Here is a 70,143-nt window from a genome sequence, read left to right on the forward strand (position 1 = left end):
ATCCCCGATTGGCTATGTATTAAATTATATGGCAAAGGCTTAAGTTAATTCCCACCAATCTAATTTTGGACTTGCATTTTGCATTTTTAGCAAACTTCCAGCAGCCCTTTTTCCCCACTGTTCCAGCCCATTTTTCCCACTGTTCCAGCCCAACTCCACCTATCTTCCAGCCCTTTCCAATCTTCCCAACAACAAATTAATTTCCAGCCCATTCCCAGATTTCCCTGACCCGGCCCACTCCCCTCTTCCTTCACAAAATAGAACCCAGTAGGCAATTCCAGCTCCAGATGTTCTTAGACAGAACAGTGAGCAAACGGAAAGCAACACAATACATCGTCAAATTCCAACAGCAATCTCACGGCATCCAACTCCAATTCTCTCCAACGTTCACAAGCCATCAGCAGCGACGTTAATTTATACGGAGACAGACGGAAAGTAACGAGGAACAGAGAGGGTACGCTGTGATTTTGTCTCCTTCCTCACGTCCCTCTCGATCCGTACGTTAGCAGTAGCATACGTTTTCTCCCCTTTCCTCTTTCGGAATGGGTGAAAAAATTGGAGAAAAATATGTCTTCCTTTAATGGTGAAATAATTTTCAAGTTTGAAATTTTGGAATTGGGCCCTTGAGTCCGTTTTTCATCGATTTCCCTCCCAAATCCGAACCCTAGCGTCCCTCTATATAAACTCTCTTCTTTCTCAAAAAAAAGGGAGGATTTTTTGGCTTTTGTTTTGGGAGTGAACAAAATTCTGCTTAAGAAAATTTAGGCATCTCTCTAGTTGAGAAAGTTTGGTGATTGTTCATTAAAAGAGAGATAGAAATAAACAGTATAGCAAGGGATAAGAGAATACAAGTATATAAAAGGTTTTAAGTTGCTGTTGGTGGAGGAATCTCACTGCTCTGCTCGTTGCTTGTCCAGTCGCTGCCCATAGAAAAGTAATACTTCTTCCCTGCACAATACTCTCTTCGTCTTTGCTATTTCGATACCATGTTGTTAGCTTTAATTATGCTCTTTTGTTGTTTGAGTTTTGGCGTCTTAACAAGTTTTGTTTGTCTCGAATGAGCTCTGTTTTTTATGCTTAATGCTGATGCTAAAGTCATATTGTGTCGTAGTCAATGCTGTCATTCCTCTGTTCTTTGTTTGGGGTTCATCTTGCCTTTCTAAATCTGTTATTCAGACATCGTCAACTCTATATTTTTGTCTTTCGTTTTAGCATCCTGAATATTAAAGTTCCATTCATTTTACTACTGTTGATGTTCTCTGTTCTTCCTTCGAGATGAGGGAAAATCTTGGAATCTTTAGTATGAAGTTATATGTTGTCATAGCTGTTGATCCGAGAGCATAAGTGGTCATTTTCTTCTTGATTAAATTCCATGGCCGTCTTGTTTTGTATTGCGAATGTGTAACCACCTATTTGGTTTTTATTCCTCTTCGTCTTTAGCATGTTTCCATAGTTCTGTTGAGTGTATTTGCCATCTGCTTATTCTAGTTTGAAGCTAAATGATTATAATGATTTCGTTGGGTTGTTTTGAAAGGGGTTCATGTTTCTTATATATATATATATATATATATATATATATATATATATATATATATATAAATGCGGACTGAGCATCAATACTACTCTTTTCAAATGTTAAGTCATACTCGTTTTTTTTTTTTCCGAGGATTTGCTTTCGACTATAGTTTTTTTTTTTTTTTTTGTGCGTGTGTTTGGAGGTCGGCATTTGGTTTTATACCAGCCTAGTTTTACATATCTCTTTCACTTTCATAGAAACCTTCGATGTTATAGCTCTACTTATCGGATTAAGTTTTAAAAAAAAAAAAAAAAATGAAATGCATCTTTGGTCTTCTCAAATTTGTTCCATGTTTTCTTGGTTTCTTTTTAAATGGTATAGTTGATTAAAATAGCATTAGTTTAGTTCGAAATTTCCTTAATACCGTGTTGCTATTTATTCCATCTCACATCTTATAACTCGATATTATTTGTCTTGGATTCTTTATGGCTTTTATTTCGAAAGTTTTGCCTTGCTATCGTGCCAATTTCGTGCTTGTTGTTTGTAGCTGCTTGAGAAAACACAAACGACCACTTTATATATAAAAAAAAAAAAGAGTTAAAGTCAACAATGGGTTGTTGTTTGAATAATTGACCTTTAGCTTATTTTGCTCAAATTTTAAGTCACGTATGTTCCCTTCTTTTGTCATATTTGTGGGGACCTCTTATTCCTATACATTGTTATTTATTTATCATTTATTTTGGGCTAAATTCTACCTGCTATATTTTGTTTTAAGAGTTCAAAAGGTATTAGGAGTGTTTTCTTTCCGAGCTACTGACTATAGGATAGTTAGCAAGTCTCATTAAAGTCATCTAGATTCTTGCTTAGCGTAGCTTATTTTGAGTGTATGTCGATTACATGAGAATTTTAAATTATTTACTTAGTTATAGCTTTGAGACATTATTTTCGAATACTAATCCTTACCATCATTTTGTTGCATGTGATACCATCCGAGTCCTCTTGGACTCCGATCTTCTTTCCCTCATATTTCGAGAGAGCCATAAAGGCTCAAATTCCTTTGTCGAGTCAACCGGCCATTTAAAGTCGATGAACAGGTCCCGGAGTTGAAAGGACACGCAATAATTTGGAGAATTGAAAATTGGGCCAATCTTAATTTCAGAAGATTGTATTTTGTTATTTTTTGGGCTTAAGCCTTTGTTATTTTAATTTCATCTTATTAGTATTTAGGACAGGTGGAAGACGGGCCTGAGGCCCAAAGAAATAACTTTTATGTTAGTTTAGGACAGGTGCAGATAACACAAATGGGCCGGAGGCCCAAAACAAAAATGGACCCAAATACTGGTCCAGGCGGACAGAAACCAGATTTGGGTCCAACTCCCTTTCCCTCTTTATTTTATTATATTTGTATACTTGTTAATATTTGCCGTTGACCTTAAGGTCGAAAAATTCAAATCCCCGAGAGACGTTCATTTTGATTTAACAATTTAACTAAACCGATCATCTCTTACAAAACTTAAGTATAAGTTTACAAAATATTTCGCTTAGATGAATATTTCTGCATTTTATTTAAAATGGTCCTAACTAACAAATAGTTCAAATTTTGCAAGTTAAAATTATTTTAGCCAAATAAATTAATTGTCGGATAACCGCATTAGCGGATATTCTAGGTGCTTTAAAAAACCTTCCTAGAATATTAATAAGAACCTCGAACCCCTTTTTTAAGTTTTCATTAGATTCCTGTTTTAGTCTTTTGAAAACAATAGTTTTCTTGATTTTTCTTAAAAATTAAGTGGCGACTCTTAAACCAGTCCAAATATATTATTTCTAAATAAAACAATATTTAAACATGTAATTAGCTAAATATTTATAATAATTTAGGCAAAATGATATTTCAACTTTCAACTTTTTTTTGTTCCCACTTTTAGTATATATATATGATATGATGATGATGATTAAATATTAATTTTTTCATAAAAGATTGAAGGTTGAAATTTGAGTTTTTAAAATGTGAAGTTGTGTTTGAACATGCATTAAATTGGATTAAAAGTTTTTTGTTAGTGAAAGTTCAAAATTTTGAAAACAAATTTTCTAAAATTACTCCCAAAATCTTTTATTGAAATATATTGGATGATCAGCATACATAATATGTTGCGGACTAAATTAAACTTGAAATGATCTAAGTAAATTCATAGCACACTAGAATGAACTAAAAAAACAACAATGTATCCTTAACCAAGTGAAGGAAATTTCCACTCGCCATCAGACCATTCCTGATGAAACCTCAACTTATCAGCAGAATACACAATCTCCTGCTTTGTAGTAGGAAAATAGACACGATACTCTTGTTCAACTTTGGCAGTGATAACCCCTATCCACCAGCCCTCATTGTCATACACATCAACGATATCGTAGGTTTCCATTGGCTTTGTTTCACGTGGAATTTCAGGTGGAACAGGACGGAGCTCAGAAGCACGTATAAACCACTCTAGTGGCGTGGTTTGATCATTATCACTCACGAGAGTCTTGTACTTGACTCTGTAATCACTACAAGTGCCAACAGGGTAAAGAATAGTTGCTTTGTAGTAAGAACCTAAATACCCTTTTTCTTCACTTACAACTTCAACCTCATCATTCATTTGAAATATTCTTGTTATTTCTTGTCCCTTGTATACTAGTTTTCTTATGTTCTTTGAGATCAAATTAACTCTTAATTTGTGATTTTTCTCTGCATCATTTCGTTTTGCCATTGAAACTCTACTTCTATCAAATTGATTGGAAAAAAGAAAAAAAAAAGTATGAGATATATTTTTAAGACTAAAGATCCCTAAGTTTTTATAATGAAATTTTACTTCATGGTCAAAAAGACATTTAAGGAAAAACTTTTCTCAAAATCTTTGACTAAAATTAATATTTAAATAAAAATCTTAAATACTACTCCAAAATCTATAATTTTTTTATTGACCAGATTTTACTTGATGGTCAAAATGATAATTTAAGGAAAAACTTTAAAAAGTACTCTCACAATCTATGACTAAAGATCAGTTTTTAATTATCAAATTTGACTTCATGATCAAATATATATTTGAGGTCAATATTTTAATAACTTCTCCCAAAATGTATGACTGGACCAGATTTTTATGATTAAATTTTATTTCATGTCCAAAAATGGATATTTGAAAGGAAAATTTTAAAAAATTACTTCCAAAAAATTTATGAGTGAAGACCAATTTGTTATGATCAAATTTTACTTCATGACCTTTTCGATATTTAAGGGAATTTTTTTTGAAAACTACTCAAAAATCTATGATTGATGATTAGAACTTTAAGATTGAATTTTATTTCATGGACAAATAAATATTTAAGAATTTTTTAAAAAATTTACTCACAAAATTTATGATTGAAGATCAGATTTTTTTATGATCAAACACATATTTAGAGACTTTTTTTTAAAACAACTTTCAAAATCTATGACGGAAGATTAATTTTTTTTATGATACTTTACTTTATGACCAAAGAGATATTCAAGAAAATTGTTTTAAAAATTACTTATTTTTTAAGATTGAATTTCAAAAACTATTATCAAAATCTATAATTGAAGATCATAATTTTTTAATCTGATCAAATTTAATTTTATGGTCAAACAAACATTTTAAAAAAATCTTTAAAACCCCCACTTTCCAAAATTTATGATCAATTTTTAAAAAAATAAATAAATTACTTTTAAAATCTATGGTCAAACAAATATTTACTTACAAAATCTATATGGAGATAAATATTTAAGATTTTTTAAAAATAAATAACTCCCAAAATTTATGAGTGAAGACTAGTTTTTATGATCAAATTTTACTTGAGGAAATTTTCAAAAAACTGCTCCAAATCTATGAATGAAGATCAAAACTTTAAGATTGAAATAGATATTTAAGGAACTTTTTTAAAAAACCACTCTCAAAAGTTTATGATTTTGATCATTTATGATCAAATAGATATTTAGGGGAAAAAATTAAAAATAACTTCCAAAATCTATGAGTGAAGATTAAATTTGAAATATGACCTCGTTTTAGTAAAAAGCTATGATAACATCATATGGTGTAGCAATTATTTTCAAGTGTATTTAATGTGAAAAAGATAATCAAATATTAAAACCAAAACGAGTATACTAATTAGGAAAATTACAATTAAGTTTTGTATCCCACTCAAATCATAACGATTCCCACATTCTTGTGTATTGCATACATAACAACTCACCTACTACTATTGCATAATTGTTCAATCAGTGATTAGCCTTTTTTATCAAACACCAACAAGATAGTAGTTTAGATAGTCATTTAATATCAGCCTTGATCATACTATTTTACTTTCATTAATTGTAGTCTTAGTTGAGACAACAAAAAGATATATGAAAAGAACTTGAAATCCAAAAGTTGTGTAGTATAGAGCAAAAAGAAAATACAAAAGGTAAAATTTTCACTTGAAATAAATCTATACTGTTTAACTTGTTGCACTTTCTAAATTGTGAAATCAAAGTATCATATCCACTACCTATTTCTTGATCAGCATGCAACAACAGACAAGCCCCAAACAAGGGCAAACTGAGAAAACACACATGATAGTTTGACCTAGAACATGCTGCCATGAATCTTGGTAGTTTAAAAAGACAAATGAAAATTCTCTCAAAATTCATCCCTTATGAAAGTACAAGGTAGTGTACAATCATACAACATCAGAGAAACGCAAAGTAACTCGACGAAAGCAAGAAGATCCAAGCTTCAGTTGTTCAGCACCCTGTCAAAGGGAATTTTGCTCATTTGCTGCTGATTTGTGACAATTCCAGCAGCAGCAGTTGTAAAATAACTTATGATCTTATGGGACACATTATCGGCTAATACTTCAACTTATGCCAGATATTACATGGATTGTTGAAGGCAGAAAGGACAACTCAAGAAGCTGGATGGACAGGGACCGGGACCTTATGAGCATATGACAGCACCATCACAAAATCCTTTGCTGATGAACCAGTAATAACTGGCACGCTTTCTGGTGTAGTAGTTTCAAGCCACATATCTACCAAAGTATTCACTTGCAAACTGGGGGCTATCAACTGGCCCATACATCTAATTTCAACCTACAAAACAACATAAACAGTCAGCAGAGTATAAAACTGGAACCATCATGATATGTTTTTTACATTGAAATTACTCAAGGATAACAGTCTCTCTTCTTTCTTTCTTTTCTGGATGTTGTCAGTGTCTGCCTCGACTATTCCACCGAGTACCTGCTACCTCCCACCAGCACAGGTACCAGGTAATTCTGCCCACTAAAGCTTAGGCAGATGGGAAGAAATCACCTAGTATTTTGCATCAGCTGGCATTTGAACCTCATGGTTCTCCTTCCACTTCGTTGACAACTAGGCCACACCCTTGGGTGCAATAATCTCACTTTCCCTCCTTTGAAGGATACAAGGTGAAACAGTTAGTGTACTTCCAAGAAAGACAAATGGTATCAGTCACAGTTGTCACTTACAGATGCTTCCCAGGATAACACCCACATCATAAAAACACAACACCCTGAAACTCACCTGCTTGACTTCATGTTCACTTGTGCTGAAATACAATAAACCTTTAGAAAAACCCAGTCACTGATAGACCCTAGAACCAAAACTAATTAAAGCTGTGCAGATCTTTTCTAGTACAAACTCATTAACGACTTGATATAGTCCAGCTTCCATTTGTATAAATATTTTTGTATAAATCGCTTGAAACCGCTACCTTCTTCCAACATTAAAACTAACACGGATTACTAATTTTGTTATGTATGGTGTAACACAAAATGCTGTTTTTCGCCAACTTCTACACTTCTTTACAGCTTTTTTCGCTTCTGAATTTGAAAGAAAATAAACAGTAAATCTGAAAAATAACTTACTCACAGATGCCACATATTCCCTTTGGACATCACGTAAGACATGTTACCAAACATGATGCAAGGTGATTTAGTTCATCTTGAAATTGGGGTTTCAGCATTAAAGCAATTTGTACACCTTCCATTCCCAAAAATTTCCTCAGTTGGACCAATTTTCTTATTACTAGACCAAAATCACACCCAACAGGACAAAGAATTACAAAAAAATCACCCCTCTCCATGTTAAATTTGAACTTTAACCAGAATAATGTTGGATTGTTTAGTGCATAAATGTTGACAACATTCTCTTAGTGCTAAATGGCAGCCAAAGAGCAACAAAATACCTCATCTTCACTGATAAGATCTAACTTCTTCATCAAATACTTTTGGATGTAAGAAACAGGAACATTGCCATTCCTGCAACAGAATGAAACAGAACATGAATACCATTATCAATACTATCAAGGAAAATGTGCAAACACTCTCAAAACGCTAAACTAGTGTCTGTATCCTTCTATTAGCAGACAAATTAATCTTAATTTTAGTGCTCCGCTTTTTATAGGACCAAAAGTTCTTTTCACAAAATAATCCATTTTTTCCGGTTAATTAGTTTTCTACTTTTCCCTTGATCTTCCTATAGCCCCTCTCAATCTCAACAAAGACCAACCACACAATAGAAAATCAGAATGGATTGATGGTGGTACTTATAATACCAGAAGAAATTGGTAAAAGGTGGATTATTAGTATTACATCCCATTCAATATTTTCAAATTCAAAAACTGAGCCAATAATATGTTGAGAAGATTACCAATACATGGCAACATTGGTGAGATAGTGTAAGTAAGAAATTATATGTGAGATATTTCTAAAGAGGCAATACTTTAGTTGCTATATAACAAGTGAAGGGGAAAAAAGGATCGCCAAAGCCAAAAGCTCAATGGTAAAAAATGTTTGCAAAACAGCATGCAGATTACAGATATAAATCTTCAAGGTCGTCCAAGGAGCCTCAGAGACACAGATATGCCATCTCAGCTTATCCCTAACGGAACAAAGAGGAGAAGCTTATGGTGTTAGATGAGTGGCTCAGTCCCCCTTGATCAATTCTACCAAGAAGCACCATTGTAGTCACATCCATGTATCTTTTACCTTGCACTCAAGCAAATTTTGTAGGTTGAACAACAGGAATTTGACTTAACTAGTTGAATTATTACAGAACACTGTCCTAAACCACTTATGCTGAAAGGATAAACCAGCTTCTTAATGGTTCAAAAAAACCCTTCAAGTAAGGGAAAGATAGTACGAGTTAGCTTCGAATAGACAAACAGGATCAATCAATGGAACAGAAGATGCAGCCTAACTCATTGGAGAGAATCATCCTTGACAGGATGCGAAATTCCCTCATATGATATCATGCCACAAGAAAGAGGTCAACCAACCAATAGTAAATGAAGATGCGTTGGAGAAGACATCAAACAGTAGTGGTAAAAGACCACAATAAGCAGAAATAGACAATAATCAATTATCAGAGACCATGATAAAAGGAAATAGAAAGCTTGGAAGACATGTACAAATATTTACTAGCAACTAAATGTGTACTGGTTTATATGGTAGAAGATTCCAGGACCCTAAGTATGATGCAGGATTTTACTTCTTTAGACAACTTTAATCCCAACTCATCACAAGAGAACATATAAGACTGGATCATGACGCCTCTTAAAATCAGAACTCGTTAGTCCAATATTTAGCAATTAACAACGAGAAGTTAGTAACTTAGTATCAATTTTCAATTCAAAATGCTTGCAACTTTAATCTAGGTCATATCTTTCTTTCCTAGTCTTTGTGGTATACCTGCAATTTGATCCCACCTGATGCATGCCTACCATTCCAAAAAGAAGTGTGTAGATCAGCTTGTTAAATGCTCAAATTTAATAGATTAAATCAAATGCTAACCTAGTCCTCATGGCATATAAATATACTCAGTTTTAAAGCTTTCCCAATATAAATCTAGTCTTCGTACCCTTGGAACAAGACTACGTGCAGTTATTAGTTCTTATTCCTTTCTTGGGACTAGAAGAAATTGCTGATGTCATAGTTACAACCAAAAGATACCAGTAGTGTCTACATCCAAAATTCGAAAGAAGAAATGGTATGTGACCCCCTCTCCACCCTCTAACACATAGTTGGTGCAAAAGATATCAAGGCTTTAAGTATCTACTCCTGCAGCTATAGACATTCTTTGTGCAATTCATTCTGATAATTGGAGCATAACTAAGAATGCTAAGCCTAGACAGAAACAGCAACTCAAGATAACTTGTGTCACAACAAGTCTGGAATGATATCACAAATAAGCTTACTTTATTCTCAAGTAACCTGCAGAAATCTGGGGCAAGGGTGCATCTCCCTCCCTGAAAAAAAAATCGGAGTAGAAACATTTAGAAATACAACTTCTTTCTCAGAAAAGATATTTTTTTATAACAAAATCTACAAGATAAGGCAGATTCTTACTGATCTTCAGAGGCCACTAATGAGAACCAAATTGAATTATTCCTCCTTTCACATTTGGTAGCGATTGCATCCAGCACAGTTTGTGGTGAAATACTAAATCCTCCAGATTCTGATGCCTTCTTTTGGCTATTTCTCCGCATCTTTTTAGGTTTATCTGACCCCAAATGAGCAGGTCCACTGTTATTCTTGTTATCCTGGACTTTGGTTTCCAGTCCATGTTTTTTCACTTTAGTTTTACGGACATGAGCCTCATTGTCAAGGGAATGCAGATATTCAGATTTGGCAGTAGAACCTGGGGAAGTAAACTTCGCAGACTTGCTCCGGTTTGCTGCTTCCACCAAACAGTTCAAAGGTTTCCACAAATCAACTTGACCTTCCCACAGATCCATGCCATTCTCTGTTTCGTTATCAGGTGTGGGTTGGCCAAATAGCTCAGCACTGGAAGAATTCTGCAAAAGAGGCATGATTAAGTGTACTACCTATATACGCTTGACATCAACCACAAAAAAATATTTCAAGGAAGCCTAAGATGAGACGCCACACCACCATCAAAGAATATGACTTTACCTGCCTAATGTTCTGAGTGAACTTGTTCAAAGTCTCAGGTGAACTAGCGCTATCCAGCTGATCTTCTCCAGAACTTCCCTCTTTTCTGACAGGTTTCTCAACAGAAAATGTGGAGCCTCGTAATGCTTTTCTTGCCACTGATTTTGATCTTCTTCCTGTTGTTCCAGTCTGTGTTGATACTCTTGGAGTACTGACCACTAGTGATGATAATGATCTCTCTTTTCTCCTGATTGGAGGGGTAATTGAAGGCACAACTTCAGGTGCCTGCACCTTTTGCCTCTTGTAAGGGAATATCTTTGCTCTTATATCTTGCAGATTATGATCTGGCCTGAAATGAGAAGAAACAAGAAAGATAGATTAACATGTGGGGTATGTCAGATAATAAAATTATCACATATCAACTTTTAAAGTGAATACAAAATTTTGCCTTGTGTTCAGTTATAACCTGCTAGTAAATCTTAGCTACAAAGCACAAACATGGAAGAGTACTGTGATTTCTATTTTCTACTCAGTATTCTTAGTGAAATCCTAACTCAATTGTGACAATCCTGCTTAGCACTGCACTGTGATCTCTGCTCAGCATTCTTCAGATCCTAACTCATATATGTGAAATATCGATGAACGACTTGCAGTCTTGCTTATTTGGAGATGGACTATGTTAAGCAACTGTGGTGGGAAAAAGTGGGAAAATCTCAATACTTCATAGAAATTTCAACCTCCAGTGAGCATAATGTGTTGCTCTCAGATGCATCATTGATTGATGTTAGGTCAATAAAAAGTAAGAACCAGGAAAGTAAGAAGGTATTACATGCATAGCCAGGCATTTGGCCTCTCCAGCTAAATAATCATTAAGAATCTATACAGCTAAAATTTCCACCTGATATCTTTCACACAAGACGCCTCTAACTTCTTGTTGCATATCAAACTTCAGAGGGGCAACAGAACAAGGCAGTCTGGAGCTGAACATGCAGTACACTCCATGTTGTTAAATTTAATAGGCTAACAGAAGGAAGTTAATCAAAAGTGTGATATGTTGCTAGAGATTCCATGTGGTTGAACAAAACGCAAAAGCAAAACTAGAACTATCTACATCAATATGTCAATTGACACTGAAGCACACCTTTGGACATTCGGATTAACAGAAAAAGTGAAACGAGCAATAGTAAAAATATATGACCTCAATTTCTCTAATGGGACACATCCCAAGTCAATATTGCATATTGGACAGCATTCAGTTTCTTCATCAGAGAGTTTCTTATAGATGCATTTCCTGCAAACTGGATGAATTCCAGAAACAATATTAGCACAGAAGGAAAGCTCATCTTTTCTTGAAACAACAGAAGCTAGTGTCAGTATTGCCCAAACCAAAATGCAGAGATTTTCTGCTTAAGAGCAATGAAAAGAATGTAACGAAGTTTAATTCATTTATCAAAACATGTGGTTTCATACGACAATATACACTGTTTAGGGAAATCAAAGCATGCTCCTCGCAATATGATCACAAAAAAAATAATTTTCTAGAAATGATTCCATAAATGACACATACATTTCATTAGAATTTTCCAAATGAACCCTTTCAAGAGATATATATAGCATGAAAATAAGTCATGTGCCACTTGACCACATCTCATTGCAGCTCAATTATCCATGATGAACCAAGCATCTGCCTCTTCTGTGAGAAGAGCATCTAGCAAATATCTTGAACAGGAAATATCCATATAAATCAGAAACTGCTGATTTAACTCATCTACCACTGAGTAAATACGCGAAACTCATTTAAATGAAATCAATCAAACAGAAGACTCGTTCCACTTAGTTGATAAAACCAAGATATTGACCAAATGTGCAAACAACGATATAATCATTCAAATACTCTACAGACAAAGAGGTAATTGTATACACAATTCTCTTAAAACACCCAGATGTTGGAACGCATGAATCCAGCTAAACTGATACCAAATAAAGCAAACCCAGATCGAAAATTCAAAATTCGAATAGCTGACATTGACCAAAAGCCATAGAAACAGATAGAGAGAAAGGGACTTACACGTATGAAGACATTCAGAAATAGTAGTAGCATCTCTGAATAGCTTATGACAAAGAGGGCATGTAATGCATGCCGCAATTTTCTCCCTCTTCACTTTCACCACTTGATTCGGCATTTCCACTTTCCAACAGTCGAGTTCGAATGAAATCCAATTCAGCCCTCTTTATACCTTCAAACCCCACGTAACTCAATCAGTGCATGCTACAAACACCACATGAACACAACGGAATTTACGTCCATTGATTTCCCCCCTTTGTTTATATGCATTAAACCCAAAAACAGAACCAACAATCATCAAACAACACTCCCTCTGCAATTAATACAACACAACAGAAAAGGACAAGTGTGAATCTGGGTCAAAAAGATTGAAATTTGAGCAAATGGGTCGATTTGATTTGGGAAAAGGGAACGTGGGTCGGTGATAGATTGGGGGTAGAACAGGTAGGGTGGGTGGGGTGGCGGATTAAGGTCGTCGATGATCTTCTTCTTCTTCTTGTGGGTTTTTTTGGGAGTTGAAATCGAGAGAAAAGGCTTCGACTTCACAATGGCGTGAACTAAACAGAATACTTTTTCCCTACTTCTTTAATATTACGGACACACTGCTATATACTTATTACTACTACTCTTTTTCTATTTTTACGGTTTTACTTTTATAGTATTCTTTTAGGAAATTATATTATAAAAGTATTTTGTTCTAAAAAGAATAAGGTGCGTCGATTGTGAATAGAGATTAAAATAGGTGACGGCATATTAAATGAAAAATCTAATTATATGTCTGCATGTTAATTAGCTAAGGTTTCGGCAGGTTATAAATTTTTAAAGTTGTATTTTTGGAACTTAAATTTATATATTTCATTTGTGAAAAGAGAAATTGACTAAGACAAATAGATAATTGAAGATAGATTTTTCAAATTTGGTCAAATAGTAGCTAAAAATGTGATCCTTGTTTAAGAACTTTTTTTAAGAAAAAATATTAGATAATTATATTTGATTTGTTATAACTTTTATTTGAAGATACTTGAGTATATATATTTATATACCTTGTCCTTAACTCAGTAGATAAAATTATTTCAATATTTTAAATAAATCAAGGAAGATATATGATCTAATGAGAATTTTTTTGTTGAATACGACTGTGATACGTGTGAAAATATATATAATATATATAGAGGCAACATGATATATTTTTTTTATAAAAAAAAAAAAAAATCCTGAATTTTTTTTTACAAAAAAGAGGCTTAAACAAATACGTTTTCGAAAATCTTTTACAACATTTCAAAAAGATTGAAATGAACAAACGCCAAATATTTACTCATTCAAAAATGTAAAAAGATAAAATAAAATTATAAGACGAGCAGTTGATGATTTCAATAGGTTACCTAAAGTAGATAACTTTTAAGTATTTTTTAATTAGTACTTTATGTGGACATTTAATAATTTTTTTATAAGTATCGAAATATTGTAAATGAATCATACTTAGAATTAGGGTGTTCACAATTGAATAAAAATTGATCCAAATTGAAAAATCAAACCAAATCGATTAAATAAATTCATTTTATTTGGGTTTAGTTTAGTTTTATTTTTACATTTTTTAAAAATGGTAAACTTTGATTTGATTTTGATTTTGTTTCAAAAATCGAACGGAATCAATAAATTATATGCGTATATTTTATAATTCTACATACATAATATATATATTTTTATTTAAAAAAATTAATATCTTATATATATTTCAAAATTTAGTTATAATTTATTTATGAGGCAAAAACCTCAAGACGAAAGTATTTGTTTTATTGATTTTATGTAAATGATTATCTATAACAGCTCTTGGTGGGACAAGAAAAAGACAATAACATTTCTAGTCCCGCCAAAAATTATCATGCACTACATGAAACCAACAATATATTGACATCTTCTTTGGCTTTTTTAATAAATTGTAATTAAATTTTAATGATAATATATAAAAGTTATTAAAAAATTGTCGTAAAAATAATATTATATATATATATATATATATAAATAATTATAAAAAAATATGTATATAATTTGTCGGTTTGATTCTGTTATTTCTTAAAAAAATTAACAAAATCAAACTCAAACAAAACATTATTGATTTTTAAAATGTAAAATCAAATCAAACAAAACCCCAAAAAATTGATTTATTTAATCAATTTGGTTTTATTTTTGAGTTGATTCCTTTTTTACCCAAATTTTGAAGGGAAAATTGTATAAAATAGCAAACTATTAACTCAAATTAAATGTTATAACCACAGTTTCATTTAATTTTAATCTGTAGCAAACACTTGTCATTCGCCTCTCTCACTTTTATACAAACACGAATGTATAAATTGTGTTTGTGTTTGTATAATGCGAGAAAAAACTCTATATACACATACAAATACATATATTTTCGTCATATAGACTTATAATTATATACATACATATCTTTCTCTACCAGTCTTCTTTTGTCTTTCTCTCTTTCTCGCTTTATACAAACACAAATTATACAAATTACAATTTATAGTTTGTGTTGTATAAAGTGAGATATAGAGAGATTTGATATACAAATATTTTATTTCGATTTAATTGTATACAAATTCAACTTTTGTGCAGATATACAAACACAATCATTGATACATATACATAGTAATTACATATATACAATTATCTAACTGATATACAATCGTTGCGCTTTATACAAACGAATGTTTGTCTGCGATTTATACAAATCTGATACTCCATAACAAACATAAAATTTGTTATGGCGCGCAATTATACAAATTATAGCTATATTATACAAATATGATCTTTATGTTTGCTAAACCCAAAATTTACTCAATTTTGAACACCCCCAACTTAAAACATACATAAGAATGATGTATGAGTTTTTGAAATTATGTTAACTTTATATATATATATATATATATATATTATATTTGTGAAAATAAGTTGAAGATTTATGAACTAAAAAACTAATTCGAAATTCATGATTTAAAAAATATTTGAAGATAAATTTAATATATGGTCAAACATTAGCTAAGAATTCCCAGTCATCATTCAAGAAAAAAAAATTATATTTGATTTGTTATAGGTTTTTATTTGAAGATATAAGAGTATATAAACGTATATCTTGACCTTAATTCAATAGAAAAAATTACTCTATATTAAATATAACAAGAAAGATGTATGATTCAATAATGGGAAAAATTTGATTGAATACAATTATAAGGGCTATACATATAATAAAGTTTATGTGGCTTAAACACGTGTGAAAATATCTATAATATATATTAAGGTAACAAAATATATTAATTGAAAAAATATCTGAAATAGTTTCTTGAAAAAAAGATCTAAACATATACGTTTTTAAAGAACTTTTACGACATTTTAAAAATATTGTAATGAACAAACACTAAAATTTTCTCATTCAAAATGTAAAATGAAAATTATTAATGAATTTCAATAAGTTACCTAAAATGGACATTTTAAAGTGTTTTTTAGTTTATACTTAAAAAGAACATTTACTATTTTTCTATAAGTAGCGTGATATTCTAAATGAATCATACTTGAAATTTACATATATAAAAAAGAAGTAACAAGTGATTATAATCATCACAAAAGCATATTTTTTTTTAAAAAAAGGATAGTTAAAAATAAACAGTGAATATTGATTTGAATGGTGTGTTCTGATAAAATAAAGTGACAAAAAGTATATATGCACCAACAACTAATTAACATTGCTCTCTCAAGTGTTTAAAAAGACAAATCAATTACTTAAATTTCATATCAAATGGGTTGAAAAGAAATTAATCTGGTAAAACAAATTATTTTGAAATTAAATAAAGTAAAGTAAAAATAGAAATATTATTTATAAATTTATTTTTAAATAATAACTCGTTAAGTAATAGACTAAGCGAAAAATAAAATAAATGAATTAGATCGTATCTCTCGTTGGATGATAATCTTAATGGCTAGCTATTTTTCTATTTAGCATGATGTGGTAAATATATAGAGGATTACTAGATTGACTGGTGGTGCACCTATCATAAATTTATTAGAATGATTTCTTTGGAGCCTTTGGAGAAGTTTATTTGATTACTTTTTCTCAGTTAATAATTTTGATCTAAGAAAATCTTTCATCTGAATTTTTATTCACAAAGATATCAAAATAAAATAAAATCTCTTTCTTCAGTTAAATCTCATAGTTGAAAAAAAAAACATATACTTCAAACACAAACTTTTAAATTATCACATATATTCAACGTACAAATCAGCATCTCGAACATGATAATTTCATATAGAATTTTTCATAGAAAGCATACCTGGTGATAAGAACTTAGCAAAATCCTTAGTTGAAAATTTGGTCACCACCTTGCCCTGGCCGCCGTTAGTGATGAAAAAATGAAAAGAATATGTTGTAACCCTAATGAAGAAGTAAGGATCAATTTATAGAAGCCTGAGCTTAATCAGGTACATCCATCAAGTAACTGATGATGGACGTACCTGATGTAAGAGATGATATTTATTTTTTATTAAAAAATAATTATGAGCTTTAAATATATTAATTGAGTCACACATAAATTAATAAACAGTCTAACATTCTCTCTTAGGCCCATTGACATCATAACACCAATATTTAATGGTAACTTACAAAACTTTCACTAGTTTAGAAACTAATTACTATATACACGCTAGTTTGCAATTTATGAATCTTCCAGATTTTGGTGTGTCCAAATATATCTATCTCAAAATGCATAGGGTCTTACGTATAATTTGTTTTAGGTATAGTGTATCCAAGTGAAATCACATGTATCGAGACACGTAGACAAATCTCACTCACCTCTCTCTCATCTCGTTCACGTATCTAGTATCCTGGATACATGCGAATCACACCAAATATATCTATCTAGTATACATCTAGTGTGATTCACATGTATATGAGATACAAGACAAATCTCGCTCGTTTGCCTCTTATTTTTGCTCGCCTTTCTCCCTATTTCAGTGTATCTGATAGCAAAAAACATGTATCAAAATTGTATTTGACTTAAAAACGTGGTATGAAATTATTAATCAGTAAAATAAATATCATTATTTCAAATTATTGAAATATTTAATAAGTATGATGTGAATGTTTGTACAATTAGATAGTTTCTATAATAAGACATCACAAACTCTACCATCAAGAAATTCGTGAAATTTCAGTTAATTGTGTCGAGGAAAATCTATCAAATTTAGATATACAGACAGAATTTTTTAAAAAATATATCATATAGCAGATAGGGAAGTTCTTTGTCCTAAGAAGTTTTAGTAACCAGCTAATTAAAATTATGTGTTGCTCACCATTACTCAAAAGTAAAGAATGATGTTGAACTATCTTTAAAATTTTGCAATACAGTATAATTTGTATAATTTACATAAATTTTATAGTGTTAAGAGTTAAATACATTATTTATCTACTATTTTTCAAATTACAAGAATCTTATAAAATTTATTAGATTCCGAATACATCAGCAAACCTCCAAATACATAAGGGAGGGTTGTATCCAAAAAGGGAGTGATGTATCAAAGAGGGAATAGGACATCTGGATATATAAGAGAGGGATGTATCATAGAAGGGAGGGATGTATCAGAGAGGGGATAGGACATCCGGATATATAGGGGAGGGATGTATCCGAGAGGGAAATGATGTATCAGAGAGGGGATATGACATTCGGATATATAGGGGAGGGATGTATCAGAGAGGGAAAGGATGTCTCCGAGAGGAGAGAGGTGTATCAAAGAGGGAGATAAAAATGTATCAACGAGAGAGGAGTGATGTATCAGAGATGGAGATATGAATGTATCAGCGAGAAAGGAGTAATGTATCCAAGAGGGGATTTTGAATTTTTTTAAATGATAGAAAATTTTAGAGATTATGATAAAATAAAATGTCTATCTAGGTAAATTTTTCAAGTGATTATATATTTTCCATTATATAATGCTCAACTCATGTTTCTAATTATTCTTCATTACATAGATGTATTGTGCCAGAATTTGTCGCTCAAATTAAACGATGCGATTATTATTATTAATATAAAAGTTTCAGTATCGCGCAAATAAAAATAACAATAGTACTCAAAGTCACGATTAACAACTCAGTGCAAAACATAGTTTCACATACTTTTCAATATTCTCCATTTTCTACATGTGAATTTAGTTTTTCTCATTGAAATTTATTTTTTGTTTTAATAAATTACCTAGGATAATTCAAGCAACTTATTTTTCTTCTTTTCGTTATTAGTATACGTTTATGCTCAATAATCGTCATATATTAATAATGGAAAATGAGAGTACTCATATTGGTCTATAGAACTCTCACTGATTTTAAAACTGTTATCATGAGAATATTCGGAAACAAAGGAAATGTCAAACCTTCTTATGACAACGTTGTTTATTTAATAACTTTTAGGTATAAAAGCAAAATATTATTATAGAAAATATCGATTGTTATTGAGAGACAAATTTAATATATATATATATATATATATATATATAATAAGGCAGGACACTTGGCATATTACTGTTGGGTAGTAAGAGATGAGGTGCAATCTAAGTAATCGATGTTGTGTGAACAAAAATGTAGGTGTGTGTTTGTAGCAGATGTTGTACTAGTATTGAAGATAAAGAAGCTCTCTGATTTCTCATTTCTGACTGAAAAAAAAAAACAAAACACAATGGCTACCAGCATCACTGCTTGTACCACAACCTCTTTAGTCGCCCGTGCGGCCCTCGTGCACAAGCCATCTCTATCCCGCCCCTCTTTTGTTCTTGGTACGTTCATTTTTATACCATCAAATTAACTGAAAAATAACGTTATGTGATTGTCTAGTAATAATATGAAGAACTAGTGATTTGATCATTTTCTTGAATTTGTTCTTGACCTATGATATTTTAGTTGAGTTTTCTTAGATATAATGGGTATCATGATATGATCAATGACTTAATTCATTCACGGCATCACTTGGAATGTTTAGTTAAACCTTCATTTTGAAAAGGAAATCGAATTATCCTATTTAATATTCTTTTCTTAAATTAAGATATCATCGTATTGATAAGTATAATTAATTGGAAGGAATGCATTAATTTTGTGATTCCCACTTTAATTCTCTAGTTATACTGACTTATAGATGCACGTATCTTTATGAAGGTTGAAATTCATGACAAGACAAGAGTAATATGAAAATTGGAACTCTGCCGAACGTGTACCTTGATTTCTATCTCTAGCATACACATGTTACTGTGTAGACTTGATCCTTAAAACATAATATTACATTATGTTAAAGAGTATGTTCGAATTGACTTAACATAATATATCACATTTTTGGTTTTACAGGGTTGCCAACCATGAGGAAGAATATGGGAAAGGTGAAATGTTCAATGGAAAGAGAAGAGTCAAAATTAGGAATATGTGGATCATTAGTGGCAGCAGCATGTGCAGCAACAATAGCAATTAGCCCAACAGCAATGGCTTTAGTGGATGAAAGAATGAGCACAGAAGGAACTGGGCTTCCATTTGGGCTCAGTAATAATCTTCTTGGTTGGATCCTTTTTGGAATCTTCGGTTTGATTTGGTCTCTTTACACTGTTTACACTTCTAGCCTTGATGAGGATGAAGATTCTGCAATGTCCCTTTAAATTTTGACCTTCATTCTCTAAAATAATTATGACTAATTAATTGTATCTATCATTTGCTCTCTTCTTCACTTGCTAATTGTACTATATATTCGTTTTTTTCAATTCTATAAAGAGTAAATTAAACTAAACACTTGTATAATACGACTCAACTGTAGATATATCTATTGAATATTCGTCTAGCTAATTATCATTTATTTTACGTTAAAAAATTTCAAGGACGTTAACTAGTCTGAATTTGGTCAAAGATTTCAGTGTTATATTTACCTTCCAATAATAATACTTTTAACGATAATATTAAGATTCAACTAAACATAATTACAAATAAATTTATGTTGTGTTTACCAAATAATACTCGTCGATCATTTCATATGTTTTGATATATATATATATATATATATATATATATATATATACACACATGTACCGAATGAAAAAAAAAAACACAATATACACATGCACTACAATAAAGGACTAAAGCATTAAATCAATAAAATTATTCCCATCCAAATTACCATATGATATTCCCTTTTCGCAGAAAAGCTGTCGCTTTAGTTTATTTCACTTTTATTAAGTAAAAAATAAATATGATGTATAATTTATTAAGTTATTATTTTTATGTTTATTGAGAATTGAGTACTACTTAAGAATGAGTAGTTTTTTTTTTCTTCTTAAGATAAGAATAGAGTTAGAAACAAATACTACTAATTTTGTCTTAAATTTAAAAAATGAAACTTATTTTGGGCTTCTTTTTTGCTAAGATGACACTTACATATTTAGAGATGGAGTTTTATTTTTCTTCAACTCCTTTTAAAAACTCACATGTTCAGTAGTTAGAAGTTGTAAAAATAAGGATTCTAAGATAAATATGTAGGCATATTAGGAAAGATAAAATCAGAAATAAAAGATATTCAGGATAAGATGGAGTGATCTCATTAGAGGATAGAATGAGGAAGACGAGACTAAGGTGGTCCATAAGTGAAGAAGCGCGAATGTCTCGGTGTGGAGGTATGAAAGGTTAACTTAGATGAATTTTATTAGAGGAAAAAGTAGATCAAATATGTATCCGAGAGAGATGATTAAATAGAATATGACGCAACTCTAACTGAACAAAAGAAATGACCGCATGCATAGCTTCTCCTTTCGTATCAATAATACTCCGTAGTAATTTGTACTCTACGAGATGCTCTTGTCATTTACATTTTTATTACTTATGTTATTTTTTCTCATACTTGGATTAATTTACTATTTTGTTGTAATCATTATTCATTTATTTTCATCTGACTCCATTTATGAAATTACGTGAAATTGGAATATGTTGTTCTTCTTCCCTTTAAAAGACGTAGTAGTACATAATAGAATTGCAGCCTATAAAAACACCTATTTTGTATTAAAATGAAAAAAAATTAGGCGGAGGCGCCAAACTACAGAAAACTCCCGCGCCATTCTCCCACCTTTTATTTTAACTCATCTCTAACCTCAATTTTACCTACACATTGCACTGTCGCCGCCGGGAAGATTCCGATTAACAATGGCGGATCCTAAATTTATACATATATAACTCTTAAAAAAATCTGATCGGAAGAACTCACATAACGACTGTACATTTTTTTTGGGTCCGCCAATCGCCGGAGAACTCGAGATGCAGGGCCGGCATCCACATCCCCACACCACCACTCCTATCTCCGAAGTTATTCTTCCAAAACGTGGCAAGAAGCGGGGTAGCTACAGTTGTGGCCGATGCGGTGTACCGAAAAAAGGCCATGTTTGCAATTTCCCTAAGAACCTTAATCCGATTGATAATCCCAGTCCCAATCCCGATTCGTCACTCTTAGCTTCCCCACCCTCCGTTGTTCGTCCTCAGCCGCCACCTCCCATGCCGCAACGCCATGTACTCCCACAGCTCCGGCGAGCACTTTCATTTGATGACGTTGATGTTAATGATTCACCTGGATCTGATGACGATGGGGAGTTCTCCGATTTGGATAACGAATCGGATCTAGTTGGGTCCGGATCGGGGATAGGAGCGTTGCCTTCGAGTTGTTTATGGGAAGTGTTTAAGAGATTACCGCCTCCGGCGTTGCTTTCATCGGCGAGGGTTTGTAAGGGGTGGTCGGAAACTTCTAGAAGGATCTGGAAATCTGCTGTGGAGCTTAGACTTAGGGTTCCCGTAAATGCCCAGATTGGGCTTGTCGGGTCGGTGTTAAAGAAATGTCCAGGGCTTGTTAAGCTTTCTCTAAGATTGGAAAGGTTAGTCCTATTCAGGAACTAAACATAAAGGACTAAACTTTTCTATCTAACAAGGAAAATAAAAGAACATAAAAAGAAAAAATTGTAACTTGTTAACATTTGATAATTTACAATGAGATTGCCTCGTCATTACTTATGATCAAACTTAAATTATCGTTAAAAATTGTAATAAGTATACGATGCAAGGTTTATCCGGGCTACTTGGCTGGATGTGAGGAAAATGATAGTGTACTAAGCAGTGATAGAATGTTCAATTGAACGATTATTGCTGACAGTGTATATATTGCAGTGACATTGATGCAACCATGTTGGCCTGCATTGCATTTTCCTGTCCTAAACTGGATTCAATGGAGATACTTATGTGTAATTCAGTCAATCGGATCACTGGGTATGCTTTAGATATCTAATTTGCAGTACACTTACATATATGTATGTTATCTTAGGATTTTCTTGTTGTTCTCTCTAGTTAGTTTTGTGCAGTTATGTTATCTGCTATCTTCACATCACCCACCACAAATCAGTATTGCATCATAAGCAGTAGTTTTTATGATTTCCATGCCCAAGAGAAACTTACTGTTCTTTGATCACACTCAGAATATATGCTTTGTTTATATGCCTAGATGGCAGATGCAGATGTAAAACATTCATGATTTCTCTAGGTTTCTTTTTGCCATAAGTCTTGTAGCCAATGGAGAAATACATTGAGTTCGATCAACTCTGAGTTTGGGAGGGAGGAGGAGTAAGTTAGGTAAAAACTTCATAAATCATAGTTGCAGGAATCTTGGGAATTAATGTAATGCAGTAACCCCCCACCCCCCAATAGTCACTTATGTTTCTTTTTTGCTTGCCAAAGGAGAAATACATTGAGTTCAATCAACTCATGTTAGGTAAAAACTTGTCTGTAAATCATAGTTGCAGGAATCTTGGGAATTAATGTAATGCAGTAATTCTTCATATATGTTTTTCCATCATAGTCATTTATTTGGCACCTGAATCGGAGGTGTTGGTAATTTCATGTAACTTTGTTAAAGTCCCCTAACTGGTTTGCAGATGTGGCCTATTCTAATATTCTGTAATATAGGTTCACATGTTAGTTGCTGAAATGAATGCAATCTCTACATATTGCAGGGATGAGTTGGGTCGTTTTGTTGCTGAGAAAAGATGTCTTACTAATCTCAAGATGGAAGGTTGCTCTAATCTTGGGGGTTTTACTCTTTGCTCAACCAGTCTTTCAACTCTTTCACTTTCAGATCTCTATTGTCATGCTAAGATGGTATGTAGTGTATGATGTTCTGCTCCTTTTTTTCTGGGGTGCAAGCAAACTTATATCTGAAGTGTGTTTACCCCTGTAGGTCTTCAACTGCCCCAACTTGAAGGATGTTTCCCTGGATTTTTCTCACCAAGAAAATGATACCACCGATCTTACTCTCATGGTCGATGGTCTTGGAAGGAGCTGCCCGAGACTCCAGAACATTCATATTGCCTCCATGCGCCTAACACATGCTGTTGTGCTTGCTTTAACAGCAGCAAATCTAAGGTTTGCAATGTTCATCCAATTTGATCATTTTATGAATTTCTCTTTACCTTTTTTCCTTTAATAAAGCTTGTAATTGTTTTTTACTGCCTTTAACCTCAGGGGTTACGGATGCTCTCTCTTGTACTGGGTTCAGAAATAACTGATGCATCTGTTGCAGCTATCGCTTCAAGCTACTCAAGCCTTGAGTTGCTTGATTTGAGTGGGTATGTTTCCCTTCCACCCCTTTCTTTTTGTGGTTCCTCCACTCTGTGGGTGATAACAAATAACTGAATGATGGGTAATCAACACACTACTGTCTTTCACTTCTACTTATCATATTCTTTCTAAGCACATCCGAAGATCCACAAAAATTAGTACAGCCCTTTAAAATAAAGCAAAGCAGAGCTTATGGTTTATCGAAACCTGCATCTTGATTATTGTATTTTTTGAAAGTAGCTAATTTAGTGGAACGAATCTTGATTATTGTATTCTCTTGATGTTTGTTGTCGCAGGTCCAGCATTAGTGATAGTGGCATTGGAATGATATGCAACATATTTCCTGAGACGCTGTCTAAACTTCTCCTTGCTCTTTGTCCAAATATCACTTCAAGTAATATTCAGATCTGTTTCTGTGATTATCCAACCCAGCAACCTGTTGTTCACTAATTTGTGTTGGATTTTCTTAGGTGGCATTCAATTTGCTGCAGCTCAGTTGCCTAATCTAGAGCTCATGGACTGTGGTATGACCATATCTGATCCTGATTTAGACAATCCAACAACTCAGGAAAATAATGACCTCCAGTTACAAAGAACTCCCAATAGTAAACAGCACCTTATATATCAAAAACTGATTATCAAGCATACCTGCTTGAAGAAACTCAGCTTATGGGGCTGCTCTGGCTTAGATGTGAGAATTCTTCATTCAATTACTTAAAAATTTCCTCATTGAATTGCAGGTTATACCTGACCAAAATTTTGATGCAGGCGTTATATCTGAATTGCCCAGAACTGAACGATTTGAACCTGAACTCCTGTACAAACCTGAATCCAGGTCTGGTCTTTGATGTTCCTCTTTAGTGTTTGAGCTTTAGGAAAATGGAGCATTTTCTTTATAATTGACTTACATAAAAATTTTACCTTACAGAAAGATTGCTGCTCCAGTGCCCCAATTTGGAATGTGTTCATGCATTAGGTTGCCAGGACGCATTGGTTGGAACCCTTAAGAATCAGGTAAGCCAGCTGCATTTTTGCCATATTCTGAAATTCCTCTTCAGTTTAGCTTCTCCCATAGATGTGTGGCCTTTGTTAATGTTTAACAGATGAACAAAACACAAAGAAAAGGAAAATTAGTCTATTAAAGTCTGGAATTGGTATTGAGTGAGCTGTTTAAATACAATTAAATCCTAACAGAATTGCAGTAAAATCTGAAACAGAAACTTACTAATAAACAGGAATTCAACCAACAGCCACATGCCTTAAGACTAGGAAATCCACAACTAAAAAATCTTAAGACTAGGACTTTCACAACTGAAAACTCTCTGGAAAAATCTAAGATTTCTTCTGCAATTAAAAAAACATTAGCAGCTCCATCATCATGCCAACTTAGCAAGTTTATCTAACAACATACTAGTGTAATCTCACAAGAGGGGTCTAGGTATGGTAACATGTATGCAAATCATATCCCTACCTTTGTAGGGTAGAGAGGCTGTTTCCGAAAGTAATTTGTTATTTAATTCTCTTTTTTTTTTTTGTTCCATGCAGGTATGCACAGATTTTATGGCTGTGGAAGATCATTCTCATTGCAAACGTCTTCCTGATGGCTCTAAAAGGATCAAGGTTCCGGATTTATTCAGCCCACAGGTAATACCATAAAGTGAAATTATGTATACAAAATTATTTCTCTTTCTAATTTTAAGATACATACATTCAAAGAGTGACATGGTTTACTTATTTTGCAGCCAACTGATAAGAAGAATAAGAGGATATCGAAGCGCTGCTGTACTGTGCTTGTAAACTAGTCCAGTGCATGTCCTCCTAATTCCTATTGGCATTGTTAGTGTACTATTGTGAGCCATAATTAGAGAATAAATTATAAAACAAATTCCGGTGATATCAATATAGGTAAGCAAAAGAAACTGCTCGAACTGTATTCCCCTTTAATAATAAACAAAACTTGCCATTTTGAAACTTATGATAAAAAGAAGTCATATTTTGACAAAAAAAAGAAGAAGCTTTCTTTTCTTTTCTTCAAATGGAAATCAAAATGAATAGGTAGTTAGAGTGAATGAGTGAGTGCATTTTCATCTTGATATAAGATAACTCATTTTAGAATGTTGCATGCATCTTAAGTTGTCATGACTTAATTAGCCCTTGGATGGTTTCAAATTTTTTGAGTTAAACAAATATTGATTTTCGATTTGCCCATGCAACAACGTTGGTCAAGTTCAAGAAAATCGTTTTAGTGAGTAAGAATGGCTTCTTCTAATAAAAAAAAATGAATCAGTTGCGTACACAAAACATCTTGCTTTGATGTAGGGTTTTGGGAAGGACTGCAACACAAATTATTGTTGCTCCAAGGCTTTCTCTAATCAAAAAGTTATTCTCCCTCTTTGTCCTACTAGGAAAATTTTAGTTAAATTGTTTCGTAAGATAACATATGAATTAGAAAGAAAATGTTGTACATAAAAGAAAATTAAGGGAGTACCTGAATATCTGGAGGCTCAAATGATTTATAATATATTTCAAATAAAATAAATTGGATAAAAGTTGATGTATAAATGGTGGAAATGAACATGGAGGGGTATAAGATGGGCAATGGAAGGAACAGATGAAGATGATAATGGGCCATTGTACATGCTACATAACAAGAATGCCCAGAACTCAGTCACACGTGCTGCCATGTACATATCTCACATTTATTACTTCAACCTTCTTAGATCGTCATATATATATATCCACACTTCAATTAACAGATTTAAACGTATAATGAGGGTGTTAGAATTTCCTACATTGGTTTCAATGGGAGATTCAATCTAGTTTTATATATATGATATTTAACGTTCCTCTCACTTCAGTAAGTTTTTAAAATTAAGCTATTTTCAAAATTTATTATTTATCATAACCAATCCATTTTAATCATTGATTAATTATTCGATATTAGATGCCACTCCCATTGCCCAATGATGGACTTCATGTTATATTGTCTGTAGTTTGAGCATGCAAAGGTAATTGGGTCGATAAATTTTGGAAGATGAAAAAGTAATTATTTCACAATCATGTCAATTTGTACATAAACACATAACATGCATGGTGTTGACACTTTCCAAAAACATGGCTTCTCTGTTTTATTGTTTGGTTGTGTCCAACTTGTGGGCGTGCGTGCGTGTTTCTCTTAATGAACTCAACCCCACACAAAAGCCTTCAATATATTTATGTGGACTTTAGGGAACTCTAAATATATCTATAATGCTTTGCTGGATATCTATCAGAATTGTCTAATTGTTTTTCTTCTCGACTTTATAATTTAATTGACATCTTATATTAACATATTATGTAAAAAAATCAACTAAAGAGCTATCAAAAACAAAAAAGAATTCATTTCTAAAAACTAACTTTAAAAAAAGAAAGAAAAGTAAGACGAATACAGGGAAATACCGTTTCACAAAAAAGAAAGGAAGGATATGACGTACGGTCAAATCTGTCTTACATAGTACAGCTAATGTTAAGAGTCAAAGGGAAAATGAGGTGAGAATGTATTCAAAGCTACAGCTATTTTTATTTTTATTTTATTTTTTTTGCTTAAAATCAGCTGTACGTATATATATATATATGGAGTAGGGACTAGCAATTCATGCCATGTAAATGACACACACAAAAAATTGTCGATAATATGTGGATGAAATTGACTCAATATTTTTTTTATATATAAATATAATATATTGTGTGTAAATATGACTCCTCCTTCTTTTTCGTTATTATTCTTCACCAGTTACTTTCGTTATCTATTTGTTCTAAGACAAACTTATTAAAAAGAAAGTTTGGTTTCCCCTTTTTAAAAGTTAAGCAATTTGACGAGAATGAGGGTCTTTTTATAGAAAAGAAATAATAACGAGAGCTTAAGGGTTACACTATAATATTATTATTATTATCGTATTATATATAGTTATATTAGCAGGAATATTTGTTAAATTGCAAACAACGGCTGCTAGCAGTTTAATGAGCGTTTTAGTCCGTTCACTACAATATAATATTACTTTTAATTACCATATAATATGATGAACTAATCCCATGGTTTTGGCTAATTATTATACTATCTAGAAAACCGTGGGCAAGAAAATATAATAAAACTTGAGTTCATGTTCATAGAAACCTTAGTACAGTTTATCTACTAATCACTACTTTATTTCCCCTTTATTTAAAGTATATAATTAAAATTAAAGTAGATGACGAGGGAAGATTAATTAAGCAAAGGGAAGTAAAGGAATAAAGTTGATTAGGAAAAAAATTAAAGTGCTTCATCCAACAGAGTATGGTGGGGTATTAATTGTTTTGTTCACTTGACATCTTTTGTTGACTAAAACGAATTCATTCAAAGTTTATAACAAAAATTTAGCTTAAACTCTTAAATGTTATTCATTGATCTCCAATATATAACTTAAAAACTCTTTCTAAAACTAACACGCACAATTGTCTATATTTTGTGTTGCAATTACATATGCCTCCATCCTTCAATTTATTTTATTTTTATAGAGTGGTTGAACACATGATTTTTTATTGAACATTTCAATTTATAATTTTGAAAAGGTCTATAAATGTGCTTTCAAACATCCATCACATTATATGTAAGTTGGGTGATATTGTAGTCCTAAAACAAATATAAGTAATATTACTAGGTAATTTCCCAAATATGAGTGACTGTCTAGGGAAATTACTCATAAATGCCATTATTATATTTAGAATATTTAAAATGTTTACTGATATTCATGTCGAACTTAAATATTTAGCGATAGTTATGTCAAAGTGAGAATTACAAATATTAGTAAAACTGCTTTAAAATGTGATATCAAACAAACATATATCGTGAGATTAGTTATTCCCGTAAAGTTTTAGATACGAATTTAAATTAGTCAAGATGAAAACAAACTAGTTGAAGGTGTGGTCCCTCATTAGCCGACAATATGTAGAGGCACCTCACATGGGGGTTTGACCGAGCAGCCCCCAAAGTAGATTTCCACATGATCCAACGCTCCAGAATCATCAAATCAGGAACGTCCATTTTAGTGGACCAGGTACCTTAAATAACTCAAGTTGTCGGTGTCTGCTCCGTGTTCCCTTCTCTCACTTCAGTGGACTTAAATGATGTCCCTCACACCACCGACAAAGGTAGAACAACCCGTGTTCAATAGATTCATCTACGCTTCAAACGCGCGTGTACAACACACGTCTCTTAAATTTCGCAGTTATCTTATAATTTTGCTTTAAATTTTGTAAACACTTTAACTAACTATCTACCACTTATTTCAATGATGTAAGGTCATTTGAAGTAGATTCTTGTAAAAAAAAATGTGGGAGTATATATGAAAGTTTGAATACTCGATAGCTCCTTAATATATACTATCGATAAATCTTATTTAGATACTTAAATTATGATATATTTTTAATTGTGTTGAACCTATATTAGAATATGTTTGTATTCAATATTTTTGACTCATATTTTAGAAACACTGATGCGCATATATATTCACAGGTACATATTAAGTAGATACGTTAATTAATAAAATATGTCAACCTCTCAACATCAATTAAAAATATATTTGAAATTTTACATTTATTGAAACTAATGCATATACAATTATTAAGAAGATAATATATATTACTCATAATTGACTTATCTAGGTAGTATCACTTGAGAAGATACATATTTTCTAGGGAAATTGTATAAAATGTCAAATTATTAATTTAAATTAAATGATATAGATATAGTTTCTTTTATTTGTAATTCGTAGCAAATATTTCATATTTTTTGTCATCCCATTTGTATACCGAAATATACAAATAAACTGATATATACAAATGCAGGATCCATTTGTATACCAAAATATACAAATAGACCCAAATACAGATTTTTTATGTATATGTATACCGAAATATACAAATTAATAGTCATAGCAAACATAAAATTTGCTATAGAGCGCAATTATACAAACTATAGCTATAACATACAAATATAATTTTTATGTTTGCTACATGTAAAAGTTGGCTCTACATTTTATCATATGTCTAGATAATCCATTATATTTTTTAGTAGGCGTTTGGCCATGCGATATCATATCACGATATGATGTCGTGAGATGAAATCAGCGTTTGGACATGCGATTTTACGCTGATTTCATCTCACGATTTCATATCATGAGAGGTGATATCATATTCTCCAAAAACCATGATATGGAATCACCATGTGATTTCATATCATGATTTGAGATATTTTAATACAATAATTGATCCATGAGTTTATATTTTGTTAAAACAACCCCACATTTATATCTACTAACCATTTGTTTCATATGTAAATGAAATTTATAATGACATCATTACTTTTTAAAATTTATTATTCTCACCAATATAAAATTTATTATCACTTTAAATTTGGTGAATATAAATGATAAAGTAGAAATTCATTTGGTGAATATAAATGAGAACAAAGGGAGTAATACTTTTTTTATTTTTCATAATAAAAAAAAACGTCTTAATCTTATGACTAAACATAATATTGATAAAAGACAATTTTCATTGGCGGTGCCGCACTTTCTTAATCTTAGTATTTGCAAAATGTTCGTTCACATGATTGAAGGATATCAAGTCCAATTGATTGAGGACTTAGGAAAATTTGATCAATTAGTTATTAATATTTAGTCAAGTGGACTAGTTATAATTTTTTTGATTAAATTTTATTAGAAGTGTTTTTGACTCAAACTTGTGGTAACTTTTTAAAATTTCGTTATTCAATAATATTTAACTATTGATTTTTCTTGTAAATAGTTAGAAGTTAGTGATGTTTGTTAATTTTTATCTTAGTGCATTTAACTTCTAAGTTAATATTTACTCACTAATGTATGTTTTTTTTCTACTTTATAGGTTATTTGTAAGAGTAGTTGAGAGATATGAACATATCAAGTACAATTTATGTTCAATTTTTTTTAATTAAATTAAAGTTAGATGAAACAATTATTTAACTGAAGAACAAATAACTTTGTAATCATTTATTATGCGATTTCATAATTTTTGTTTATTTGATAAGATTGAATAAGGGGTTATTTTAATAGTTTTACAACTTATGAGATTTTTATGTTTATGAGAAAATATACAACACAAAAATTCCATATCGCATGTCCAAACAAACCTTCAATTTCATCTCATGATTCCATATCATGATACCATATCATGATTTCATATCATGATATCATATCGCATGGCCAAACGGACCCTTAAATTCAAATATCTCTACTAGAGTAAAATTATTCACACTATAATTGATTTGTTAGAAGCGCGTGGGTTGAAGGGGCGTGAAGTAGTGTGATTTTGTCATGCTATGAAATTCATGCACAAAGAGAATAAATGATGTCTCCTCTATAAAAATAAGAGTATCATTCCCTCTTTTTCCTTCATCATTCACAAGGAAACTAGCATTTTCTTCACCGGAAATATTTCAGCTTTCATCGGGAAACTCACCGTCGCCGTAGATCATATCATCAAATTTGAAGAAATGGAAATGGCTGGAACAGAGCTAAGATTAGGTCTACCTGGAACAGAGCCATCATCTTCTACTTCTACTAGTAAAATTAGCAACAAAAGATCTTCATCACATATGAATAACAATGATGAACCACCACCAAAGTAAGTAGTTACGAAATACTTATTTTTAATTAAATTAATCTATATCTTTTTTTGTTGCTATATTAACAATTTTTTTTTGTTATGACTTATTTCAGAGCACAAGTTATTGGATGGCCACCTGTTCGATCATATCGAAAGAACATTTTAGAAGCGAGCTACGTTAAAGTGAGCATGGATGGTGCTGCTTATTTAAGGAAAATTGATCTTAATATTTACAAAAGCTATCCACAATTACTCAAGGCTTTAGAGAACATGTTCAAGTGCTCTATTGGTAAGTTTTAACATATATATGTTATTAATAAATTTGTTTTAGATCTGCATTCAGTTAAGAGTCTTACGATTTTTTTAATAAATTTTATAAAATTCAGAAACAGAAGGATACAATGGATGTAATTATGTACCAACTTATGAAGACAAAGATGGTGATTGGATGCTTGCTGGTGATGTACCTTGGGATATGTTCCTTAATTCCTGCAAAAGGCTAAGAATTATGAAAGGATCTGAAGCTAAAGGCTTAGCAAGCCTATAGATCTGATAGATTCAGAATTCAGATATCATTCGTGTGTCTGATCTCGAGTTTTGAAATGTATATCTAACTCTATTCATATTGGATTTATCCATATCGAAAATCCTAACCGCGCGAAGCTTTAGGTTCTTCAGTTTTTGTATAACAGTTTTTTGAGTGTATAGAGAAAGTAAAGTTTGATCAACTTTTCTTGTACATAAAGTTTTTATTTTAATTTGAAGAATTTATTGTGTATTTTCAAAAAGGATATACGATTATATAAATATATGCGGAGCAAAGATAAAATTGTTTGTGCAATATCAGAAGTTATATACTCATTGTTAATTGCTAAATTGAATACTAGAGAAGTAGCAAGTTTATTTTTGCTACTTTTTTTTTCCTAATAATGAAGGAACAATTATATAGAGGATTAAAGCAATTCAAAATATCATCGAAGTTTTGGAACAAATTCAAGAATACTTTTATGAACATGACTCTTTGCTTAGCTAGAAATGTGAACAATGGAAATCATGTGCTTGGAGGGAAAAGGATTCTAAAGATAAGAGAAGTTGATTTGGTTTATACAAATATTGAGTATGAAAACATACTTGTATATGGAATTTACAAGTCTGGTATTTTTCATGAAATTGTATCCAAATTTGTAGAGATTACTTCTTTTTTTCATTCTTCTTTCAATGATTAGATTCTAATTTTATCGATTTTTAGGGGTTTGGTTATGTATGTATTCGTTTCATAGCTTTGTATGGCCAAATAATGATTAACATGCCTTAGATTACAAAAGTAAGTAGATTGAGTCAAAGATCGAATTCTTATTTCCCATTTTGGAGCTTAGATTTATGGTAACAAATTTATTAGGCTTCTTGTGCTAATACAAATTTCACTATATATATAACACAAACAAAATTGATCTAGAATTCAATATATAAAGTTCTTATGGAGCCACATTTAAATGTTGTTAGGCATAAAAAGTGTTGTCCAAATCAAATTTCACTAGTATATAAAAAGTTCTTTGGTCGAAATCTCTGATAGCATTTTGATAAGAACGTCGATTGAAAATACACATTGAATTTGATGACAAGTATTCATTGAGATTCTCTCATGAATATCCACTTTGAAGTTTGAAGTTTAGGGAGAAGGTTCAAAAACAAGTTAACAAATGCAGAGGAAAACTAGAGTAAGAAGCACAAAACGAAAATTACAAGTTAGAGGGAAGTAGAAACTTTTTGCATGATTTGTATTGTAATTTGTAAGAGTAAGAGATATTGAATATTAGTAAGTAGGAGTAATAGAATTACAACATCTTCAACTGTGACAACAAAGTTCATGACCTGTTGAGGTGTTCTGCCAATCCTCTGTATAGTTACGTATAAAGTATATTTCCACTTCCCTTTTTTTTGCATATATATATTCATACGTAGTCTAGCTGGGATATATTCAACCTTCAAATCCGCCCTTGATCTGCCTGCCTCCGACTTTGTAATAAAAATGGAAACCATTCAATTACTCTGATCTTCGCTGATCTTTACGATTGCTGTTGTACACAGGTAACGACCACCTAGGACCATGTTGCATTCTCCCGTAACATCGCCAATAAAACACAAATATTGCAGCTATCACACAAATGGGAATTGCCCATCTGCAACACCAAACAAATGAAACTTTTACAATGTTCTCATTTCCAAGTCTAATCAACTGGTAAATTAACTAACACTAGTTGATATTTATATTGCAGTGTTTGACTAGACACAAAGTTTAAGGAAAAAGCATCTGTGGTCTCAAACATGTAAGTTCATGTCTTTAAGGGTAGCTAGAATGAAAGTACAAAATGAGAAAGTGTTTGCCAAGTTGCTAGAAAAAGGTAATGACTTTATGTTACCTGTCCAAATCAAGAATAGGATTATACACAAGTGTTTCCCAAGTTGCCAGAAAATTATGCCAGACTGGATTGTAGTAAAGCGACTCAGCAGACCAAAACATCCTCGTATACGTTTCTAAGAAGATAAAGAGTATCCATGCACCAATCTCGACCAGAAAGAACTTTATAACGAACCGCCCTAACACCACCATGACAAGTGAGAAAACTACCAGCCAGTTGAACAGTCTCTGATTATATTCCTTAATGAATAGAGATTTTGACTTTCCCAACATCTGCATAATCAAAAAGATACAGACAAATACACTGTTTAGAGTAGGTTACATGATTAATTAAACACAACAACTGAAGACAGTAATACAAAAAATTTCATTCATGAAGTGACTTTTTGTCTTCTGCAGGAATTGGTAATTCTTTGTAGTTGTCTGAAGTTACTGCACCTCTAGATTCTCTACGGATGGTTCGGTTCTGGATTCAGTTGTACATCCTACTTAATTGATTATGTTTCTATTTTTTTCACGCACTAGGCTATATAAGAAATATCTTTACGATAAAAAGCAAGGAAGAGCTAAGAAGTAATTAAGTGCGCGAAAACCTTGATCATCCGCTGTTCATAGTTGCTTTTAGAAGGTCCAACGCATTCTCTTTCAAAACTTTGGTTGCATAGGAGGAAGCCAGTGTTGAATTTGGCCATTGAAGGAAGTCTGAGGGACTGAAGTTCATCCATTTTGTCCTCGCATCTAGTATACAACGCCTCGCACAGAGTTGAGGACTGATATTCATTTGCCAACTTGATATTCTTATACACCTGCAAATACATGGAATTAAGTAAAATTTGTAGAAATGCATAATTAAAACCATGTTTGCTACTGGAAATTTTTAACCTTTTCAATCTCCTCTTCCAATTGATCGACTGATTTCCTTGCATGACGACGACCAAAATGCTGTTCATCAAAAACTTCCATTGTTGTGTCTCTCTGCTCTTCATGAACTTTCTGTAAAGACTCCCCTTGCATTGGTAAAACCACTTTAGCCATCTGCTCGGTGTACAGTTTTAAACACCGCTCTAGAATACCCTTGTTGAAAACCTCCACAAGGGAGCCCGTAGATGGAATCTCTCCTTGATTCAAGGCGTCAAGTATCTAATACCAATTTACCATTAAAGAGAAAAAGATTAATCAGTCTCATCAGTTCTCTCCAAAAGCAGTTAAACTAAAACCAGGAGAGTTAACAGATAAGAGATTTAACACCTGCTCAAGGAACGATACGAACTCCTTCCCATTGAGAAATTTACCCTGGACAATCTTTGGACGAACGATAGATGAAACAACTTCTTTCAATTGCTCCCTCTTCTTGACATAATCAGGATCCAGTTCAACATCTTTCATGTCACAAAGCTTTGTACGTTGAAGATGAGGCTGCAGAAGAGCTAAGAGTGGTGATGCACATTCCAAGTTCTAATAGGAAAAACGCTTAACTGACAAGAAATCAAGTTTGCTACAATATCCTCAGCGTGCATTAACAATGAAGAAGAAGAAGAAGAAGATATTTGAGCAAATCCAACTCAACTATTGTCATTGCAGCAAGTTGTGCATTACAAAATCAAGAAGAAAAGATTGATGCATAGCAAAGGTAAGTCATACCTGTGGTAAGCTAAAGGCTGTGCTATTGTCGCCCATTACTGCTAATGAATCTCGAATCTGATTCACCTGATATAATGAACAGCAACAAGTAAAATATATCTATTTATGCAAGTATCTTTATAATTTGCATAATGCAATCCATTAAGGTACCTTATCAATATTTTTGTCACCTGCAGAAACAAAAAGTGTAAACCATAATCAACTATTCAATAGATTCCAAAGTTACTATATGTCCAAATGAAGATAAGCTAACCAACCATCACTATTAGGGACTCGTTGTAGAGCTTCGTTGACCATTTCTTGCACAGATTTTCCTTCTGTTAATAATACAAGGTTAGACAGTTTCCAAGAGAAGGAATAGGAGACCAACAAAAGGCACCTCGGTGCTAGTCAGAGGAAAAATGACCATACTATAACAGAGTGCTTAGTACCTAAACATATGCTTAAAGTTTTAGGTAATTTCTGCAATCAGAGGTTATATTCCATAAATACGCGACATTCGCATTAATGAATGCAGTTATGAACATATATGGCATCTTTTTCTCTACTTACGTAGAAAATCACGCTGGATAAGCCATAGGAGTTTTGCTGGTTCAAAAGCAACGTCTTGCCCCTACACAACAGCAACCTCATAAACATGTCACTTTTCTTGTTAATTAAGGATCTGTTTCTTCCTTTATTTCTTTGTCCCTTTTTGTTGAGTTGAAATAAATCAAAGATATATACTTACCTTCACTCTGGGTTCCAGGGAGAGCGATAAACATGGATGAAACAACAGGGTCAGAAAAGAATCTTCTGTGAATAACTTAGAACACAAAAAGTCCTATGTGAAACTAGAAACTTTTGAAACAACTGGTTAGAATTGAACCTTCCATAGAACTCTTCAGCAAGTTCAATGGCAAATGATAGTCGCGATATGTCAGCTTCACGGATCTAAAACACAAAACAAACACACAAAACATAATTAAGGAAGTCGCTCTTGCTTGTAGGCCAATATGCGAGTACTATATAAGCTGCCGCCCATAGAGTCACAACCTGAACCATATTAGGATAAGTTACCAGTGTTCAATCTATATATTAGACAAGAATATATGGAGCACAAACTGCTTAGTACAATCAATTCTTGTGTTAACTTTTGCATGCATATGTGCTGGCCGCACACGTGAATTACATGAATCATGAATAGAACATTTTGCATAATAGCAGCAGATATGATTTTGCATCAGCTAACACACTCTTTATAACAAAGAAATGTATATCTAACTCAACCAATTTATATATTGCCAAATGCAACAGAGCTTGAAGGAGACTCTAGATGAGTACTTCTATTTATTAACTGTTCTCAACAGAAACAACTCACATCTATCCTTATTAAATCAGTCAACATTCATGGATGCTAATTCTTTTTTCTGTTGCAATAGAACATGAAAAACTAAAAGACATCTGTTGTTGATACAAGTAAAATATAACATAAACATTTGAGAATAAAGAGAGTAAAAAGTCATAAACAGAGTAACAAACCATCTCAGGTAGATTATATATAAGCACGGAACTCAGAACAGTTGCAAGGGAAAAAATCCTGAACAACAAAGAATAGAAAACATGACTAGTTGTGGAAATGTTCTTTAAGAAAAATAAAATTATTGTGGAAATATATTCTCTCGGGACTTCCCATATTACCGATCATCATATACATTTGACTTTCCAACACTTTCAAAACCTTCAGTGTCAAGGTAGAAAACAGAAGTTTTAACTCCATTGATGTCCAACTCTATTGGAGTACCCCAAACCCATATTCCTGGAAGAAGAGGGAAACGGAATATTAAATAATGTCTATATCTCCTTAGTACCGATCGACAGCCCTTGCATATGCACCTTTTGTCTTAGTATCACGCATATGCCCAACACCAAAACCTGTAAGCGCAGAGCTCCAAAAATCAATCGCTTATGAAAATGCACGAAAACAGCAATGTAACAAGTAAAAGCACAATTGCAAAGTTAAATGCATGCAAGTCTTGAGGATTCACCTTCATTACAAGAGAGGGAAAGAAGCTGATTAAGGAGGAACGATTTTCCTGAACGATATGGACCAATCACCTGGTCAAATTCTACCATCAATGTTATAATAAACAAGTATAGCTGTTTAACAAAATGCATCTGCCCAGTGCCAAACTAATTTAATAACTCAAATCAAATTTCAAATATATTCGTGCTGAAACAAAATAGATAATGCAAGACTTACAGCGACAGCTGCAATGGGTGTTGTTATCCTCTCTATTGCCTCAAGTCCTTCTCTCGCAAGGGCAAGGCGAAGTTTTGTGTGACCAGAATCAGGCTCTACAATGGGAAACCTGTCAATAGCAATATCTAGAAACATCAGAAGCAACAATACAAAGATAGCAAAAACAATTATTATGTAGAAAATGCTGAAACAAAAGTGAAGTTTGATGAGACAACATGCATAGACAGTTCCTCCAAAACAAAAAATGCCGAAATAAATAAAAACAACCTACTAAACTTTGAAGCATTTCATGCTCAAAAAACATTAGTGGTCCATGCATAATACAGAGTTTTTTAAAAGTGTATTATACATACAATAAGGCACTTCAAGAAGATCATAAGGAACAGGACAAATACATATATGCACAAAATTAGGGTATGTAAGTAAAAATGCTTACGGTTGATGAAAATTATCAAAGGAAAAAGACCCAGGTACCAAAACACATAAAATGAAGGAGAAAAGAGTGATTCCATAAAAAAGCTTCATTCTTGATGTTGGGTAGAGGTAAAAAACCAACATTTAAAGAAAAAAGAAGCGTGGGATGATAGGAAAAAGAAGAAGCCATGTCGGAGGGTGCAGGTTAAGGATCATCCACTATCTTTTCTTGCTATTCTTCTGGGGTTTCACAAAACACCAAAATTGGAGATTCTTGCCGCCCAAATAACGATACCATGTATAATAACTTTAGGATAAAGATATAAGATTATACTATTGTCTTTTTGATTTAAGGTACTAGTTAGTTAGTCCTGACATTATTTATCTAATCACTGATTGAATTAGAATAATCTTTTTTGAAATGATTATTTCTAAACAACTTATTCTTAATGAAACAAATCCTAACAGACATTTTATTAAGATGACTTTGCTTCTAAGTTGGACCAAGGTTAACCAATTTATTATTTCAATTCTAAAAGTTAAATCGTTGAATTTTAATTGTAAATTCAGATAGGATGAATTTTAAAATTTAAAAGATATTATACAAATTGGGTAAAGAAATTAGTACGTGATATATTTTGTGATTATATATTGACAGCATAAATTTTGAGAGCAAAATAAAATACTTTACCATAGTCCGTATGTTAAAATATATTAAAATATAATTAAATAAAATTTATTTTAAAATATTTAAAAAGTTATCGATGTAATTTTCCAATATGTTAATTTATCACATCGCTATATTTCATTTTAAGTATGTCTCTTTTGTTAACATTTTTCCATAATTAAAAAAAAAATGATTGGACTAATACAACAAAAATCATGAAAAAATGTAGGGTAAATCATATAAATATGCAATTATGAAAAAATGTTTATCATCTGTGGCAATATAATATTTTTAACTAAATATAATAATTTTTTGGACAGTGAAAGTCTGTCTATCGAAAAAGATGAAGTTTACAAAACTGTATTGCAAACTGTATCGTTATAAACTATATCGAATAAATAAAATCAATTCGACACAGTTTCATAAACTTCATCTTTTTCGAGTTTCAATCTAATATTTCTCCTAAAATCAATTCTAAACTTAACCAAACTCTCTTAAAATTGAGATATAAACTCCAAAGGATATTTTCAATTATTTGTTGGAATAACCTATCCAAAGTAACCACAAATTCTTAAAACTCAAATAATGAATTCAAAATTTGAAGCTTTATAATGACCATCAACCTACAACATTTTTGAAATATTTTATGTTGTCAATTATCATGATTTATAGTATTTTTATGACAGATTTACTTCAAGAATCAGTGGAATTTTTTGTATTTTTTTGAAAACATATTTTATGTTGTCAATTATCATGATTTATAGTATTTATACGCAATTTTTAAATATAAAAAATACAAAAAAAAAAAGACAAATAAATTAAAATGGACCCAAAATATGTTATTTTTGTTGTCTCAATTTATGTGATACAAATAAAATTTGGAGAGTCATCCAAATTTTCATATTTTAAAAAAAATATTTTAACTTATTAATTATTGTGATTAATGGTGTTAAATTGTCCAATAATATAAATTTTAAAGGTACAACTATAAAAGAAGAATGTACAACACTATCTAAGCACATGTAACACTTGTCAAGTGCTAAGTAGTAGATATTCCACTTATTATATATATATATATATATAATATAATAATACATACCTACTTACATATTTATTTATATAGAAAAAATAAAATAATGTTTGTATACCTACAAACCTTATTCTATAAATAAATGCTTGAAAAGGTAGTTGATAACCAAACTCCTATATAAGTAGTAGTACAATATATCATTTGGCATACATCCATTTTCATTAAAAATGTCTATTTCCCAACCAATCCTAGAATTCCCTATCATGATCATGTGGTTAATATTTTTGGTATTAATTTTCATATGGGGTCTAAGGATTAATATCATAAAGAAGGCTTCACAAAAAGTTTTCTTGATAGATTTTGCATGTTACAAGCCCCTTGCCTCACAAATGTGCACCAAAGAAAAATCACTAGAAATAGCCAAGTCAATGGGGAATTACTCTGAAGAAATATTAGATAAAATGAGAATGTCTATGGACAAAGTTGGACTTGGTGACTCCACTTATTTGCCAAAGACTTTGCTTACAAACTCCCCAAATTTATGTTTGGAGACTTCACTAAAAGAAGCCGAAGATGTTATGTTTGGAGCATTGGATATACTGTTTGAAAAGACAAAAATTGATCCAAAAGATTTTGGTATACTGATTGTGAATTGTTCTGTTTTTGATCCAGTTCCATCCCTGTCTTGTTTGATAGTGAATCATTATAAAATGAATGAGAATGTTTTAAGCTATAATCTTGGTGGAATGGGTTGCACTGCTGGATTATTGGCCGTCCGTCTTGCAAATCAATTGCTTCAGGTCAGATTTGTGTTACTCAACACAACGCTAGCTCACTTTCCTTCATCGTAATTTTTGTGACCTATATATGCAATTTATATAGCATAGTTGTTTATTATAGAAAAATGAAATATAAATTTGTTTTACATAGTCAATAATACATAAATTCTAATTCTGCATTTACATTTGTGCAACAGGTGCATGAAAGCACATATGCTCTAATTTTAAGTACAGAGAACACTTCACACTGTTGCTACTTCGGCAACGATCAATCCAAGATAATACCAAATTGCACTTTTCGCGTAGGAGGAGCCGCGATTCTACTCTCTAATCATCCATCACATAGAAATTCATGCAAATACGAGCTCCTACATGATGTTCATTGTCATGGAGCAAGTACTTCAGATCGTTTATATAAATCAGTTTTCCTAGAAGAAGACGACCATGGTCTCATTGGAGTTTCCATAACTAAAGATCTCTTAATTGCAGCACTCATGCCATAGAAACCAACCTTACTTCACTAGCTCCATTTATCCTTCCCTTATCTGAAAAACTTCTTTTTTTGAAAAATTTCATCATCAGACGAAAAAAGTACGTACCAAATTTCACAAAAATTGATCATTTTCTTCCACACGTGGGAGGGTTACCAGTACTGAATCAGTTGCAGAAAATATTGGGATTTAGTGATTTAGCTATGGAAGCTTCGAAAATTTCATTGAGAAGATTTGGGAATACTTCTAGTAGCTCAATTTGGTACATATTGGCTTATGCAGAGGCTAAGGGAAGAATAAAGAAAGGTGATAAAATATGGCAAATGGCTTTCGGGTCGGGTTTTAAATGTAGCAGTGTGATTTGGCGTACAATAAGGAACGTCGATACGAATGACATGAAAAATCCATGGAAAGAAGAGAGTGATGATGCTCTAATTGATCTAGATTTGGACATCAATGCGCCAGCCCATGACTATTTCCAACCACCTAAATCAACGTAACTTGATTTTATTGTATGTAAGGTTTTATCATTGTCCTTCCATTAAAAAAAATGAGTCATCATTAAGATATTTAACTCACAAATTTTCTGTTGATAATTACTACTAAATTGTTTTGATTTTATTTCATATCAAGAGGAACCAACTACTATGATGTGCACACAACAACTACATTAATACTAGTCTAATAATTAATACATGTACGATGCTGAAAACATATGTTGGCCTCCAATTTTCTATCTTTTGATATTTTTAATGCATTTAACTCTGGATCTTATATATCCGGCCATAATATTTATCTCCTACCTAAGTGTGTTGACTTTACAAAATTTGTAAGCAAAAATAAATTATGTGATGTACTAAGTTCTAATTATAATCGTTGTCTTTTTCACTACAAATTAATAGGAAATTTATGTTATAAAATATGATTTTCTAATTTTCATTCTGATTGAACTAGCTATGAAAAACAGATTCTCATTGAAATACTAGAAAAATTTCTAATTTTTCGTGTAAAATATAGAGTATTAGGAATAACAATTGAACATTTTTCGGTGGAAAATTTCAATGAAAAAATAGTAATTTTTAAGAAGTGATATTTGTCATTTTTGCTAAAATATACCCTTGTTGTTCATTTCTACTTGTCCACATTAAAAACATATTTTTCACTTTTTGCATATTAAAAAACATATTTTTTTTCATGTTTTACTCTCAATATTAATCATGTGAGTATTTATTTTCAAATCATTTTCAAGACCTAAAACTACATTAGTTATATGTATATTGTATCAAAATTATTATTTAGTTCAAAGTGGACAAGTAAAAATGATCAGAGGAGAGTAGTAAAAAATTATTTACCACGTCTGTTTGGTTTTCGTCCAATATCCCATTTTGGGACATCTGTTTAATAAATGTTTTCTTTCTTACTATGTCCCTAATTACTTGTCCACTTCTTTTTTAGTTGCCCCTAATTACTTGTCCATTTTGATAAATCAAGAAATGACATTTTTAAACCTATTATACCCTCAATTAATTACTTTGAAAAAGGTAAATTTTTTTGAAAATCTTAATTTTTTAATTCATCTACTTTATAATTAATAGGAGTAAAATGGTAAACTCTCTATGTCAATAATTGTTTTGTTAATAGATGTTCCAATTCAAAAGTAACAAGTAATTAGGGACAGAGAGAATATAATTTAAGAACACTTTAAATTATCATAATCTTTCTTCGGAACAAACAAAAAATCTAATAAGAAAATATTAAACCACATTCTTATAATATAAAATTATGACGAGCGTTAGTTGACAATCTAATAGAGTATTAAGATTGAAAACAGTAGGAGCAAAACAATCATTAGACCAAAATGTAAAATAATTCAAAAGTATAATTTATCTCGAGTTTACATTTGCATAATTTTTGAAAAATAAAAAACAATTTCTAAATCTAAATGAAAAGGACATGTACGTGGTTGGATTTGGGCCATAGGTTTACTAACCATTTGTCAGGCCCAATCATTGAGGGTAAACTAGTAATTTAACGAAAATTCGAAATTGAAAAGAAAGTAAAATATTTCAGAATTCCCACCAAAAAGAGTTGGGCAATAAATCAAACAGTTTTACAGATCTACACACAATACAAACAAAGGTACTTTCGTCTTCCCGAATCTCTCATCTTATCAGTTTTATTGAATTTCTGGGAAATTTAGCAGAAAATCAGGTGACGCTAAAGACCGATCTATGAATTTAAGTCTTTCTGTGTAGTCAGTCATAACAAGTTTTCTTTCGATTTTGAAAATTAACGTGTTTTCAACAGTTTACACGGTCTATAGTTTGAGATTTTTGTAACCATGATGTTTAGAAGTTGAATATAGGTGAGTTTCTTTTTTCCCTTGTGAGATTGAAGACTAAATTGAGGAACTGATACCTGGCTTTTACTGTGTTGGTGTAGTTTTGAAATAAGGAAAATGGCAGGAAAAGGAGGGAAAGGGCTAGTGGCGGGGAAGACAACAGCTGCAGCGGCTGCCAACAAGGAGAAAGACAAGAAAAAGCCAATCTCTCGTTCATCTCGTGCGGGTCTGCAGGTAATACATAATTTTGGTCTTTATTAAGAGCAGATCTTGTTTGATTTTTATTGAATCTGAAATGACAGTTTAAAGTGTTTGACTATATGATCTACCTAAAATATGATGACACCACCACCAACAATAGCATAGTCAATGTAGTCCCACGGTGATGTGAAGGTAGGAAGTAAGCATAACTTATTTTTACCTTTGTGGTTACTGGGTAGGGAGGCTTTATCTAATAGACCATTGGCAAAACACCAAGCAAATTAAACTTGAGATAGTAGCACAAATTGGAGATTAAGAAACTATGCCGTTACTAACTACTACTTGTACCAATAGAAAGAGAGGAGATGAGGCTAGCCCCGTCTCTCCCACATATAGTGGGACTACTAACCGATTACTCTACTTCTTGATCCATGTACCTTTCTATCCTGTCTAATCAATTATCCTTAGTTCTTTTATACATTCAAAGGAGATGGGTTATTGCCTTGTTTTGTATAATTTCATTTCTACTTACATCCATTTCATCATCGTCTTCTTTTATACATTCAAATATTGACCACCTCTTAAGTCTTGGTGGTGCATTCTTATCACACAGTACCTTGTATGCAAGCCTCTATTACCCAGCTCACTATAATATGATGTATGCCATCATCATTGGTATCTTTGTCTTCTTGTGTTATGGACCTAAGATACTTGGAGCTTGTTCTTATTGGTATGATTTGTGCATCAATCTTCACTTCCACATCCGTCTCGTGCGTTGTCATTGAATTTGCACTCCAAGTAATCTAAGGTCTGTTATTGAATTTGTACTCGTCTCCAAGTCTTGCTTAACCTGAACTTTTAGACTCTAAGATCTGTCTCCAAAAGTTCTAGGCTATTGTTAACTCCATTGCTCGTTTTATCAAACAATACCACGTTATCAGCAAATTACACACACCACAACACCAATGCTATCAAAAGGAAGCAAAAAACTCAAAAAAAGCTCTAAGGTTCATTGGCGCTTTAAGTGTGAGGTGCAAATAAAACATGAGCTTTAATGAAAAAGGCATAACCTCCATTAGCTAATTGAGAACAAAATATTTGTTCCATAAGCAAATATAATCTTCTTCAATGCTTTAATCAATAAGCTTACGGATGTAATTAACATTAAAGTAGGTCTTAAATTCAGTCGGGGAATATTTGAAGATCAGCATCTTATGATCATAAACATGGCCTCAACAATGTATAATTGCAACAAAGTGAATTACCATAAAAAGGTGTCTCATTCCAAGCCATATACTATCGCATAGGATGCGACTGGCGCTGGCGTTGCAGACACTTCGAAAATGCACACATAAAAAACAAACTAGGATGCATCTTACTCTTTTGGGACCTTGAATTTTTTGGATTCATCAAATATTTTTAGGGGTGGCATCATTTTTTGATCTATTAGCTGTAAAAAGTGCATAACATTTAAACTCTCTAGAATGATTTATGGTTTTTTCTTTTCTCCAGAACCCTCCTACTATTTTGATATAATTGTTTTGACATATTTGGGGGGATTTTAGTTTCCTGTGGGAAGAATTCACCGTCAGCTCAAGACCAGAACCTCTGCCCATGGCAGAGTTGGAGCAACAGCAGCTGTTTACTCTGCTGCAATTCTGGAGTACCTGACTGCAGAGGTTCTTGAATTAGCTGGTAATGCAAGCAAGGATCTTAAAGTGAAGAGAATCACTCCCAGGCACTTGCAACTGGCCATTCGTGGAGATGAGGAACTTGACACCCTTATCAAAGGTACCATTGCTGGTGGTGGTGTCATCCCTCACATTCACAAGTCCCTCATAAACAAAACCACCAAAGAGTGAAATTCTCCTGTGTTATCTTAGATGTATCTTGACTAATAACATCGCCTGTGCTTATGTTTTTTTCCTCTTTATCTGGGTTGACTAATGACAGCACTGTTGGTTGTGTTTGATTAGAATAACTTATCTGATGTAATGAACTTATGAACATATTAGTTTGATGTTTTCATTTTGTTGGTCCTAGTTGGTATGTGGCTTGTTGATGCCTGTATGACACTGTTTATCATGACACTATCAGTTTTCAATGCAGTGGCTGCCAAAGTTTGTGTGTATTAAGCTGACACATCTGTTTACAAACTTTATATTTGAGAATGTGTCTAGGCATTTAGAATTTTTACTCTACTTAGGGAAGAAGTACTGGAAGAGCAGTGCTGTTTGAGGTCATCTGTATTGTTACCAAGGAATTAAGAATGTGATGTGGGGTGATCTTTATCTGTATTGGTTTTTGAGAGCTTTAGTTTCTAATCTTTGTAGTTGTGCAAAGAAAGAATCAGCGTAATCGAGAACTTACGTTTCTTTTCTATAATCATAACTTTGGTAGAAAAATCCTACTTACAAGTTTCAAGTAGCTTCATCAATATCAAGTTCTGATGATGTTTTTGATCAATTGATAAACATGTCTGAATTCTTCTTTGATATTTTGGATTAGATAATGAAAAAGACAAGATCAAAGAAAATGGAAGGAAGGTTTCTTGAAAACAAAGAATATATGATGAATAATTCGTGATGGCATCAACAGGTGAGGCTGCCACATGATCTGATCTTTCCTCATATCATATTTGAACTAAAAAGGGAAGTTTAGATCATGCTGGCAGCTTCAACTGATAGTGCTGCACGGTGTAAGTAGTGGTGGAGCTAGAAATTCTAACAAGAGAATTTATCTGTAATTTTAATTGCCCTGCCCGAGTTGTATAAATAGGCCAGGATTCAGAATTGACGTGGATGGGAAGAACCAAGGAGATGTATTTATACAAGTTAAGTCTAAGTACTTTAGGATATTGGAAGTGGTCCACGCTGCGATTAGTGATGGAACCATAATTTTTCATAAAAGAAGTAAACATATGAATAAACTAAAAGGATTCAACACATACTATATAAATAAACAATAATTTTAATCTTATATATACAATGCCATATATTGGGTTGTGACAATAATATTTATGTTTGATACGATAAGTGACTCTTAGAAAGTCCCTTTTTCATTTCCTTATAAGGAGATGGAAGGTGAGAAATCAGTGTTTCCATTTTTGCACATATTTATTCTTTGTCAGTTACTTATATAAATAGATATTTATTAAGATACATCCATGGTTTCTCTTATACAACTACTTCAATACACAAACATATGTAAATTATTGGAGTCTGATCTGTAAAGGAAAAAGGAAAGAGAAGAAATTAAGGGGAATAAAGTGAAAAGTTATTAATTAGTGATTTTGATGTTAATTAGTTTTGATTCCTTTGTTTGGTTTTGAGAAGATGGCAACCAATAGATTAATGAAGAATCACCCAATTTTGATTGAAGTTTCCCATACTACTAAAAAATAATAATTTATATGTGTGCTCTTCATCTAGAAGAAATAAGAAATATTTCAATGCAATTCGGTTTCATACTTATGTAGTAGTATAGGAACTATTCCAATTTCGGTGAAGTTACAAATTAGAAAAGCTCGAAATTTTTTGATTGAATCATGATACAAATTATAAAGAACAAAAAAGATCGCCTAATCATTCTATGATGAATTTGTGTACATAACGGGTATACACTACAATAATAGTCTAACAACTAAGCATCAATCTAGTGAAAGAAAAAATGGAGTTTAAGTTAATTTATGCACCAATAGTGTATATTTACTGTTGACCTATCGAAAAAAAGAAATTAAATATCTTTCCTCTATACACAGGCCTTGGAACAGCGCCTTATGATGTGAAATGCAACTATGCAAGTGTCTTGTCTTTGTCAACGTAAGATGCTACTTTCTATAATTGTATCAACAACAATATATTCATTATTATAATTTCACAAGTTGAGTCTGGGGAGAATAGAACGTAGGCAGACCTTTATGAAGTACAAAATCATTTTTGATAGACCGTCAGCTCAAAAGCAAAGTATGAGAGGAGGAATTTGCTAGCCCTGTGGTTCCCCTATATAAGGCGCGACAATACTCCATTAGCTACTAATCTTGGACCTCACACTTTTTTCTCCAAGGAGTTGGAGTGTCCGAAAAGTATAGTGATTAGTTAATTGTTGAGTAGTACGTACTCAAATGAGCTTTTGCAGAAAATTGGAGTCCAAGCAATTTCATTTGCATGCGTACTCAAATCACTATTTCATTGTTCTTTCTACTCTTGGGATAGGCAATTATTTCTCAAGCTAGTTGAATTGAAATAATGATTGTATTCTTTATTTTTATGTTTGAACTGCAAGATTATCTAATTTTAATATTCTTAATTTTAACTTTTGAATGAATATAGTAATTCGAATCAACAATTTTACATAAGATTTAGATTCGTGACCAAATGTTTGAACTTTTTTTCTGCAAAGTCAAGAGGAATAAATAAGTTATAAAAAGGTGGTTCAAGATTGAAGAGAAAAAAAAAACAGAAAGAAGTCATGACGACTACACATGGAAAAGTGAATGAATATAATTGGAGTCAAAGATTACTTAGTCTTTTAGACAGTGATTTTGCTGTTTCTCAGTCTTACTAACTTTTAGTTTCATAGTATATAATTGAAGAATATAGTATATTTATAATATAATGTGTCGAGGTATATATGCTACTTTTGAACCGTTGAATCTCAAAAGAGGAAGGAGTGGGTGTGAGAGCATGAACTAATAATTATGATGATCAATAATATTGATTCCTCTTCTCTTTTGTGAGTGAGGCTTTTTCACCGAGGGGTTCAAAATAAGAAAAAGTCATGGTATATATAAGTAAATAATTTTAATCATGTAAAAATAGTGTAAATACAGTAGATTAATTTTTCATTTGGGAATATATGTCCAATCACTATGAAGTTACTCTCTTCTCATTTGGTACTTATCAGTCCTTAAGCACAAGTTCAACAATCAGGCTCCATTGTCGTCCAGCGGTTAGGATATCTGGCTTTCTCCCAGGAGACCCGGGTTTGATTCCCGGCAATGGAACTTTTTTGATACTTGAAGGCTTAAAAATGAAGGAACATTTTATATCTGTTGTTTGTAATCAAGTGAAGGGGATTCTTGTCTCAATAGAATCACAATAACAGACAAGTTATCACCACTACCTTTACTAAATGCATTGTGGACAATGCAGTCTGCTAAAGAGGACGAGTTGATAGATGTCTTGTTCTCCTTATCATGTCCATCGTGTAAAATATCACAGACATCCTGGGGACTCATTCTTTCAAATATGCCATCGGATCCTATCACCACATACCAGTCTTCAGTTGACAAACGTCTCCAACCCGTGACCTCTGGTTCAGCAATAACTCCATATCTAGAAATACCAAAAGAAAATAGATTAGAACAAATGCCCTCTGCTTGCTACCTTGTGTTTATAGAATTCAAAGACTGTTGAGTATGTCAAAGAGTTGAAGATGCACCTTTTCAAACGAATATCACCAATAGACCGTGAGACAGCCAATATACCATTGACACGAGGCACACCAACAACGAGGACAACCCCACCAGCTGCTTCAATTCTAGCCTTTTCATCATCCCTATCAGGATGGTGATCCTTCGTTAGTTCCTCAGCTTGAAGTCTTGTGATCAAATCACCTGAGATATTCAAGCAGAACAGAGAGAGTAAAAGAACCGTAAGAAAAATGGACACGTGGTGACAAATAACAGGCATTATAGCTGTGAGCAACAATGTGATAATCAACAGAGTTTTAACGAACAATAGTCAGAAGCCTTTAAACCTTCATTTTCCTGATCAAAATGAGTTTTCCTCGAACATATGAGTGCTTTTGAATCACCCAGGTTACCAACTAATAACTGCCCATTCATCCAAAGAACAACTATTGCAGTTGATCCAGAAATGTAGTCATTCTTCAAAGCTTCCTGCATATAGAAATTGATTTGAAAATTGGAAGGGAAGGTTAGGAAAGCAACAAACACAAGGAGAACTGTATGTGCCTGTGTAAACTCTGAATCTATGTCTTGGATTGTTCCCAAGAGGGCTTTCTCTAGAATTCCAAGTGTCGACTCATCATCAACTACATATAATGCCCCATTAGAACTGTGTAAACATCAAGATATCAATACTTGCGCTGTCAAGAGTAGATTAATAGGTATAAATGGCTTTCTCTAATAGTTTGAAATGCATACGAAGTGTATAAATTATTTTCATTAATGTATGGTTATTAACTAGTACGTAAATGCAATGAATGATTTGAGGCCGAGAAATGAAGAAGATGCAAAATACAACCATAAAACACATGTATGATGTGACTGTATAAGGTTAAAAATAATTCGTATATATCTAAGTGGTGACTCATAAGGAAAAGTGGAAAACCATCGGAGGTGCTTAAAGGATTCCCAAAGTTGCAAGGGAATGAGGATCTCCATTTAGGAAGTTAAAACAAGTTAGAGGTGTTTCATATCATTTATACGACAACGGTCAGATCGGGGGTTTGACAAGATACTGATGAAGAAAATAACTAGAGATACTAACCAATCGAAAAATATTCTAAATTTCCATAGGACAAGTTACAGACCTTTGAATTTCAAGCTATTTTGACCTGCTTCTTCATGCTCTTTACTGTGTGAAAAGAGATTCTTGTATGTGTTGAAAACAACGTGCAATAGAAAGTAATCAAAGAATTTCTGAGAAGCCATCTCACTTGCTTCCTTGCCTCCATGTCCATCAAACACTGCCGCTATACCCACACTAGCTTCTTCCACACCATCTTCACCTAGTGATCATGCAGAAAAAGATGAGCATCACAAACCAAGAACTTCACAACAACAACAAACCCAGTGTAATCCCACAAGTGGTGTCTGGAGAGGGTAGTGTTTACGCAGACCTTACTCCTACCTCGGGGGGAACTTCACTAAACTATATAATTTGTTTTGATGTCTTCAGTATCATTTACAACTACACGACTGACCATCATAATGTCTACAACATTTGGACTTCGTCTGAAGATTTTCTACTCTTAACAGAGTTTGAGAAAGATACATTGCTAAAAAGTCCAAGTTAAGTATAAGAAATACGAAAGACAATAGCTGCATCTCTTTCATCACAATTAGATATGTGAATAAGGCAAGAGGTTAGAGTTTGAAACTACCTAAAACAGGAACAGTAACACGAGGATAGCATGTCATACGATCTTCTTGGTATTTCCTACGCCCCTGATGCGTAGCTATAAGGCAATTATCTGTTCCATTTTTAATAGCAGTAGAAAAATCCCACAGCTGACATTCAGGCGAGTTGAAAACTGCTGAAGCACCACCCTCATCATAGGCCATCATACAAGATACTGAGACCTCATATGCACAACTCGAGCAAAGAAATGTTACTAAGAGAAGTGCTACCTTTTCTCCTTCCATTGAAAACTCTGCTATAAAAACCAAGCCTTAATGACACAATATTTTGATCCAACTGTTCATTTTTGAGTCCATTACCAATGGCAGAGCCAGGAATTCAAAAAAATAATAATCTTACGGCTAACGAGATTCAACAACTTATACATAGTCAGTATATATAATCTAAATTCACCTTGCTATATGCAAAGTAAAACGAAAAGAAAAAGGGAAACACAGAACAAAACATAACAATTCTTCCTTGGAAATAGTTTCTGAAGGAAAAAAGAATTTCATGGTTAATATTTTCCTTCACACCAAAAATACCAAGTATTATTTTTGATTAATTACTCACATACTCATAACAAAGAGAGACAGAAAACCTTGGTGAAAATACACCTATGAACAAACAAGATTTAACTCAATTTGGTAACAAGCAGTTTAATTAGCATTAAATTTGATGAAATATAACGAAATTATTAAATCCGTGCATAGATTACCATAAATGAAGGTACCAATCTTGCATCGTTTGTGCGATTATGGGATTGAGAAAATTCAATTTCCTGACTGAGTTGCAAAAACTCAGCTGGAGAGGGCCGGGTAGTAAACTACTTGGCCCAATATACCCTTTTATGGAAATCTTTCGAAATTCTACACAAATCTCATAGTGTTAAAAGTTAATTACAATCTATTTCAAGTCTTTTCCAAATTACAAAAGTTCCATAAAATACATCCCAAAATGCTCTGATACATCGCGTTTCAGATTCCGATACATCTCTCAACGTCTTGCTACATCGCATCTCAGTTTCGAATACATCACTCAAAATCCCGATACATCACGTAAAATAATGTATCCGACTAATACATCACATAAAGTGATGTATCCAAGAATAGGAGATAGTGAGAATTTTTGTAATATTTTCAATGGTAGGGAATTTAGGGACTACAGTAAAATAATTTGGGTATTTAGGTAAGTTTTCAAAATAAAAATACTCCGACTGATTTTTATATAAATGTTTACATTAATTAGCTATGGTTAAATTATAACTTCAGTATTTACTAAGCACACACCTTAAGAAACAATAAATAATAGGGATAGTGTTACAATATTATCCTTTGAATATATTTTATCCCATTTAAGCAAAATTTATCTAAATACACAACTTATTTTTTTCAAAATAAAAATACTCCGACTGATTTTTATATAAATATTTACATTAATTAGCTATGGTTAAATTATACTTCACTATTTACTTGGCACACACCTTAAGAAACAATAAATAATAGGGATAGTGTTACAACATTACCCTTTGAATATATTTTATCCCCTTTAAGCAAAATTTATCTAAATACACAACTTATTTTACCATATTCTCTAAAATTCCCTACCATTTGAAAAAATTACAAAAATTCCTACTCTCTTCTATTCTCGGATACATCACTTTACATGATGTATCGGGACGTATGCAGTGTATCGTGACGTATCCGATATCGAGACGTTACGTATCCGGACATCGAACGATGTATTCAAAAGCGGGATACGATGTATAAGAAACATTTTGGGATGTATCCGGATTCCATCAAATTTAAAAGATTTTTGTATAGAGTAGGGATAAGATATAATTAGCTCTTAACACTATGAGGTTTGTGTAAAATTCCCTAAATTTAATGCTTGGAGAAATATATTAGATATTGAATTGTATTTAGTATCAAGGGTAAAATAGACACAAAGTAAATTATCTTTTAATTTTTCAAACAAGACAAGTATTGTTGGATAAATATTTTACTATATTGACAAGTAAAGATGGATGGAGTCATGGAGAGAGTACTAAAATATTGCTCAAGGTAGGAGTTGTGCGTGCGCACAATCCACCATTCTCAAATTTCACTTACACGGTATAGTTGTTGTAGTATTTATAACATATTTTTAGCTTTATAGTAAATTCAGTTCACAAGATATGGGTATGATTACATTTACATCACTCTTCCCATTCTCCACCCACTTCTGAGATTATACTAGGCATACTGTTGTCGTCGCCACCCTAACATGTTTTTAACTTGCTAGGACATATCATATGGATTAGTAGTATAAGTTTCGTAGATTAAATTTAGTATAAGATTACTCAATGGTTCTGTGAAGAATCGAGTTATAAAAAACCATAGTCGAATTTTTTTAAGAGGAAAGCAGTGTATAAACCTTCGTATAGTACTCATTGATGATTCATACCACCAGGAACGGGAAAAAGAAATTCAAAGAAAAACGTGAAATTAGATAATCATACATGTGCTATGATGATCTTGAACTTTAAACTTTACACGAGAAAGGTAGGTATTATACAAAGGGAAAGAAACATAAGTAGACGCAAAGACAATTCTTTCCCAATACTTACTTCGCATGTGCAGTATCCTGCAATGCAGTCATAGTCGATAAATAGCTGAATTGACAAACTTGAAGAAGAAATTAAGCCTACAATCACGTTAATTCGATCAAATAACGGAGCAGGAAAACTTGTTTTAAACGTCAAGGATCATTAGAGAGCATGACCCGTTCACATTCTATGTCATGCAGTTCCGCTGGTTTGTCTCCATCTCCCAGCAACAAAATTGGACGTATAATTCCAAGTAGGCAAAGATCATTGAGAATGGTTTCCATCAACAAGGAAATGCTACAGCCTAAAATCAATATTGAAGAGGACGACTAGCTGTTATAAGAAAAGCAAAAAACGTTTCATGACCTGACAACTATTTCTCACTAAATTCTCTCTTCATTTACATTACAGACAAACCTAGATAGAGAAGGCAGTTTCACAGATATTGTCCCAAGTGCTACCATCATCACACTTCATACAACTATCCATACACTAGAACATGATGTGGCCTCCGAACATTTCAAGACAAAAACAGAAATCTGGTGTGCATCCCCAACCATTCAGTTTCCGACATTCACTCTCTAACATCTGACAAAAAACAATAACACATATCAAACACTTGACCCATTGAATGTTTCATACATCTCCAGAGACCAGTTTTCAGAACTAGTACACATTGCCTTAGCCTGGGGGAGATTGACATTGGTTTAGTTATAAGAAAGAGAAAAAAGAATGAGAAACTTCAATCAGAGGCTCAATATATTTATATAGAGGAGGAGACATCAAGCAAAAATGACTAGTATACTTAATGTTCAATACTTGGTGATGCAATGACAACTAGCGAAAAACAAATGAGATATGTTATAGGATAAGCAAACAAGGGGAAATAAACGCAATGGATTCACCATGTAATCACTTATAATAAATCACTCAATTTATGAACCATGGCACCTTATGAATGTGTCCCGGGGGAGGATAGTTGTTTCCAGTGATGCAGGAATCTGATGCTATCTTAAAATACAATTGCAGCAAGAATCATTTAGGAACTTAGAAAGAACAGACTCAAAGGTTAAAACACAAAGTTTGTGATTAATCTGGTTACTTATTGAAAACAATGAGTATTTAATTTTTGAGAAGCAATATTCTCTTATTTCCTAGATGTTGAAAAGTTTTTAGTCAATAACAGTTCCCTACATCATGCACAGACTCATTAAAGAAGCAAAAGGAAAAAAAAAGTTATGTAGAACGTTTGAAAGTATTATGACCACTAAAATAGGGAGGTTGTAAACAACATCACCTCTGTCATTGAGATCACTAGAAAAAGTGGGATTCATCTGAATATTGTCTTGTATAGGACCACTTCCTGTAGGTATAATGTGGGGTGTGAAGCAAAGATCAGCCCCACTTGCATAGTCACTTGGCGTACGAGTCCCAATTTGATCACTTAAATAGATATCCAAGCTAGCTGATGAAGTTGTTTCTACCCTTCTCTTCCACTTGAACCTTCACCTAACAGAGATGTGAGAGATAGAAAGAGACAGAAAGCAGTGCGGAGATCTTCTTATATTATTCACTTTTTCGCATCGAACAGCTCAGTTATTGTAATACCTTTCTTTTCGCTTCTCAAGATATCTTTGTACTGATGCTTTCCTGCTTGCGGGGCTCTCCACTGCTTCTGTGGACATAAAATAGACGCAAATTTAGTAATGTCCAAGGAGTAATTTGTGGGGAAAAGAGAAGAACAAAAACATAACTAAGAACATACCAGGATTATCATTGTATAAGCGGTTGCTTTCTTCTATAGGAACTCGAGAAACCTCACTCATTTTCACTGTAAGGGGCTCAAACTAAAATGTTAAGGAGTAGGGGATACAATAAACATCTTCCTGGACGCTCCCAGGAAAAAGACTCGCCACCTCACAGACTCATAATTTAGACATTACGGATCATAAAGTAGTTGTATCTTTTCACATTAACTTCTTATGGTTGATTTATTTTTGCAGTAACCTAATAGCTTGGTTCAAAAAAAATCCAGAGAAACAAAGACTGCTTAATTCACATTCTCAACTTGCCATTGTAATCAAGTACAAGAAGATAGAAGTAATGCAACTAATGACCTGTTTGAATAGTCGGTACCATATTAGTATCTAGGCGTAGTTTACTATTTGCAGCTTGTAAGCAGCATGCTGAATGTCGAGCTGCTACAGTGGCATTCGATGGAGTTTCTGAAGGCACACAAAGAGGGCTTGAAGCAAGACACATGATTTTTTGTGCCTGAAAAGATGCAAGTTGGCCATATCAGGAAAAAAGTGGAAGTATACTGATCTGGTGAAGTTCCCAATTTTCAGCAAGCTTAAATACCTTGTCGGCAGGCACATCATCATAGACATTCACCTTGCCTCTATAGAAGATTGTCATTTGTCCTACTGGTTTATCTGCTGAACCTATTGTTCTGGAATCACCAATGGAAAAGCTATCAGTTTTTGAAGCTAGATAGGATGCAGTTTCCTTTGGGGGAAATGCTAGTCAAATGGAGGCCTGCGCCCCTATAATTGTGATGCCATTTTTTCAATAGAGTATCTTCTAATGAACTATGAGTTACAAAGGCATGTGGATAAATAAAAGGTTAAGATGAATATATTTGGATCGGATGATTTGTCAATAATAGAGAAAGGATCTTACATAAGTTCTAAAATGATAAATTTGCAATCACAAAAAAAATATACAGAATGAAACTATTACTATAACAAGAGATCACCAGAGGATCGTATTAACAAAACTACAAGTAGGAGAGGAACTCTGACTTTGATAGGCACAAGCTAGCCGCTATTTGATAGAAACATGAAAGTCGAGTATTCAAGAGTAACAATTTCGAAAGTCAGGTGCCTTTTCTTTAATAACAAAAAGTAAGTAGCCATCAGTCATCCATTGAACACGGTGCTGAGCTTATTGTCAATCAAATATATCAATCCTAAACTTGTTAAGATTGACTATTAGAATTTACCAGGTCCATTCCAAACTTCATTCCCTTATTAAATTTCGAGCTATATACAGATTTAGAAGGTTTATTCATTGCAAAAAGCATTCAAGATGACTATAACTCACCTAGAAGGAGCTGAATTATCAACAACAGCGACCGGAAGGGCAGTAATATGACTGGAAAGATCAGGTCTGTCCTGCTGATTTCTTCTATCAGGCACTGGTTCAGAAGGTTCGCCATAGGTATTTTTCCCTCTCTGGACCTACATTAGTTTTTAGAATTATTTAATTTTATCATATAAACATGCACTGTTACTTCACAGGCAACCATCATATAATAATTCTAGTACTAATTATCAGTGCAGTATAACAAAAGGAGCTCAAAATAATGCTTGGAGATATAAAGAGGAAATGCACTAGATAATTGAAACGCACTCGCCGTACATGGGTATCTGCACGAGGAATGTGAAGTTTCTTCCGAGTTCCGGCGTCAGTATCCGGCTCGAGGAGAGCCTTCAACGATATAACTTGCTGAATCGCCTGTGATTTATTCCATGACGGCTTTCTCATTCCTGTACGGAACACAGTAACGACAAATTTTCCACATATCACTATGCTTAAACGTATTTTTAAGAAATTTTTATTCGATTTCGCAACCTAAATTGTTTGTATATGTAGTGAATACAGAGGCAGAGGTGAGAGGAGTACCTTTTTGTTTGAGGTAACGACGGCAGTCTTCGCGTGTGAGCTGAGAAATGTCATCGTCAGTGAGTTGATTGAGAGGTTTATCGAGAGGTGACTTGGAAACTGTTTCTTCCGGCGGCATGCTGTCAAGTTCAGGCAAAGCTCCTCAGATAATCGGAAAGAAAAAAGTTATGCGAAAAGTTTTGACGGGGGCAATTTCAATTTGTGACCCGTAAAGTAGTAGGGGTCAGAAAGCCTTCAGTCCCATGAAGCCACACACCCAACAGTCATTATCATCAACTTTAATTCCTCCCGCTCCATTTTTTTTTTTTAATCCTCCTCTCACCCCTTTTGCTCTTTTGGTGACTCGAACTCGCAACTTTTAAGTTGGAAGCAAAGGATGTTTACCGTCCGAACAATTTTTTTTTACTAACATCAGTTTCTTTTTTGTTTTGAAAAAAAAGATAAATATATATTTAAACTATCATGATATGCAAATATCTTTCGTCATAATTTTGAGATATTGTTGTCCTATGTTCAAAAAACTAAAGCATATAAATTCAAATTTCCCTTTACTATTTATTTTGTCAATAAAAAAAATTCTAACCAAATGCTTTTTTTGAGCGTAAAGGTTCTATTTAAGCGAATATAAAAATAAAATCTATATATATATTTAATTAGTATTTTTAAATTTCACTCGCGTGATTATACTAATTTGTTGTTTTGTTGATGTTGTGATGCATTCAGAGGCTAAGGGCCCTGTTGACAGCTGCTCTGTTAAGCAATACTAATACTGTTCACTTCTGTAGCTCTGTATTAATTCTGAAGTGTAAATAGTATCATCAATAAATTCCTCATGAATATTGTCAGTCAATTCTCCATATAAAAACAAATTTGATACTTAAAAATCTATTTTCTAAAATTTTCAAATAGCACTTTAGTAGTCCTTTGTCACAATTCACGTGTCACATCTTTCTTTCTTTTTCATCAACTATAATAAAAATAATAATTTTTAAAAAAGAAAAAGAATATGATATACCCTCAATTCTGATTAAGCATGAAAAAGTAGTTAGTAGTCTACCACAATTCTTGATGGTGGTAGTATTGATGTGAATTTGTACCAAACCTTTTTTTTTTTTCGAATATGTGATGACAACTTGAGTAGTTAATATGGATTGCTATAAATATAATTATGGTCACAATTTACATTAATTTTCCGATAATTTATCGCCGACCAAATTGAATGGTGCGGGTCAATCAATTTTCTTATCCTTTACATTGGAGGCCTTGAAGCTTTTGGTTTGCTGCGGATAGAGTTAGTATATTACGGTTACGAATTTGATCAAATTTAATAATTTAAATTTAAATTTAATTTTTATAGAAAAAATACATGTATAAATAATATTTTAGAATTTAAAATTTAATAATTTTGACTCCGCTTATTTTTGCATGTCATGAAGATGAATATTTGTCGATCAAAATTCAAATTAATGGACCACCATGAGCAAATGAGTAGATGGGCACGAATATTGTTTTATAATTCTCCACGTCTGGGATTTGGTGCATTAAATAAAAATTTAATGACAACTTAACAATCACTTTCAGAAAATCACCTTTCTAAAAAGGTTGTTAAATCTGTTACTTATTTAATAATTGCATTTACATATATGTAATGTTATTTCCATTTTTGTCTACCTTTTATCAGTTAAGGACCACTTATCATGTAAAGTAAATTTGAAATTGGATCGAATTATTTTTTGTTAGGTTAAGTAGTTTCACTTGATGTATGAGCTGTGATCCTATTTGATACTACATGTATAAATATGATGGAAGTATACTTCTTTTTAAAATAATCATTTTGGTCTTTAACTCATATAAGCTAGTAAAAACAAACTTTGTTTTTATGGTCTAACAAGTATATATTGAGGGCCCTCCGTATTTTCCTCTATGCACAACTTACTTCCATACGCCATTGAATGTTTTTCATAATAAAATTATAATTTTCTTCAAATCTTACTAGTTAGACTTTTGAATTGAATTGAACAATATTATAAAAATATGTATCTTACGCTTGTAGCTTGACAACTCATGAACGTCGGACACATGTTGAGAACTTCGGTTTATTTTAACAAACAAACAATAAAAGTAGCGATTATCTTTATATATAGTTTTAGGCCAGACTTATAACTTTTAAAAATATATGTGAAGAATCATCTAAATAAGCTAAGGACCAAATGTAATCAAATTAAGGACCATTTATATCGTTTTCTCCTCTCTCTTTTTTGATTTCTCATCCGGTGTCCGAGCCCACATTGAAGCTCCAACTAAATTCGAATCGTGCTCTATTCAGAGGTGGCGCTCCCAACATGATTTTCTTTTTCGTTTGCTCCTTAGCTGCCTCTTTGTTTGCATTTTCTTCAAATGGGCTCCCACCTATCCCACAAATCATAAACCTTATATAAAATCAAAATTAGAAGGCTCTTACAGTACGCTAATGTTCTTTGTTAGGTCATTTTTTAGATTTTATCTATACTTTTAAAAGTTGTACAATTATAATTCATGAAAAACTATCTTTTACGATAACATTAGATTCGAATTCAATGATTGTTTTCCTTTATATAATGTTCAACCTTACAAACAGAATATGTCGCCTAATATTTGTATGACTGCAAATTTTGGACTATGATCTCATATTTTTTCATAAGATTTTTAATTATCTTTAGATTGTGCTCTAAAAAATTCATAAATTACGATTAAAAAAAAAAAATGTCATTCAGCAAAATTTTCACTGTCATTATTTGGGTTTTTTGGCATGGACCTATTGCTGAAGAATTGCGGGCCAGGCCCGAGCTGATTTTGGCCACTACACTTGAACACAGATTAAAGAGTCCTTTAAATTAAAAGACAGATGCAAAAGCAAACTACAAATTCCCAACTTCATTTATATAGAAAGCCAAATAAAATATAAATGAGGTAGAAATATAGTCATCATGGTGAAGAGAAGGTACCAGATTTATTAGGACATATGTGATACTTTTTCTGTTCTAATTAATGTGATATATAGTGGTGGAGCTAAGAATTTATAAAGGGTGTTTAGAAATAGCACAACAAAAGCTTTTTTCAAAAATTAGAACTAGTGAGATTCAAACACACGAGCACTTTCTCATTCCAAGGAGGTGAAATCACAGGGCTATAACAATTTGTTATGTTAAAGGTGTCCAAAATATGTTATTTAATCATTTCATGTATCATTTTATTGGTATATATGATTTTTTTTCCGATGAACCATGTGGCTACGCCACTGGTGATATATAATTTAATTTGTCATAGAGTCAAAGAAATATATGATGACTTTGTAATATTTCAAAATTAATCTTAAAATAAATAAATTCTTAAATAAAAAACTTACCTCCGTGGATTTAATCAAATAAGATAGATTTAAAATGTTGATATTATCATTAAATATTCACAAAATTTTTAAAAATATGTCAATATTTTAGACCGACTAAAAAATTAAATATAATTAAAATGAAGCAAACGACCAAAAAAAACTAAAGTCGAGTTATGAGTAGAAGTTACTAGCATGTTAATAGGATTCTTGCTTTATAAATAACTTTTGAAAAGAATATGCCTTGTAGACTAGCTAGCTCCAGAGGTGTTGCATAAAAACTCAAATAATATTAAGTCAGCTTTAAAGAAAATTACGAGGATGATTATTGAGGAGAATGGTTAATTGAACTCATCCCAAACATACAATCAAAGATTTGGTCACTGTCAAATAAAATGTAAATCTAGACCGTACGTTTCCATTATTTCCCCCCGAAACAAACGTCCCATAAACGCACTCTCATTGGTGAATTTGTTATGAGTTTAATTTGAGTATGAATGACTTTTAACTTTAATTAAGATGAGAATTTATCGAAAATTCTTATATTTTATCATAATTTTCTTGATCTTTATCTATAAAATTATGTTAAATATATTATTATTGAATAACTTGTATATCATAGGATCGGATTGTTTCTATGATAATAGTACAAGCAAATGACTAAAGTAAGTGAATACCATTAGCTTAATAGATAAGCCAAGTAATGCTCTTATACCATCAAATTATATTAGTTGAATCCATTAAGTAGTTCATAGAGGAATTTTACTAGTCTATTTAGTTGAGTATCTAAGCTAAGATAAATCGTAATTAACGTAGAGAATAATTATATTGTTGTTAAACCTTAGAAGAAAGGAAAGCCAAAAACAGCAAAACTCAGCTGTCTTTCCCTTGAAACAAAATTAAAGGGATGAGTACAAACTTTAACAATTCATCCAGACAAGTCCAGAAGAATATTACTATAACTAATTCGATAATTAAATATTCCTTTGCCTTCCACGTGTCATCTCATTTCCTCGACTACTCACGAAGTTTCTAATTCTTTTTTTTACATGTATATATAACCGACTCATTTTTTAAAATAAATGAATGCCATAGAAATCTCAAAAATTAATCTTAGTGAAATTATTATTTGTGAGATGTGGCAGCAGACGTGGAATACACCTTACCGGAAAGATGACGTGGAAGCCGGAGCAAGGCCGTTGTATCCGGCGATGTTGGAGAATCCACAACTCCGTTGGGGTTTTATTCGGAAAGTTTACTCAATTTTGTGTTTTCAGTTGCTCATCACTATTGGTGTTGCCTCTGTGGTTGTTACGGTTCACCCAATTGCACATTTTTTTGTGTCAACTGGGGCAGGATTAGCTCTCTATATTCTTCTTATCATCTCTCCCTTCATCAGTAAGTCTTTTCTTATCTGCCGTCTTTATTTGTTTAATCTTAATTATTCATGAACTGATATATGGGATGTGTGCAGCATTGTGCCCCTTGTATTACTATCACCAGAAACATCCGGTCAATTTCTTGCTTCTTGGGTTGTTTACAGTTACTCTGGCCTTTGCTGTGGGATTGACTTGTGCCTTCACCAGTGGTAATTAATTAAATTTTTTTATCTGCTACTGCATGCTTATTAATTTTGAGAATTGCTTCATGTCTACTTTGATAATTGTCAGGGAAAGTAATATTGGAGTCCGTCATATTAACCACAGCAGTTTGACCGTATACACATTTTGGGCAGCAAGGAGAGGCCACGATTTCAATTTCCTTGGACCATTCTTATTTGGTGCCCTTATGGTTCTCATGTTGTTTGCCTTTATTCAGGTTCGTACGTCTACTTGCCAACTTTCTTGTTCAAAATCACTACTATATATATATATAAATATTTAGAAGAGATAACCAATCCATATGTTTATTTTTATTGCAGCTACTGTTTCCTCTGGGTAGGCTCTCTGTGATGATCTATGGCTGTTTAGCCTCCATTTTGTTCTGCGCATATATAATTTATGATACCGACAATTTAATCAAGCGCTACACTTATGATGAATACATCTGGGCTGCAGTTGCCTTGTATCTGGACGTTATCAATCTCTTCCTATCTATATTGACTATTTTTAGAGCTTCTGAATAGTTTAGTTGAGAAACAACTCTCTAAAAAAAAAAAATGTTACTAATTGTATGTATGTGCTCTATACAACTTGAAAAGAATATTGTTCATCTATCAAGTTAATATTATTTGTGCTTAGCAAAATGAATAATAATTTTATAGGAAATGTTACAAGCATAATTTAAAAGTTATTACAAAAGCATTAATATTTGTAAGGTTGATGATGAATATGTGAGTGAACATTAGACCAATCTGATAGCTCAACTATTGTTTAAAGGTTATATCTGCAAACATTTGCCCTTTGGGACAAAGTTTAAATAGTAGCCGCAAAAAAGAACTTTGAGTGAATCCACCCGTGCTTTTCGCGGTTGGGCCAAAATCCAAATCGTCATAATGGGCTGCTTTTCGTCGAATTTTTGACATACTTCAACAATTCCTTAGAGGAACTTTCGCATATAGTCACTCAGCTTAATTACGCTCTATAGCTATAGTTGCTAATTATAATTCGTAGCTACGTGTTATAGGGAGGAGCGTGGCGAGCGATATTGGGAGAGGGAGAGGAGAGGCGAGCGAGAGAGCAAAGAGTGGGAGAGAGGTGTTTGTATCGTATACCAGTTAGATAATTGTATATTTATACATATGTATTTGAATATTGGCGCGCGAGATTGGGAGAGAGAGGAGAGAAGTGAGTGAGATTGGGATAGGAAAGAGAGAGGCGAGCGATAGAGGGCAATGATTTGTATAATTCACATCTCGTTTGTATAATACGCGTGTTTTTATATAATTGAGTAATATAAAGTCTGGATTATACAAATATGATAAAACTCAAAATAATGAATTTATACAAACATAAACATATGAACTTTAAACAATTATACAAAATATAATGTACAACATATATTATATGAGTAATATTATACAAAATTCAAAAATTACACGATTATACAAACTTTAAAAATTTATACACAAAAAGACTGAATGTATATGATGACAAAACTGAAAAATCAAAGGAAATCATCACCATATACAAACAAACCATCGTATACAAATACAAGTCAAATGAAGAATTGTTAGTTGGGAATTATACAAGTGTGGTGAATTAAATAAACTTGGCTAATTATGCAAACTCGAAGTCAATCCACGTAATTAGTAGTTAATGTTAGTCACAGATATATCAAACTATAACTATGTGAGTAATTAAATAGTATAAATTTACCCTTAAGTGAAAATTACAGAAGTATACACTTTAAGACTTTAATTAACCTAAAATCAATATATTTATATATAATTACATAGAGAGTTTTAAAATTACATAGATAACAAAATAATAATTATTTTTTATTTATATGTATTTTTTTTCGATTTTCTCTCTCCTTTTTGGTTTATTATTTGATGTCTTTTAATTACGTGCTTTTTTATGTGGAGCAAATTAGGATATTTAATATTATCAACTTTATATCTCCTAAACAGTCCCATGTATACACGTTTATTACTTTATTATATATTTACTTTCCATGGTTAAAGACTGTTTTATTGGGATCTTAATTATTTGCTTCCTTTTTTGATAAAACCTTTCATGTTTTCAATAAAGATAGTGTACTTATCTTAGGTGATTCATAGTTTCAAGTTAAAACTTAATTTCTAACGCTTAACCATCCATCTTATTTTTATCAGATTCTGACCTTCTATCTTTCTATGTTCATATTGTTTGAAGAACAAAATTTACGAAATTAGTTCTTCTTTTTACAACCAAATTCACCATAGTTCATCTCTGATCAGATTTCTAACCCTACATCGATGGATAAGACTCCCCGTAAGAGCCCTAGGCTTAATAAACAAGTAATGGGTGTTGATAGTCCGCCCATCATATGCTCAAGACCTTCAAGATGATACTTCTATGTAAGTATATTGTGTTTTATTTGTGACTGCTTGTACCTTTTAATGTTCTATCTCTGCTGATTGTCTTAATTTTTTTGTAGTGATTGTGGTATGTATACTTGTTCTTTGCTGAATTTGTGTGTCGTGGAGATATGTATCTATGTCGGTTTTTGATACTGAAAATCTTCGGCTGAGATATGGAGCATTTCTGTGGGAATATGAAAAGAGAAAGATTGATACTGATATTGTGAGTGAAGATGAAGCATTTCTGCAAGGTGGTCAGTCAATTCGGAGGATGAAGGATTAAAAAGTTTCTATTTAGACAGATTTTCATGAATTTTATCATGATTTTTAAACTCTTGTTTTACTTTTGGATGGTAACTTAGTTGCGTTTTGGTTATGTGTTGTTGGTTTTGAATTTCATTGTTTGTATATTGTGTTTATTTCTGAGTTTATCTACCTTTATTTGGTTAGTATTTTGGTTTATTCTTGTATTAAATTTATGATGTGTTTTTTTATTTCTGTCAATGTTTTAGTTTGGTATATATACCAGTACGTTACCATGATTTGTTATCACATGTAAACCAATTTTTTTACATGAACAAAATGTGTTAGTTCTGGTAACAGTCCAAATCAAAATATTAGCCTTTTATAGTTTTTACAATTCACTAGTCTAGGTTGGTATATAGTTCAAACATTTGAATTACTTTATACAACTATTATTATGACAATTGGTTTTAGCATTACTCAAATATTAATGGTGCTATTTGATTTCATTCAATGTTTTAGTTTGCTAATATACCATTACGTTTACCAAGTTTTGTGTAGTTTTTATTATAAGTAAACCAATTTTTTATATTAACAGAGTGTTTTTTTTCTGATATCATTCAAACCATGATTTTAACTTTAAGTAGTTTTTTTTTCAAATTTATTATTTTTAAGTTGGTATATAATGCAAACATATGATCCCTACATACAACAATTATTATGTTCCTATATGTTTACCAATTTTCGTTCATATTAAAAACATAAGTTTACCAAATTTTTTCCTTCAACAAATTGTATTTATTACGTTAGTCCTATATTTTTTTACCAATAGTCCTATATTTTTTCAAATAATTGGTTTCATCAACTTTTTATATTAACATAGTCATTATTTATGGTAACCAAGTTCTTCACATTAACTAGTTTTTAATTATTTTTGTATTAGGCTGGAATTATACCAACCTTACTTGCATATTCACAACATGATTATTAAATGAGTTCATAATAGCCATTAATAATAATTACGAATTCAATAATATTAATAAGATAACAAACAATAATCAACTTTCAAATAAGGCTCCATTGAGTTCAACTGCATAATCAAATAAATGAGTTCAACTACATAACTTTATGCAAAGTAAAAATAACAATAAAAATACCATAACGCTAATTCTCATGTGATTTTTTTGGGCAAGTTTTCTTGTTATGCCCATATTAACCACATTCACTACAAGTGACTTTTCTTTTTTTGCCCTTTCGTTCGGTGAATCTCTTTTTGCGATCATTTTTTGGTGGTCTGCCTGGCTGCTTTCTTGTAGTTGGTGGTAACATTACCTCTTCCAAAACATGTGGTGGAACATCCCAAGTAGTTTCGCAAGGCAAGGGTTCTATTGGTATTGCATAAGTATCCGGATAATTCTTATTACTATAATATGCGGAACAATAGTCATCACGATGTTTATTCCTATATCTGATAGCAACAATTGCATGACTACAAGGGATCTCATCATGTTGAAATCTGTCACAACTACACATACGAGTATTCAGACATACTGTAAACCTTTTTGCACCATTTATAACTGTATGAAGGTATTATGTTGATGTGCGTACCTTCAATTTAAAACATACATTATCAATAATGATACCAAAATATACTATGTATAATATAGTATTGTTAATACTTACAATCATACGATAATAAATTGGCATACTTGTGGTAATTCACACTAACATGTATACCAAATAATTTATTATACCAATAAACATATCATAAGTATTGTGACATTTAAGGTATTACAATTTAGACCAAAAAATACACCAACACATACCACCAATTCATAGAATCAACTATTCCAACATAAATACCAGATCACATACCAATCAACATATTATCAATTTTTCAATTTATTATATACACCAGTTCGGATAATTAAAATACACAAAAAATGTACCAAAATATTACCAATATTTCAATTTATTATATACACCAATTCAGATAATCAAAATATTATTTTATTATTGAATTTTATATAACAAATACATGCACCTACAAATTTACTTGCAGTTGGTATGTGTACACCATATCACATATCCAAAGTAACTATTGATACAATCTGTTAACATACGCCATTCAACATACCAATTTAAATACACAATTTATGATTTTATTTTAAGTCGTTGCATTAATCAATTAAACCTAAGATTTTCAAAAAAAAAACCTACTCGACACATTAGATTACAATCAAAAAATCATATCAAGTTGTTGTAATTACACCAAAATCGTTAACATAAAACAACGAATCAATACTAAAAGAATAAAAATTCAGATTTGTGAAAAACTCAATATTATTCCACAAACAATTGGTAAATTTTAATATTTATTTAATAATTAAGCCAGCATATTGATGCCCCAGAACATCAAACAAATCATATGAATTTACATTCCACCAAAATTGACAAAATAAACCAAAAGAATAACTACAAAAAAGATTAAAATGGATATGTTGTAAAAAATCAAATACAATCACGAAAAAACACACCGTATGAACTGTTTTTTATTAATTACCTGATGAGTCCCATCGCCCTTTGTGTTGGATTAGAATTGAAAAATTATTGGTATGTATTTTGGATCGTCGATCTTAGTAGAGAAGTTTTATTTTTGTATGAAACCTAATATATAACAAATTGGAGTAAATCAAGGAAGGTAAAATAATTGGAGAAATTTAAGGGATACGTGATATTTTGTGGCTGACTTGGTAAACGTTTTTTTTAAAATGAAAAATCTAGTTTTGAAAAAAAAAATATTGCTATATAATTGAAAAAAAAAAGTATTGCTATAGTGGTGTAATTAAAGACTTTAAGTTGTATATTTAAGTTTTTTGCCCATTTACTCTCTCCGTGTGTATTTATGTAATATAGTTTGACTGGATATGCAATTTGAGAAAGAAAGAGTTTTGAAATTTGTGATTCGATTCACAACTCAACATTTAAAACGATAAAAGATCATGAACTCAAATCTTACCATTACTCGTTATAAAAAGAAAAAAAAAAGACCAAAATAAATTCATGATATAATGAGTAGTCATTTTTGTGAGGGTCGAGCGTGATGCATAATATTAAGTAAACTAATAAATAAAAATATATTTTTTTAACGGTTTAAATTTTTAGATAAGTTGATAACATTCTTTACAAAGTAAGATAGGGGGCAAGAACAGAAAAAAAAAAAGCAAGACGTTGAAAGACAAATGGAAAAGTGAGAGAGAGAAGGTGGAAAAAATGAGAAACAAAATACAGACAATTGAGACAACATGAATCTTTAATTTTTTTAAAAAAAATTTCAAGTGGTTTAGTATTTATTTTTCATTGACATTTAATCTTGGAGACAAAAGAGTGGAAAACGTTGTCAACAACACATTTTCAATAATTTTAAGGGACGATTCTAAATGAGAAATGAGTCTTTATGACGTCAAATCCTCAATGACGGTAGGCAGGTCGTAGATGAAAGCAAGGTCAAAAAGGAAAACTACCAAACTTTTTCTTTTAAAATAATATTCTATCACATTTCTATATTTAATGGAGTAATTATTTAACTTTAAAATACTCATTTTATTCCTAATAAAATGATAAATAGTCACACAAACATGATTATTTTAAATCATAAATTTCAAAAGTTCTTCTTTTTTAAGTTTCATGCTAAGTTAAACTACATCACTCAACTAGGCATGTACGTGTGATGAATTTAGGTTATGAGATGCAACTTCTCTTCTTCTTTTTCTCGGGTTGTTGAAGTTTCTGGGAGTATAAAAGATTTATTTTCAATCTTTTTTGTTTATTTTTAGAAAGTTTTGGAAAAGTAAATACACGCTCTATCCCATATTGATTATCTAATTAAAAATAGTTGTCTATTTTACTAAATCAAGAAATACACGCTCCATCCCATTAATCATATTTTCTTATATTTATCGTTGCAGTTAATTCTTTTTGAAAGTGTTTACATTTGTAAAATTATCAAGAAGTTTTATAAAGGGTGAATTAGTAAAATTATCTTGAATTCTTAATATGCGTGTAAAAAGGAAAGTGATCAACTTGTATGATACGGAGGGAGTATTCTTGAATAGTAACATGCACATTTTTTATCAAACACAAATTTTTATTTTAATATTTAGAAATATGTTTTTTATAAAACATGAAATATTAATCTCCAAAAAAACTTTGTAAATAAGCAATTTTTTAAAAGTGAGGCCAAATTGACTATTCATGACTTATTGCTATCCTAATCAGGATCATTCATCATTGACCAAGCAAATTGTTATATGATGGCATTAGTAGAGACCATCCCCAGATATACCAAATTTGAAGCACATGTTGACTAGGACCGACCCACATTTCTCCAACACTTATAATTTATTACTTTCTCCATTTCATTTCATATATTAGTTGTCTATTTTCTTATTTATAAGTTTCTTAAAAATTATAAAAAAGAAGGATAATTTTATGATTTTTTATATAAAAAAAAAAACTTTACAAATTTAATTACATAAATCAATAATTTTTAAAAAAAATTGTAAGGATAAAATGAAAAAGTATTAATTAATCATATCTCAATTTTGTAAATTAAAAAGTAGTTTAGGACAATTATTTATGCGTCCCAAATAGCAGTGGAGGTTGTTGATGGCATTTTCAGCCATAAAACATGCCTTAATTGGACCACCATTTTTTCTGATCCACAAATTTGCTCCATCATTGGTATAACGTAACGTAGATTTCATCTCGTGGTGAATAAAATTAAGTATGCATTCAAAATTTAAATTTTATAGATTCTAACCTTCAATGTTCATATTATTAAAGGGTTATATAATAGCTGGTTTAGAGATGAATAATATATGTATTAAATCTTGTATAATATTATGTTCCCAGCTAATTGGTTAGGATGTAAATTACATACTAATAAGTGAATAACTAAATATTTTATAAAGAGATACATAAATTCATTTATAATTATTCATATCGGCATTATTAAAAAGGTTTTTATATAGATTTATATTTT

At 32.0% G+C, this 70,143-nt stretch overlaps 9 protein-coding genes, 1 non-coding gene and 1 pseudogene across 12 annotated transcripts; 6 read left to right on the forward strand and 5 right to left on the reverse strand.

Moving 5' to 3' along the window:
- Positions 1-3,744: 3,744 nt before the first annotated feature.
- LOC125807805 (protein AGENET DOMAIN (AGD)-CONTAINING P1-like) lies at positions 3,745-4,152 on the reverse strand. The gene has a single exon (XM_049487539.1). The coding sequence runs from the start codon at positions 4,150-4,152 to the stop codon at positions 3,745-3,747; it is 408 nt and encodes a 135-aa protein (XP_049343496.1).
- Positions 4,153-6,083: 1,931 nt separating this feature from the next.
- Positions 6,084-13,052, reverse strand: LOC125807930 (E3 ubiquitin protein ligase DRIP2-like). Its single transcript, XM_049487682.1, has 7 exons — positions 12,531-13,052; positions 11,661-11,760; positions 10,484-10,811; positions 9,917-10,365; positions 9,766-9,816; positions 7,756-7,828; positions 6,084-6,638 (listed from the first exon to the last, which is right to left on the reverse strand). The coding sequence occupies exons 1-7, from the start codon at positions 12,643-12,645 to the stop codon at positions 6,453-6,455; spliced, it is 1,302 nt and encodes a 433-aa protein (XP_049343639.1). The 5' UTR covers positions 12,646-13,052; the 3' UTR covers positions 6,084-6,452.
- Positions 13,053-19,182: 6,130 nt separating this feature from the next.
- On the forward strand, positions 19,183-20,208 carry LOC125807688 (photosystem II reaction center W protein, chloroplastic-like). The gene is made up of 2 exons (XM_049487421.1): positions 19,183-19,340; positions 19,903-20,208. The coding sequence occupies exons 1-2, from the start codon at positions 19,244-19,246 to the stop codon at positions 20,202-20,204; spliced, it is 399 nt and encodes a 132-aa protein (XP_049343378.1). The 5' UTR covers positions 19,183-19,243; the 3' UTR covers positions 20,205-20,208.
- A 1,384-nt stretch (positions 20,209-21,592) lies between these two features.
- On the forward strand, positions 21,593-26,072 carry LOC125807868 (F-box/LRR-repeat protein 17-like). Its single transcript, XM_049487607.1, has 11 exons — positions 21,593-22,451; positions 22,741-22,839; positions 23,580-23,724; positions 23,804-23,988; positions 24,087-24,191; positions 24,480-24,577; positions 24,654-24,874; positions 24,952-25,018; positions 25,112-25,197; positions 25,729-25,827; positions 25,926-26,072. The coding sequence occupies exons 1-11, from the start codon at positions 21,844-21,846 to the stop codon at positions 25,983-25,985; spliced, it is 1,773 nt and encodes a 590-aa protein (XP_049343564.1). The 5' UTR covers positions 21,593-21,843; the 3' UTR covers positions 25,986-26,072.
- Positions 26,073-31,646: 5,574 nt separating this feature from the next.
- Positions 31,647-32,683, forward strand: LOC125807815 (auxin-induced protein 22D-like). The gene is made up of 3 exons (XM_049487547.1): positions 31,647-31,860; positions 31,956-32,131; positions 32,229-32,683. The coding sequence occupies exons 1-3, from the start codon at positions 31,730-31,732 to the stop codon at positions 32,387-32,389; spliced, it is 468 nt and encodes a 155-aa protein (XP_049343504.1). The 5' UTR covers positions 31,647-31,729; the 3' UTR covers positions 32,390-32,683.
- Positions 32,684-33,834: 1,151 nt separating this feature from the next.
- Positions 33,835-38,712, reverse strand: LOC125807715 (uncharacterized). The gene is made up of 17 exons (XM_049487444.1): positions 38,581-38,712; positions 38,145-38,253; positions 37,930-37,999; positions 37,778-37,816; positions 37,583-37,700; positions 37,424-37,481; positions 36,771-36,835; positions 36,633-36,639; positions 36,455-36,515; positions 36,160-36,219; positions 36,053-36,072; positions 35,903-35,968; positions 35,510-35,677; positions 35,144-35,401; positions 34,855-35,067; positions 34,263-34,534; positions 33,835-34,022 (listed from the first exon to the last, which is right to left on the reverse strand). Exons 1-17 carry the CDS (start codon positions 38,700-38,702, stop codon positions 33,887-33,889), a joined length of 1,842 nt encoding a protein of 613 aa, XP_049343401.1. The 5' UTR covers positions 38,703-38,712; the 3' UTR covers positions 33,835-33,886.
- A 4,952-nt stretch (positions 38,713-43,664) lies between these two features.
- LOC125808050 (probable histone H2A variant 1) lies at positions 43,665-46,105 on the forward strand. 2 transcript variants are annotated; one of them, XM_049487831.1, is made up of 3 exons: positions 43,665-43,736; positions 43,968-44,100; positions 45,633-46,105. In XM_049487831.1, exons 2-3 carry the CDS (start codon positions 43,984-43,986, stop codon positions 45,927-45,929), a joined length of 414 nt encoding a protein of 137 aa, XP_049343788.1. In that variant the 5' UTR covers positions 43,665-43,736; positions 43,968-43,983; the 3' UTR covers positions 45,930-46,105. The 2 variants fall into 2 exon arrangements, with proteins under 2 accessions (XP_049343788.1, XP_049343787.1); XM_049487830.1 differs by lacking the exon at positions 43,665-43,736 and having other exon boundaries at positions 43,926-44,100.
- A 2,895-nt stretch (positions 46,106-49,000) lies between these two features.
- On the forward strand, positions 49,001-49,072 carry TRNAE-UUC (transfer RNA glutamic acid (anticodon UUC)). Its single transcript has one exon. It is a non-coding gene; the product is annotated as a tRNA-Glu (tRNA).
- A 39-nt stretch (positions 49,073-49,111) lies between these two features.
- Positions 49,112-54,266, reverse strand: LOC125807806 (probable protein phosphatase 2C 51). Its single transcript, XM_049487540.1, has 10 exons — positions 54,212-54,266; positions 53,987-54,106; positions 53,824-53,900; positions 51,576-51,633; positions 51,199-51,468; positions 50,626-50,823; positions 50,045-50,124; positions 49,828-49,969; positions 49,510-49,684; positions 49,112-49,403 (listed from the first exon to the last, which is right to left on the reverse strand). Exons 1-10 carry the CDS (start codon positions 54,264-54,266, stop codon positions 49,112-49,114), a joined length of 1,467 nt encoding a protein of 488 aa, XP_049343497.1.
- On the reverse strand, positions 54,111-57,773 carry LOC125808047 (protein TIFY 4B-like). 2 transcript variants are annotated; one of them, XM_049487827.1, is made up of 9 exons: positions 57,490-57,773; positions 57,226-57,353; positions 56,908-57,044; positions 56,164-56,254; positions 55,920-56,076; positions 55,568-55,633; positions 55,411-55,477; positions 55,100-55,305; positions 54,111-54,390 (listed from the first exon to the last, which is right to left on the reverse strand). In XM_049487827.1, exons 1-9 carry the CDS (start codon positions 57,605-57,607, stop codon positions 54,377-54,379), a joined length of 984 nt encoding a protein of 327 aa, XP_049343784.1. In that variant the 5' UTR covers positions 57,608-57,773; the 3' UTR covers positions 54,111-54,376. The 2 variants fall into 2 exon arrangements, with proteins under 2 accessions (XP_049343784.1, XP_049343785.1); XM_049487828.1 differs by lacking the exon at positions 54,111-54,390 and having other exon boundaries at positions 55,132-55,311.
- A 4,215-nt stretch (positions 57,774-61,988) lies between these two features.
- Positions 61,989-62,978, forward strand: LOC125808048 (protein LIFEGUARD 4-like; annotated as a pseudogene).
- Positions 62,979-70,143: the final 7,165 nt, after the last annotated feature.

Source organism: Solanum verrucosum, unplaced genomic scaffold (assembly GCF_900185275.1).
Source record: "Solanum verrucosum unplaced genomic scaffold, falcon-dt-bn FXZP01000183.1, whole genome shotgun sequence".
Taxonomy (NCBI): domain Eukaryota; kingdom Viridiplantae; phylum Streptophyta; class Magnoliopsida; order Solanales; family Solanaceae; genus Solanum; species Solanum verrucosum.

What these genes read in the sequence shown, in the direction of transcription:
- LOC125807815 (XM_049487547.1), top strand. Translation starts at nt 31,730, where the DNA reads ATGGAAATGGCTGGAACAGAGCTAAGATTAGGTCTACCTGGAACAGAG. An exon ending in AATGATGAACCACCACCAAA is followed by an intron (nt 31,861 to 31,955) that starts GTAAGTAGTTAC and finishes GACTTATTTCAG; the next exon opens with AGCACAAGTTATTGGATGGC. An exon ending in CATGTTCAAGTGCTCTATTG is followed by an intron (nt 32,132 to 32,228) that starts GTAAGTTTTAAC and finishes TATAAAATTCAG; the next exon opens with AAACAGAAGGATACAATGGA.
- LOC125807930 (XM_049487682.1), bottom strand. Translation starts at nt 12,645, where the DNA reads ATGCCGAATCAAGTGGTGAAAGTGAAGAGGGAGAAAATTGCGGCATGC. An exon ending in TCACTCAGAACATTAGGCAG is followed by an intron (nt 10,366 to 10,483) that starts GTAAAGTCATAT and finishes CCTCTTTTGCAG; the next exon opens with AATTCTTCCAGTGCTGAGCT. An exon ending in GCAGGTTACTTGAGAATAAA is followed by an intron (nt 7,829 to 9,765) that starts GTAAGCTTATTT and finishes ATTCTGTTGCAG; the next exon opens with GAATGGCAATGTTCCTGTTT.
- LOC125808050 (XM_049487831.1), top strand. Translation starts at nt 43,984, where the DNA reads ATGGCAGGAAAAGGAGGGAAAGGGCTAGTGGCGGGGAAGACAACAGCT. An exon ending in CATCTCGTGCGGGTCTGCAG is followed by an intron (nt 44,101 to 45,632) that starts GTAATACATAAT and finishes GGGGGATTTTAG; the next exon opens with TTTCCTGTGGGAAGAATTCA.
- LOC125807688 (XM_049487421.1), top strand. Translation starts at nt 19,244, where the DNA reads ATGGCTACCAGCATCACTGCTTGTACCACAACCTCTTTAGTCGCCCGT. An exon ending in CCGCCCCTCTTTTGTTCTTG is followed by an intron (nt 19,341 to 19,902) that starts GTACGTTCATTT and finishes TTGGTTTTACAG; the next exon opens with GGTTGCCAACCATGAGGAAG.
- LOC125807868 (XM_049487607.1), top strand. Translation starts at nt 21,844, where the DNA reads ATGCAGGGCCGGCATCCACATCCCCACACCACCACTCCTATCTCCGAA. An exon ending in TTAACAGCAGCAAATCTAAG is followed by an intron (nt 23,989 to 24,086) that starts GTTTGCAATGTT and finishes CCTTTAACCTCA; the next exon opens with GGGGTTACGGATGCTCTCTC. An exon ending in CGGATTTATTCAGCCCACAG is followed by an intron (nt 25,828 to 25,925) that starts GTAATACCATAA and finishes CTTATTTTGCAG; the next exon opens with CCAACTGATAAGAAGAATAA.
- LOC125808047 (XM_049487827.1), bottom strand. Translation starts at nt 57,607, where the DNA reads ATGCCGCCGGAAGAAACAGTTTCCAAGTCACCTCTCGATAAACCTCTC. An exon ending in ATGATGTGCCTGCCGACAAG is followed by an intron (nt 56,077 to 56,163) that starts GTATTTAAGCTT and finishes GCATCTTTTCAG; the next exon opens with GCACAAAAAATCATGTGTCT. An exon ending in CTTGAGAAGCGAAAAGAAAG is followed by an intron (nt 55,306 to 55,410) that starts GTATTACAATAA and finishes TGTTAGGTGAAG; the next exon opens with GTTCAAGTGGAAGAGAAGGG.
- LOC125807715 (XM_049487444.1), bottom strand. Translation starts at nt 38,702, where the DNA reads ATGTTGGTTTTTTACCTCTACCCAACATCAAGAATGAAGCTTTTTTAT. An exon ending in GTGACAAAAATATTGATAAG is followed by an intron (nt 35,969 to 36,052) that starts GTACCTTAATGG and finishes TCATTATATCAG; the next exon opens with GTGAATCAGATTCGAGATTC. An exon ending in ATGAACAGCGGATGATCAAG is followed by an intron (nt 34,535 to 34,854) that starts GTTTTCGCGCAC and finishes TTGATTATGCAG; the next exon opens with ATGTTGGGAAAGTCAAAATC.
- LOC125807805 (XM_049487539.1), bottom strand. Translation starts at nt 4,152, where the DNA reads ATGAATGATGAGGTTGAAGTTGTAAGTGAAGAAAAAGGGTATTTAGGT.
- LOC125807806 (XM_049487540.1), bottom strand. Translation starts at nt 54,266, where the DNA reads ATGGTAGCACTTGGGACAATATCTGTGAAACTGCCTTCTCTATCTAGG. An exon ending in AAATAGCTTGAAATTCAAAG is followed by an intron (nt 50,125 to 50,625) that starts GTCTGTAACTTG and finishes CATTATATGTAG; the next exon opens with TTGATGATGAGTCGACACTT. An exon ending in TTTTGATCAGGAAAATGAAG is followed by an intron (nt 49,685 to 49,827) that starts GTTTAAAGGCTT and finishes TGAATATCTCAG; the next exon opens with GTGATTTGATCACAAGACTT.